The sequence below is a fragment of the Folsomia candida genome, unplaced genomic scaffold (assembly GCF_002217175.1).
Source record: "Folsomia candida strain VU population unplaced genomic scaffold, ASM221717v1 Fcan01_Sc016, whole genome shotgun sequence".
Lineage (NCBI taxonomy): Eukaryota > Metazoa > Arthropoda > Collembola > Entomobryomorpha > Isotomidae > Folsomia > Folsomia candida.
This window is the reverse complement of record NW_019091208.1, coordinates 439,595-507,364: the sequence shown is the minus strand read 5'-3', so window position 1 is coordinate 507,364 and position 67,770 is coordinate 439,595. Positions and strand designations below refer to the sequence as shown.

The 67,770-nt window shown below is 38.4% G+C and overlaps 7 protein-coding genes across 15 annotated transcripts; 3 read left to right on the top strand and 4 right to left on the bottom strand.

Moving 5' to 3' along the window:
- Positions 1-17,923: 17,923 nt before the first annotated feature.
- On the bottom strand, positions 17,924-19,172 carry LOC118437742. Its single transcript, XM_035857064.1, has 2 exons — positions 18,658-19,172; positions 17,924-18,096 (listed from the first exon to the last, which is right to left on the bottom strand). Exons 1-2 carry the CDS (start codon positions 18,887-18,889, stop codon positions 17,924-17,926), a joined length of 405 nt encoding a protein of 134 aa, XP_035712957.1. The 5' UTR covers positions 18,890-19,172.
- A 656-nt stretch (positions 19,173-19,828) lies between these two features.
- LOC110856550 (carboxypeptidase B) lies at positions 19,829-23,565 on the top strand. The gene is made up of 8 exons (XM_022105035.2): positions 19,829-21,225; positions 21,396-21,605; positions 21,743-21,824; positions 21,906-22,056; positions 22,430-22,830; positions 22,908-22,926; positions 22,997-23,037; positions 23,122-23,565. Exons 1-8 carry the CDS (start codon positions 21,152-21,154, stop codon positions 23,389-23,391), a joined length of 1,248 nt encoding a protein of 415 aa, XP_021960727.1. The 5' UTR covers positions 19,829-21,151; the 3' UTR covers positions 23,392-23,565.
- Positions 23,566-23,709: 144 nt separating this feature from the next.
- Positions 23,710-35,415, top strand: LOC110856582. The gene is made up of 4 exons (XM_022105068.2): positions 23,710-25,853; positions 25,937-26,029; positions 32,680-32,904; positions 33,301-35,415. Exons 2-4 carry the CDS (start codon positions 25,963-25,965, stop codon positions 33,888-33,890), a joined length of 882 nt encoding a protein of 293 aa, XP_021960760.1. The 5' UTR covers positions 23,710-25,853; positions 25,937-25,962; the 3' UTR covers positions 33,891-35,415.
- A 666-nt stretch (positions 35,416-36,081) lies between these two features.
- LOC110856446 (zinc finger protein 521) lies at positions 36,082-44,579 on the bottom strand. Of its 4 annotated transcripts, none has more exons than XM_035857116.1 (16): positions 44,445-44,579; positions 43,890-44,316; positions 43,501-43,821; positions 43,183-43,320; positions 42,931-42,967; positions 42,088-42,487; positions 41,413-41,701; positions 40,709-41,026; positions 39,785-40,081; positions 39,115-39,249; positions 39,030-39,051; positions 37,984-38,371; positions 37,269-37,500; positions 36,729-36,910; positions 36,642-36,663; positions 36,082-36,201 (listed from the first exon to the last, which is right to left on the bottom strand). In XM_035857116.1, exons 2-14 carry the CDS (start codon positions 44,311-44,313, stop codon positions 36,819-36,821), a joined length of 3,093 nt encoding a protein of 1,030 aa, XP_035713009.1. In that variant the 5' UTR covers positions 44,314-44,316; positions 44,445-44,579; the 3' UTR covers positions 36,082-36,201; positions 36,642-36,663; positions 36,729-36,818. The 4 variants fall into 4 exon arrangements, with proteins under 4 accessions (XP_035713009.1, XP_035713008.1, XP_035713010.1 ...); XM_035857115.1 differs by having other exon boundaries at positions 44,421-44,574; XM_035857117.1 differs by lacking the exons at positions 36,082-36,201; positions 36,642-36,663; positions 36,729-36,910 and adding an exon at positions 37,575-37,929 and having other exon boundaries at positions 37,361-37,500; positions 44,421-44,574.
- A 4,528-nt stretch (positions 44,580-49,107) lies between these two features.
- LOC110856444 (zinc finger protein Xfin) lies at positions 49,108-58,551 on the bottom strand. 3 transcript variants are annotated; one of them, XM_035857165.1, is made up of 16 exons: positions 58,406-58,551; positions 57,844-58,288; positions 57,455-57,765; positions 57,236-57,263; positions 55,366-55,750; positions 55,023-55,272; positions 54,294-54,623; positions 54,098-54,232; positions 53,666-53,821; positions 53,555-53,588; positions 52,668-53,061; positions 50,807-51,134; positions 50,592-50,723; positions 50,496-50,514; positions 49,661-50,051; positions 49,108-49,334 (listed from the first exon to the last, which is right to left on the bottom strand). In XM_035857165.1, exons 3-16 carry the CDS (start codon positions 57,486-57,488, stop codon positions 49,140-49,142), a joined length of 2,811 nt encoding a protein of 936 aa, XP_035713058.1. In that variant the 5' UTR covers positions 57,489-57,765; positions 57,844-58,288; positions 58,406-58,551; the 3' UTR covers positions 49,108-49,139. The 3 variants fall into 3 exon arrangements, with proteins under 3 accessions (XP_035713058.1, XP_035713059.1, XP_021960619.2); XM_035857166.1 differs by lacking the exon at positions 50,592-50,723; XM_022104927.2 differs by lacking the exon at positions 57,236-57,263.
- An 847-nt stretch (positions 58,552-59,398) lies between these two features.
- On the top strand, positions 59,399-62,104 carry LOC110856567 (zinc finger protein 2). 4 transcript variants are annotated; one of them, XM_035857190.1, is made up of 7 exons: positions 59,399-59,527; positions 59,873-60,132; positions 60,279-60,746; positions 60,903-61,118; positions 61,195-61,273; positions 61,504-61,545; positions 61,662-62,104. In XM_035857190.1, the coding sequence occupies exons 2-7, from the start codon at positions 59,879-59,881 to the stop codon at positions 61,998-62,000; spliced, it is 1,398 nt and encodes a 465-aa protein (XP_035713083.1). In that variant the 5' UTR covers positions 59,399-59,527; positions 59,873-59,878; the 3' UTR covers positions 62,001-62,104. The 4 variants fall into 4 exon arrangements, with proteins under 4 accessions (XP_035713083.1, XP_035713085.1, XP_035713084.1 ...); XM_035857192.1 differs by lacking the exon at positions 59,399-59,527 and adding an exon at positions 59,538-59,679; XM_035857191.1 differs by lacking the exon at positions 59,399-59,527 and adding an exon at positions 59,542-59,733.
- Positions 62,105-64,965, bottom strand: LOC118437805. The gene is made up of 3 exons (XM_035857194.1): positions 63,594-64,965; positions 63,072-63,131; positions 62,105-62,684 (listed from the first exon to the last, which is right to left on the bottom strand). The coding sequence occupies exons 1-3, from the start codon at positions 63,640-63,642 to the stop codon at positions 62,374-62,376; spliced, it is 420 nt and encodes a 139-aa protein (XP_035713087.1). The 5' UTR covers positions 63,643-64,965; the 3' UTR covers positions 62,105-62,373.
- Positions 64,966-67,770: the final 2,805 nt, after the last annotated feature.

Here is a 67,770-nt window from a genome sequence, read left to right as displayed (position 1 = left end):
TCAGATAAGAGACAAATTCGGGAAAAATGTGAATTTCCACAAGTTGGTACCCTAAGAAAACCGAATTTCGGATTTTAATTGCTCGAAAACGCGTGAGGGGATTAGGTTCGAAATACCCTCATTTGGTAACCATGACCCTTTGCTAACAAACGTATGTAGTGGCTACTCATGCACCAATCAGATAAGAGCGAAATAATTCGGGGAATACACGAATTTCCCATAAGTTGGTACCCTAAGAAAACCGAATTTCGGATTTTAATTGCTCGAAAACGCGTGAGGCCATTGGGCTCGGAATACTTTCATTTTGTAGCCATGACCCTGTGATAACAAACATATGTAGTGGCTACTCATGCACCACTCAGATAAGAGAGACCAATTCGGGTAAAATCCGAATTTCCACAAGTTGGTACCCTAAGAAAACCGAATTTCGGATTTTAATTGCTCGAAAACGCGTGAGGCGATTGGGCTCGGATTATAGTACATCACGACAGGATCATAGTACATCACGACATAACTTAAGGTTAAGGTCATAATAGGTCATTATGTGCGTATATGTACATACGTACACGTATGTACGTAATGCTACAATGCTACATATGTTTGTATCAGTGCACGTGTTAGCCTCATGTTTGTGTACGTATATGTATTAATTTGTTACAATAATGTACACTCTTAGGAATCCAGTATTAAAATAATACCAAGCGGAATTAATTCATGACTCTGACAAAGTGACGTTGAAAAATATCGAACTCCGTCTGGTAATATGTAGGTTGGTACTAAAGTTTTACAGCATAGATTGCAGATTTTGGCAGACTGGGGTAATTTTAATACCAAGCAGCAACCTTAAAACCGATAAATAAATTCGTGAATCACTATACCAGATTTCTATGAGTGTTTATATGCAAATACGTATGTAAATACTAAAAATGTATGAGGATTTTTCGTGCATTACAGGATTTTAAGAAATACGCTGGTAACAAAGACAAATGTGCATATGTATATGTATGTATGTACATATGTTAATGGACCATTCACCAATTTAGTTACTAAAAATTCTTGCAATCCGAAAGCATTTTCATCGTACATAATTAGAAATTTAATTCAGAAATTATGCATATGTAGTTTCTGAACATTTTTTACTCAGCACGATCCATTTAAAATACATATCTGCTAAATTATAAATGCTGCATACATACATACGTGATATGCAACATGTAATTTATCCTTAATAAAATCCATTTCGTAAATCAGAAAAATTAACAATGTATATGAACTAAAAATGCATGCAACGCCTGTCACCAGTCTCTTATATTCTAATCGGGTAATTTGCGTGTGGCCTTCCCGACATGTTGATTGAACCCGAACTGAGTCAACTTACATACCCTGTCATGTAACTTTCCTTCTCGCTCACATTGACAAAAGCAGGTAGAATATTTTCTCACTCACATCTTGCGCTTCCTCTGTTACGGACGTACTTTACTTCGTGTCTCACCCACAAATTATTGGTGAGTTTTGTTTCTGAGAGACAAATTTTTGGTTTAAATCTCAGGGTGGCACGGGATTTTTGAAAAATAGAAGTGGGAGGTCCGGTGTGACTCCCAGTGGTGGTGGGGTGTCCGGTGAGACCTCCAGTGGTGGTGGGGGGTCCGGTGTGACCCGGGCAAGTGGTGGAGTGTCCGGTGAGACCTCCAGTGGTCGTGGGGGGTCCGGTGTGACCCAGAGTGGTGGTGGGGTGTCCGGTGTGACCTCCAGTGGTGGTGGGGGTCCGGTGTGACTCCCAGTAGTTGTAAGGGCCCGGTGTGGCCTCGAAAGGTTGTTGTGGGGGGGGATTAGGACCAAAAGGGGTGGTAGTTTCCCCGGGGGGGTGTGGGGGGTTCCCTGGGGTTTAGGCCCGGGTTGTGTACATTGTGTACTTTGGTGCAGGGAGGGAGGGGGCCAATCTCAGAGCGGGCGGTCTATGACGCCAGCCCAAGGACCGAAAGGGCTTGGTGAGACTGCCTGAAATTGAGCAACGGAACCCTCCTGACCTGGCCCGCCCAGCCACGATACACTCAATGATTGGGGGTGAGAGCAGTCGTCGTCCCTTGAGAGTGGGGTTGGCTGACCGGAGGCCTGCTGGAGGCCTTCGGTTACAAAGCTAACCTTAGGTAGGCTTCCTTGTTGTGGTGGGGAATTAGGGATTTTTAATTTTAATTTTTAATTTTCAATTTTTTTATTATTTGGGAATTAGTTGGGTGGGTAATTAAAGTTTATATGCACGTACAACACTCTTGAAAATAATGTTCCACTTTGAAAACCAATTGCATTCTGAAGTCTAAATTGTACTAAATCCAGAGTAAATTTTACTCTTTATCAGTTTAACGTTATTCTGGATTTCGTATAGTTTATTAATTTAGGGTTCAGAGTGCATTTAGTTTGCAAAATGGTAGCATTATTTTTAAGAGTGCAGTGACTTCTTGTCAAGATTACGTGCAACTAGAATCATTTTGGTGTAGTTTTAATACATTTCGGTTAAATTTTATTACCAGCCCTCCGGGGAAAACATTTGCATGTAAGAAGTGAAAAGAAAAGATGTATGTAAATTTGATGAATGTAGCAAAAATACTTTAGTGCTTTGTAACCTTAGCAAAATTCACCACTTTGCTTCTCAGCGATGTGAACGCCATAAAATTAAGAAAATACGTCACAGCTTCGTAACCTTCAAAAATTTATTCATAAATAAATTAATCTTGGAAATTGCTTTCGAATTTCATACCTTTAGAAATTATGCAGAACTTGATCCAATTATTTGTGCATAAGAATAGTCTAAAGTGGTTGCTTTGTAACCTTCCTAACTTAAACAAAAACTATGCCAGCTTTGTAAACTTTATAAGTTTAAGCATCCACTTTCCTGGCTTTGTAATCGTGCTAAATTTAACAAAAATTTCTTATAGCTTTGTAAACTTTCTAAATTGAAAAAAAATGAATTCCGGCTATGCAAAGTTTTGAAATTTAACAATTTATCATTTATCTTTGTAAACATTCCAAAATCATTACCATCTATGTAAACTTTGTAGTGTTGACAAAAATTAGTACCAGCTTTGCACACTTTGTAAATTTAACGAAAATCTGTCCCAGCTTTGTAAATTTCATAAATTTAACAATCATAAACTTGCTATGCATGATAGATAATCATTTGCACCTTTGCAAACGTGGTAAATTTAAGAAAAATCAGTCCTAGTTTTGTAAACTTTGTAAATTTAGCAAAAACTACTCCCAGCTTTGTAAACTTCGGAAATTTAGAAGAAATTAGTCCCAGCTATGTAAACTTTCCACAGTTAACAAAAACTAATCCCAGGTGTGTAAATTTGGTAAAATTTAACAAAAATCAGTCCCATCTTTGTAAACGTGATATATTTAACAAAAAATCTGACCCAGATTTGTAGACTTGGTAAATTTAACATGAATTGATCCCAACTTTCTAAACTTTGTGAACTTAACAAAAATGAGTCACAACTTTGTAAACTTGGTAAATTAAACAAAAATTAATCCCGGCCTTGTAAACTTTGTAAATTTAACAAAAATTCGACCCAGCTTTGTAAACTTGACAAATTTATTAAAAATCTGCTCCTGCTTTCTAAAATTGCTCAATTTAACATTATTTATTGGTTTTGTAAAGTTTCTAAACTTGAAACTAATTAACTTTTTTTTGCTGTGATGTTTTAGACTTTATTGTATTTTTTCAGATTACCTATTCTGAACCAAACTCATCAGCATCACTCAAAGAGAAGAATCTGAAAGGCATTGATCCCAACCCGACGTAAACTTAACCTGGTAAAGTTGACAAAAATCAACCCCAACTTTGTAAACTGCTAAATTTATCAAGCATAAGTTGCTGCTTTGTAAACTAATAAATCTGACAATCATTTATCCAAGCTTTGATACCTTCTAAATTCAATGAAAATTAGTTCCAGCTTTGTAAACCCTGCAAATGTATTAAAAATCAGTTGCAGCTTCGTAAACTTTACAAATTTTACAATCAGTTTTCGTGGCTTCGTAATCTTGCTAAATTTAGCAAAATCTCATCCGAATGTGTAAACTGTTTAAATTTAACAATATTTTATCCAAGCTTTGTCAACTTGCGAAATTTAACACAAATCTGTCCCAGCTTTGTAAACTTTCTAAATTGAAACAATTGGTTCCAGCTTTGTAAACTTTTCAACGCTTGTCAGTCATTGACCCTAGCTTTGTAAGCTTGGTAAATTCAACAAAAATCACTCCTGGATTTGTAAACTTTGTAAATTTAGCAAAAATAAGTGCTAGTTATGTAAACTTTTTAAATTTAAGAAAAATCTTTCTCAGCTTTGTAAACTTGCTAAAATTATCAAAAATATGGTATAGCTAACCATATTTAAGAAAATTTTATTCCAGCTTTGTAAACTTTGTAAGTGTAGCCAAAGTCTCCCCCAGCTTTGTAAACTTGCCAAAATTACTTAAAATATGGCTTAGCTTGCCCCATTTAACAAAAATTTATTCCAGCTTTGAAAACTTGACAAAATTAGCCAAAATGTGGTATAGCTTTCCAAGTTTAACAATAATTTTTTCCAGCTTTGCAAGCTTTGTAAATTTAGCAAAAATCTGTCCCAGCTTTGTAAACCGTCTATATTTAATCAGAATCAGTTGCAGCTTTGTAAACTTTGCAAATTTAAGAATCCATTTTCCGGGGTTCGTAATTATGATAAATTTAATAAAAATCTCTTCCGAGTTTGTAAACTATTTAAATTTAACAATTCTTTATCCAAGCTTTGTCAACTTGCGAAATTTAACACAAATCTGTCCAGGGTTTGTAAACCTGCTAAATTTATTAAAAATTAATCCCAGCTTCGTAAAGTTTATAAACTTAACAAAAATTATTTAGAACTTTATAAACTTGCTAAATTTAACAACAATCAGTTTTCGCTTTGTAAACTTTGCAACGATCATTTATCCAAGTTTTGTAAACCTTTCAAACTTAACAATCGTTTATCTAAGCTTTGTAAACTTCCGAAATTTAACAAAATATAATCCCAGCTTTGTAAACTTGCTAAATTTAATACAAATCCATGTTATTTTGGTCTCTCTTGCTTTTTCAGATTTTTGTGAATCAGCCTCCCTGCATCATCATCATCCCTTAAGGGTCAAATCTAGAGGGTCTTTAACATTCATCGCAACGCCATCTGAACAATTCACTGAACGAAGTCAGACGAAAATTTCTCAAAACACATAAGAACCCATCCGTAAACCCTGACCAAAATCTGGAAGCGACTTGAAAGAGCCAAATTGCAAAATCCTAAAAACATAAGAAAACTATTTTTCTTCCGAAATCCAAGACAAGAAATTTGCCTATACTGAGAAAATATTCATTCCATCGATCCAACTCTACACAATATGTCGCCCGATATGAAATCCAAAAATGATTTACCAAAAAGCAAATCAGACGAATGTTCTTCTTGTGACGACGCAAATAAAATATCCCAATCCGAATATGAAGCCATGAACGAAGCAGACTCTTTGATGACACCTGGAACGGGTGTAACCGTGAGAATGTCGGATCTCCAAGAAATTAGAACTGAGGGTGTATTAATTAGCGACCACATAATTGATGGCTACCTAGCTATGCGTTTGAAGCAGCTCGATTTTTCCAACGTTAAATACCTGCCAATAACATTTATGGTTCCATTGCTAACCCAAATTGATCCACCAATTAATGAAGTTGATGAGTCTGGTACTGTCGTCTACCAAGTAAATCAACAAATGATGAAAAATGCAATAAGTCCAGAGCTCGAATTCCTTATTATAACCGTGTTTCGTGGCATGCACTACTTCCTTGTCAAGCTGGACTTAAGAAGCAATGCAATTAATGTGTTCGACAGCATTCCAATATCTCAAGAGCGTCTTCCATCCGTCGAGAATACAATTCGTGAAATTCTTTTCTCCGTTGAACTAGAAGTTGGAAAAAGGGATTGGAAAATGTGCATTATTCAAAATACCCCGGCTCAAAGAAATAGTTCCGATTGCGGCCTGTACGTCCTATATAACTTTGAAGCAATCCTATGTCGAACAGAGGAATTTACACCTATATTGACGTGCGATGACCTTAAGTTGTTTCGAATAAAAGTAGTCAGCCACTTCGAATACTATAGGGAGGTTCATGTGAATGCGAAGAATATTGCAGATCCAACAAATTCTCCGTCTCTAACACAATCAATTGAAGTCCTTCCAGTTTGGCGGACTGTGGATAAAAGGGAATTTACGAAGAAGATTACACTATCCACAAAGTTTGATAATATCGCAGTCCAACCAGCAGTAATAACCTCAAGCCCCCATTGGTCCGGCTCCACATCAAATACGTCCACTGAATCTGAGAAAATAGTGAAATCTAGCCCAGATTTGGACCAATCCTTGTCGTCATCCTTTGACTACAGCGGGGAAACCATGGTAAATTCGCCAAACTCACTTCCGTCTTCCAAAATCAATGCTAGCTTGTCTACACTAGCAAAATTAAGTCCAATATCTGGTACATCTGGAAAATTATTCACGTCTTCATATCCCCTATTTTTCACCGCCGATGATTTGCAATGCCTCAATTATCCAGACTCACTTTATCCCAACATTGTGGAGGCATACCTTTACACAACCCTTCATGATGCAGAAGGATTGAGACTTTATACCCTGCTTACATCGCAATTTGTCCAGGCGAATTACACCATGAATAATGGACGATATGTAACAGATTCTGCAGGGAATCGATATGTCAAAATAGAAGTAAATACTTCAGAAATTGCTAATATTACCACACGTTATTTCGTGTCCCCTTTTATCACTAATGGAGAATATGCACTGATTTACGGAGATATGGAAACGCAATTTATCTACATCTTTAACACCATGGGCATTACTCGAACACGTCGTTCAATCTTATTGGATGTGACAAGGAAATTAGTTTTATGCTTCAAAGGAAAAGACACCACCTGGTCCTTCAAGATCAATCAATGCATCAACTTATCTGGTTCATCGGATTCGGGAATTTTAATCCTTCAACAATTCGAAAGGCTACTTTTTGGCACGTCTTACGTCTTCATTCCATTTTCAAATATGAGAATTAAAATCATGGATAGGTTATCCTCACTACCAATCGGGCAAGATGCTCTTAATTACGATGAAGATTATCAACCAGGTATATGTAGCGATTGTTATATATGCATGCACATAGTATATGGATATAAATAATTTTCACATATGCATGTACATACATACATATGTACAAATGTATGTGCATTCATAAAAACATAGAAATTGCTTCTGTCGAAATTAATTCCAAATTGGATATCAATTGTTCAAAAAATATGAATAAATGTTTGTAAATTTCTCTAGATTCGGCTTGCCCTGACGGACAACGGAGTGTAGATGGATCTGTTCCTTATGAAACGATCTCTACCGTTCGGGAGGACAAAGGGTAAATTATTTTTCTGTTACGTACATTATTAAGCTGTAATGTGAATACTAGAAATTTTTGAAAATGCTACGCTGTTTGCGTGGACAGAATCCGTTTAAACCAATTAGCTAATTTAACTAGCTAAAATTACAGTTGATTTAGTTCAGTTTTTGCCATGTCTGGTATTTTATAAGTAGATTCATTCGAACATAAGAAACGTAAAAAAGGGGTTCTAATTTTAAAGCACCGACCATAATCCGTTTGAAATTGAGTGTCAAACATATTTCAGCTAGGGTAAATAGGTTTATTATTAAGACTTACTATTGCTCGGTGATCTTTTGAATATGAGACTTTTTACATGCAAAGCTTATGTTGGATAGTCGCTTATTAAAAGCCCAAACCACGATTGATTCGATAATAAAATTCCTAATATCACCATCACACCAGACCACGAATTTAAATTTTTAGTTTTCTATAGTTCCATATCTTCACCTTTGTTAATCTACGTTACTATAATACCTGCTTGACTTATAAATATATTTTGCAGACAGTCTAAAAGAAATGAAGCGTTGGTTTCCCATTCCACGAGCCCAGTACGGAATGTACTAAAAAAATCAACTAAATTAAGGCCACGCGTGGATGATACGAAGATAAATAGAGGAAATTGTCATGATTTAGGTATATCAACAATTTAATAGTTAAATGAATTTGCTGATTTTGAAGTATATTTAGTTTATATTGGTATTTAAAAATGACAATTTCAGCGGAACGTCAATCACAAAGGATACGGCGACTGATTTGTACAGCGTCAGAACGAGAATTCCAGCTCACCGATTATTCTGATCCTGTAAAGCTTAAAAGTCTTGAAACTAGTCATGGAAAAGGAAAAAACCTTCTTGTTATGATCAGAAAAATTGGGTCAGCGAATATAAAATTATCGGCCCAGGAAGCACTCAGGGAGCACTACTCGCCCGAATTATCTCACAAAATCTTTGGAGTCTTGTCCCATTATGCTTGTATTCAAAAATATGGAAAATCTTTTGTGTCACAAACCACGGGTAATTTCAGGCTATTTTCAACAATGGTTGTGCGTCAAATTCATACTCCTTGGTTGACATCTAAATGCAAATTTTCAGAGTTACACCTGGCCACTTGTAAAAAGCTGGAACCCTTGGTGGAAGTTCAAGAGTCATCGGAAACGGACTCTCAAATGTATACGGGTTCCACAATGACATGGGAGCCCTCAATTGGTAAACACTTATTTTAGATTGTGAAATTATCAACTCATGCTTCGTTCATATTCAGATTTTAGTGCCAATAATTCAATGAAAAGCTCAACCAGTCCAGATCCCATGTTAGCAAATCCTTCTAACTTTGGTGAGTAAATTTACACACAAACAGGCACCAATACATAAATGCTTATAAATTGTAATTCATTTTCAGGAACATCAACACCAAAAATGAAACTAAGGGATCGTCCCAGAAGGAAAATCATTTTCACGCCGACAACTAACAATCCATTGAAAAAAAGCTTTAGAGCCCCTGAGACGCATTACAAATTTTGCATTTGTAAAGAAAGTAGGGGTGGACCCATGATAAAATGTTGCGCCATTCCTAAATGCACAAATGGACTTTGGTTTCATTATGAAGTACCTGACAGCCCGCGGCCAGCATGTGTGACCGTGTGTGACGAAGATAGAATGAGTGGAACAATCTGGTTTTGCCCAGGTTGCATTAGTAATGGTACGTCCTAGAGTTCTAACTCAATAGTGCTTGCAATAATTAAACTTAAATTTTACCAGGTATCAATTCTATTCCGAGTTTCAAGCAAACGTCACCCCTTCCCAGTGGTTTAATCATGAAAGGTACGAATGTGACTTCGCCACGTAACAATGAATTTAATCATTTAATTGCAAAACCAAAACAGTAAATATTTGAACTCTTGTTATAGATATTGAATTGCCCGACGAAATAATCCACGATAGCAGTGATATTCCGATGCGCACAGGCGATGAAAACGACGGTAGATCTCTTATCCTTATATACATGCATACATATACCATTATTTATATACCCAGTCAATTTATTTGCATATGAATACATGGACTACTTTCGCGATCTTAGTTCGACAAGGGTAAAAAATGGTAGCTGTTGATTGAATGATAGCCAGGCTCAAATAGTAGCCGAGTCTTTCGTCATAATTTTATAAATAATTACTTTGCCAAAACGTTACCACTATTTCGATTTGAGTTTTCAACTTATATTTTTGCGGAAGTGTGTCAAAATACATATGCTAATGAACTGACTGGATATAATATACATGGAGTGATAGAAATTTTGCTAAAATTTTTGTCATAATTATTGGTCATAGATATAACTGAGGATGAATCCCGCACTCGTGATCAGTTTGACCAGGTCGAAGAAGATTCTCTTTGGACAAATGGATCCGAATTTTTCACCATCGATGATGTCATCGAAATTGAAGGCCTACCCCCGCAAATAAAAGATTATCTGAGACCGGACTCAATTACCATTCGAATTCCGTACAAAGATTTTGCGGACAAATGGGATTTTGAACTATTACGACCAAAACCGCTATCCAACTGGGCTACACTAATCGACCAACAACTTGCGAAGCTTGACTTCCCATGCTCTTTCCACGTAAAAGATTCAAAACCCACCAGCCCAAAAATGCAACAAACGGAAGGGGTTATACGGACAGTGGCAGGGTATTGTAAATATGCACGAAGACATTCGGGCGACCAGAGTCTATGTCAAACCAAATTTAGTTGTAAAATTATGGACCACCTTGGCTTACATGAAGAAAGCAGGGGCGATTTAGCGTCAGAAGACGTCGTAATAGAATGTAAACTAAGCGGTAATTTTGTACTTTTCCAAACCAGCTCCACCTGTAGGCCGGTGAAGGGAAATGAAAGGGTTAAATTGAAGGCCAAACTGGAACATGAAAGAAGTTTTAAAGTACATATAGAGCAACACAGCAAAGTTTCCGGCATACGACAACTTCATAACAATTTTCTCGTATCAAGTGCCGACGCCATCCGCAAGATGAGGTCAGAAGCGCTGCTCACACTAAATGGAAGGGTTTTGTTCAAGCGATGTTAGATGTTGCACACAAATTGAATACAAATGCAAAGTTTATCGACAGCAACACGAAACTAAGCGGCTATGTTCGAGACGTTTCTTCTTTTATACCCCATTCCACCATACTTTATTCCCCACAACAAATAAAATTTGCATCCAAATGTGATGAACTATACATCGATTCTACCGGAAATGTCGTTCCTCCAATTCTAGTTCCTCTAATTCTAGAAGGAAAAAAGAAGCAGGTTCTATTACATGTAGCTGTTGGGAGAAAATCCAAAATACCCTCCCACCCTCCTGTTCCGGTTTTTGAAGTCCTCAGTACAGTCGGAAACGTTGCGTTTATTACTTCTATAATGTTGCATTTCGCGGCGAAAGAGAAAATACATTCCAACAAGGCATGGACCCCATCCCTTATTGTCACGGATTTTTGTTTAGCATACCTCCACTCAGCCAGTTTAGCAATCCTCGAAGAAAGTTTGGATGCATACATTAACCGGAAGTACGATTTGCTCATTGGGAAACAAGTGCGAGATAAGAAGACCATACTCTTTATTTGCTCAGGCCATTTTATGCATGCAAATTCAAAATACTTAAGAAAGAATTGCCCATCATCGCCTTGCATTTTTCCCGCGCTACATGCGTTTGCTCGATTAATCGAATCAAGAACCCAGCAAGAAATTCAAACCCTCGTCGAAATTGTCACCCAACTGTTTGGAAATCGCAATTTAAATAACTACCTTGTCGAAGACTACAATAAATTTCTAACAGAAGGAGAGCCGCTATCTGAGAGTGTAGAAGAGAGCCTAGCAGAGAAGATGGATGACGATTTTCACAGGGTTGAAACGACGGAGGATCCAAAATTACAACGAGAAAAGTCCAAGTTTTTTATCTATTTTAAGCAAGCTGTCGACAAAATGATGACCCAGGAAGAAGTATTTGATGATTTGATGCCACCTTCTAACAAATACTTCAACACAAAATGCCTTGATACTTTTCAGCGGTGGTTTACATATTTACCCTTGTGGAGCAAAATAGGATTCGTTGGCAAAGATAACACCCCAGATGAAACCATCACAACAGGATTAGTGGAGAAAGCCTTTGACAATTTCAAGAATACGTTTCACACAAAGAAAATGTTCGAGCCAGATCTCATTTTGAAGCACGCTGAATATGCCACTAATCTGGTTTCTGAAGGGAAGGGCGCCAAAACGAAAGAGAAGTCCCGAAGCAGAAAACAGTAGTAACAAAAGACCAAAAAAGAGAGCGGGGACAAGAGGTTTTGTTGGAAGTCCCGCATTTGCAACCGCGAGATGGGGTAAAAGGACGGTTAGAAAATCAACCACGTATGTCCCCAAGATTAAGGCAATGCAGAAAGGCAAGTCCTTGAGAGGAATTGCATTGCCAGAGAGCAAGTTCGATGCTACGCAGGAGAATTTGTCGACTAGTAGCGAGATTAACATATCCGGTCCCGCCGAAATTGCAGCCAGCATTCAAACCTTTACAATCGATGATGATAGCGTTTTCGAGCGGTACTTGGGAGAAACTCATAGGGAAATGAAGCTCGACTCTAACGACTGGGCCGTGTCGACGAAAAAACGTTTGGAATTATTCAAAACCCCTTTATACTCAATAGGTACATATATTTAAATATTAGTTGCACACTTCCTATAACCTATAAAAATAATATAATGTCGCTATGTTCCACAGGCAACGAGGAGGAATTACTTTGTCTAAATCCAGGGGCCTTGGTTAATGATGCCGTTGCCAATGCTATTGCAACTCAGATTTTCGAAAACTCCAACTATGCAAATGACCGAAAATTCAAATTAATTGTAAGTAATTTTATCGAGCATACGCCAAAAGGAATATTTGTAACCCGGATGAGCATACTTCCCGACAAATCTTCATTCGACAAAGAATATGGCACCATTTTTATGCTCGGATTTACCAACACTCCCAAACACTGTTTTCTAAATTCAATTCATTTTGACACACAAACAGTTTTGATGTATGACTCACTCCCAGAAGTGGTCGATAAGGTTAAAAAACGTGCATTTTTTGATGCCCTTGTAAGTGCTCTGAATTCACACTTCGAGTTGATAGAGCCATTTTGGACATTGGAATCATACCCTTGCCCTCCTCAAAATCCCAAGGGTAACGATTGTGCGATCATGGCGTTAGGCTTTCTAAAAGTATTGGTAACCGATAAGGCTGAATTAACTGACGTGAATCAAGATGGGTGTCTAGGTTATCGACAAGAATATGTAGGGCAATTATTAAGTTCAACAGCCGATGGAAAGGCTTTCTTTTTAAAATGTAATAACGATCCCATACTAGCGCTAAGTAGCATTGTAATTCGTCATACGGAAAGGCAAAAGTTAGTTTACATACATAAAAAGATAGAGCAACTGGCACGTCTTAAAGTGGAATGTTTTGATGAAAAGAATGAAAGTCTTGGCGATGAAATAATCAGTTTAACCCTTGTCATTAAATCTAAAATTGAAAGATATACGCAGAACTTTTGTAAGCAGTCAAGTAAATTTTTCTCAGAATAATGTGCTCAATGTTTGAAATACAAACCTGTAGAATAAGATTGCTAATACATAATCTAATAACCATTATAATTTAACTAAACAATAAATATAACATTTGTAAGATATATATCTTAATCGGTACAAATTAATATACATACGTACAATATTTGTACCTTGCCTTCTACGATTAATTACGATTTTTTAAAAAATTATAACAAAAAATATAAGCCATATTCCATTGCCAATTTTTATCAATTAAACAATTCTTGTCAAATAACGTTATATGAAAATAATTAGTGCTGCTAAGTTGACCGATAAAAATCTGTACGACGTTTTCATTATACTTGTAATCACTACTACAAATTATTATTTAGTGTCATAAGTCTTATCTATCATAAGTAATACTTAATTCTCCTTAATTATATAAAATTAATAATTCGCTGCACTTAAATGAACGAATATTTTATAAGTAATCGAAGATATGAATGTAAATAAAAGAACACCAAGTTCAATAATATAATGCAGCATATTGGAAATGAAGTCCTCACTTATTTTAGTATAAAATCATAGACACATATTTTGCGATATATAACTAACTACAAATCTCTTCCTCAAATTTCGAAAGACTGACGATATTCACCAAACCATATCATTAACTTGCATTATTAATTGCATGCATGCCAACAATCGCAAACACGCAATTACGCATAACATCAGGCGGACATAAATTTATAGACATATGCAAATAAACCCGCACAACTTCACAAAAATAAATATTCATACATCCATAAAACGGCTTACATCACATGCCATAGTCGCAAAAGCTTACATACATAAATCCATGATAGAAATTGCCAGGGTTTTATATACCACCATGAATTTCAACTCAGCGCCCTTCCTTGACCCTAAAAGATGGAAGTTGCCACAAACCCAAACGAAACCATAGTAAACGGTGAGGAAACAACGAATTTTTTGACCCATTACAGATATAATCTAGTTTTATAATGAACACGACGTAAAATTAAGATTACGACCATTCTTTTACGTCAAAGAACGTACATACATATCTAAAAAAAAACGCCGGATTTCACCCGAATTTCTTTTTCCGTTAACTTACCGGCGAATTAGCACCAGCAACATACATTTTACAGCCAACGGCCGTGACTGTAAATTAAGCAAGGCAACAGCTACAAAATGAGGGTATTCTGAGCCCAATCGCCTCACGCGTTTTCGAGAAATTAAAATACGAAATTTCGTTTTCTTAGGGTACCAACTTGTGGAAATTCGGATTTTACCCGAATTTGTCTCTCTTAACTGAGTGGTGCATGAGTAGCCACCATACGTTTGTTAGCACAGGGTCATGGTTACCAAAGGAGGGTATTTCGAGCCTAATCCCCTCACGCGTTTTCGAGCAATTAAAATCCGAAATTCGGTTTTGTTAGGGTACCAACTTGTGGAAATTCGGATTTTACCCGAATTTGTCTCTTATCTGAGTGGTGCATGAGTAGCCACTACATACGTTTGTTAGCACAGGGTCATGGCTACAAAGTGAGGGTATTTCGAGCTGAATCGCCTCACGCGTTTTCGAGCAATTAAAATCCGAAATTTCGTTTTCTTAGGGTACCAACTTGAGGAAATTCGGATTTTACCCGAATTTGTCTCTCTTAACTGAGTGGCGCATGAGTAGCCACTACATACGTTTGTTAGCACAGGGTCATGGCTAAAAAATGAAGGTATTTCGAGCCCAATACCCTCACGCGTTTTCGAGCATTTAAAATCCGAAATTTCGTTTTCTTAGGGTACCAACTTATGGAAAATTCGTGTATTCCCCGAATTATTTCGCTCTTATCTGATTGGTGCATGAGTAGCCACTACATACGTTTGTTATCACAGGGTCATGGCTACAAAATGAAAGTATTCCGAGCCCAATGGCCTCACGCGTTTTCGAGCAATTAAAATCCGAAATTCGGTTTTCTTAGGGTACCAACTTATGGAAAATTCGTGTATTCCCCGAATTATTTCGCTCTTATCTGATTGGTGCATGAGTAGCCACTACATACGTTTGTTAGCACAGGGTCATGGCTACAAAGTGAGGGTATTTCGAGCTGAATCGCCTCACGCGTTTTCGAGCAATTAAAATCCGAAATTTCGTTTTCTTAGGGTACCAACTTGAGGAAATTCGGATTTTACCCGAATTTGTCTCTCTTAACTAAGTGGCGCATGAGTAGCCACTACATACGTTTGGTAGCACAGGGTCATGGCTACAAAATGAAAGTATTCCGAGCCCAATGGCCTCACGCGTTTTCGAGCATTTAAAATCCGAAATTTCGTTTTCTTAGGGTACCAACTTGAGGAAATTCGGATTTTACCCGAATTTGTCTCTCTTAACTGAGTGGCGCATGAGTAGCCACTACATACGTTTGTTAGCAAAGGGTCATGGCTAAAAAATGAAGGTATTTCGAGCCCAATACCCTCACGCGTTTTCGAGCATTTAAAATCCGAAATTTCGTTTTCTTAGGGTACCAACTTATGGAAAATTCGTGTATTCCCCGAATTATTTCGCTCTTATCTGATTGGTGCATGAGTAGCCACTACATACGTTTGTTATCACAGGGTCATGGCTACAAAATGAAAGTATTCCGAGCCTAATCTCCTCACGCGTTTTCGAGCAATTAAAATCCGAAATTCGGTTTTCTTAGGGTACCAACTTGTGGAAATTCGGATTTTACCCGAATTTGTCTCTTATCTGAGTGGTGCATGAGTAGCCACTACATACGTTTGTTAGCATAGGGTCATGGCTACAAAATGAGGGTATTCCGAGCCCAATGGCCTCACGCGGTTTCGAGCAATTAAAATCCGAAATTCGGTTTTCTTAGGGTACAAGTCATGTGTTTTCAGTAAAAATGGACTGACTATTTCATTCGATTTCGTATGCTTATAATAGCATTGCTACGTTGATTGAATCTAAGATTTAATTTATTACTGGCAACTTGTTTGTTGATTAATTATTGGTGTGACTGCAATGTTTGTATGACAAAGGTAGTTTATATGTAAATACGAGGCAAAGTTGGTTACGGTAATAATTAAATTTGTATATGCACGAGTGTATTTGTATATAGAGCTGTGGTGTCGTTCTGGCTTCACAAGTTGAGTATCGAGTCCTAGAACCTCGAAAGTATTTGTGTTGATGTATGTTCATAACACTTAATTAGCTCGATAATAGCCCAATGAGACCGAATCTCAAATTACCCCTTAAAATTGGGCGGGAAGGCCACAGGTTTGAATTGCTACAGTTCTGGAGCTGTAGGGAGCAAATCTCACGTTGCCCCAAATAGGCGGGATTTATGGGCGGGGAGGCCAACTTTTCGGATAAATTCGGCTTAGCCGGCTAACTTCATCCAACAAAAAAAAAAAAGGAGAGGCCAACTTCACACTAATGCCGGTTGAGTTGGGGGCTGTGCACATTGCATGTGATTTGTTTTCAGAGGTTTATTCGGACCCCAATCCTCCTGGTATGTTCCACGTTATAATTAAAATGGGAAGGACTTTCCCCCTCAAACCGGTGACATGCTTGTGGCACAATCCCCTCTTCATTTTCATAGCTTGCATTTGCATGAAAAAGTCCAACACATGTTTGAGTACACCCTTAATAATCCGGTAAAGTCACGCAGGTAATGATTTCTTGGTAATAAATTTGGTAATAATCATACCCCTGAAAATCAGGAAATACATGAATGTCTTTTCATGTCTCACGTAGCCCCTTGTATGGGGTATCGTTGTAAAGCTCTGGGCAAGTGGATGCAGAATATAAGTACCTTGTAGGGGCTGGGACCACACCCTTTTGTCTTACAGACCGGAGACTGTTCTTGAGTTTTGGTTTTGCGCGCATGCAGCCACAGGAGCAGATTGAAAGCAAACATAGTAACAAATTGAACAAAATTCGATAAAATTCCATTTTATTTTATATAAGTATACATAGTTTCTGAATCCACTTGCCGGGACCTTAGCAACGACGAAATTACATGAGAAAGCAATTCCAACCAAGTGTATGGCTTAATTAACAATCTTCTTGGCTCGTCAATGATGCGATAATGATAATATTCTGGTTCAAATATATTATGAATGTAAAGAGAATGGCAAATTTTTGTGGTATTATTTTTATAATTTAGCGTACTCATATGATCGACATTTTCGCCAAATGTGACATTTTTGTCGCCAACTGGTACTTTAAAAACCTCTAGCTAAAAATTCTTCAGAATGGGTGAAATCTTGTTTTCGCGAAATGGGATTTTGTTTTGTCGATTTGTTTTTCTCCAAGAGGGTTTTCGCTAAACTGTACGACTTCCCGGTTCAGATCCGAGCAAGCCATCAGTACTACGTTGCAGATAGGTTTCACCCTTTACCAGACTGTCGATTTCAAGTTAATCCGTATTGCAATTAATGTGGTTTTATTTATCATGAGTAAAAAAAATGTATTTTTAGAGTTTCACTCCTTATAATTTAAAGGTTAGTGTATATTTATATGCATCATATATAAGTCTAAATATTATGTAAAGATATTTTCTAGTATTAATTAAATTAACACATCTGGTTAATTTTATGAACATAATAAAAATACAGGCTCAGAATTCGAATATATGCAATCCGCGTTTTGAATTGAAGCAAACTAAATGTCTTTAGAATCGTACCTCTGCTTGTATATCCCAACTCAAATACTAGTACAAAAACCCACATTCCACTTACAACAGCTCATGTTGCTATAAACTTTTTCAAATGTTGCAAAATAACAAGTTCACTAAATCCCGGAAGGGTGTTAAGATATTTCATAAGTTTAGTAAATTCGTTTGTAAAGTATAATCCCGAATCCACGGTTATTCCCGTTATTGAATCTTCTGTATCCGTTATTATTTCCACGGTATCCACCACCGTAATATCCTTTCCGGGAGCCATTGTTGTACGATCGGGTTTGTCCATAGTATTGTCGTCTCCCGTAATGATATTGACCTATTGATAAGTTTGGAGTAAGTTAGCTGCACTCTTAGAAACCCGGTAACTAATTTATTACCAGGCGGAGTATCTATGTGACTCTACCGCATGGTTATTTATTTATTATGGAGTGGTAAACATTTTGTTACCAAAGCGGTATAACCCTGGTCTTGAAATTTGAAAATATTGCCAGTTGGTAACTAATTTTCTATACCACCCAATAATAAATAAATTACCATGCGGTAGTCACATAGATACTCCGCCTGGTAATAACTTTAATAGGTTTCTTAGAGTGTCCATAATTACGGCCTGGCAGTATATATTATTATTTATGTATATTATGTACAGTACACTCTTAAAAAATTCAAAAAATTACTCAAAATTATTTTTTCGTCAAGTCTGAGGAGGATTGCACAATGGGTGAGAAATTTATGGAAAATTGCATTAATTAAACTAAAGTTTCTGGTATTCTCGTTGTTTTCCAAACCTTGAGCAAATTATATATGTGCGACTAAACTTTATTTAGAGTGTAGCACGCAATGTACAAATCTGAAATTTGTGTCTAATTTGAACTTTTACGTTTCTCCCGGTTCAGTAATGCAGCTTGGACGAGTCTTGCCTCCATTTCTTCGGCAACGGTGAATCCATCCAACTTGTCATTCTCTGCTAGAAATGTGGACACTGTTGGATTTCGCATTGTTCCATCGGTTCCTTCTGCGCGACGGAATGGAATCGTGGATGCATTGCAAATGATGGCCAGAGCGGACAGGAGAGTCAGAAAGGAACACGTGAATATAGATAAATTTCCCATGTTTACGTCTAATCCGATGAAATCGGAATGATTGCACCAAGAAGAAATGTCCACCTTTTATCTACATATATTGCATCACGTGTGTATTTGCTTGAAAAGTTATGATCAGAGTCCGGTTATTTTAAACTTTTTCAATAACAGCCGGCTTGAATTGAAAGTTATGGATCTCGCTTATGATCAGGCATAGGTCACCCGGTCAAAAAAATGTTTTTACATATTTCGAGGTTTTGATACATATAAATATGTTCAGACATATTTAGGCGATTTTGCCAAAAATGTGCATCTTTTGATACACATACATAAATATATTTTTACATATTTCGGCGATTTAGTCAAAAATATATTTTTTGACGAACATAAATTTGAAGCAATTTAAAAGGAATTAAAAACATGTTTTTTAAGCATGTTTCGGTGATTTGATTAAACATTTTGCATATGTATGTACATATTTAGGGGTTTTTATGAACAAATTTAACCGGACTCTGGTTATGATGCAAGTCACACAAGTGCGCCAATCCGTGAGAATTTTTTTCCACTCAAAGTATGTACATACGCAATGTTGAAAAAAGTCCTGGTATTAATTTCCATTTGAAGACGTACATAGCTAAATTTGTCAACTCATCTGAAGTTCTTTACATAATACCTAAAAAAGTATTTTGCATGCTTGCTGCAGCTTCAAGTGATCACTCAAATATTCTTTCCTCATTCAGACCGGATTATGTACGTCTGCAGTGATCATTTGACGCAAAATGATGTAGCATTAACTATTTTTTTGTCCATTAATGTATTGTTATGTACGCTTTTTACTAAAATTTTACATAATGCTTATTCAAGATTGTGATGATATTAAAAGAACATTTTGATGAGAACTGGTTTATTTGTATGCATGTAAAGATGGAGATACATATTCGTACTAGAGAAACCTGAGTTATTAGCTCACCTTGCGGAGCACGAAGCTATTTAATTCCTCTCGTCCGACTGTCTGTTTACGACTATTTGTATCAATTGATGCTAATTAAAAAGCACATTTTTACCCTAATTAGTAGCACGTTTGGTGTGCAATAATCTATGTAAAAATTACCTGACAATTTTTATAAGTTTCTGCCGTCTGTCCATCCGTCTGTTAAGGAATTTTTTGTATCAATTTGACAAAAAGTTTTCAAAGTTATGTGTGCTCGTTGGTCAATAAATAGTGGTGCAAACTAATTCGACCATTGTGTATATTTTTCCATTTATATTGCACCATTGGTGCAAGAATACATATATAAAAATTATGATTTTTTTGTCGGCTTATACCGCACCTTTGGTGGAAAGTCATATCTATATCATTATGACAGTGTGAGCTACTTCTAACGTTACTACGGTTTATTTATGTATTTTATATTGTGTGTAAATATGTGATTAATTTGTTTTGTGTAAAAATGATGCAACACTGAGGTTTTCCCGAATTGTTATCTGTCTGGGGGTCACATGCCTTTGCAGTTGCATTTCATTCCATTGTTTTTTCCTCCCATTCGATCCACTCGTGACAGGCAAGTTATCTCAAATAACATACATATTATGAGTGCTTAAATGAATAGGAATTTGAATATTTTACGGCTCAGAGGGAATATTTATGTCGGATAGATATGGGTAAAGATACGTAGAAAGATAATGGATCGATGGAACAAATAGAGCCGTGCACATGGTCGGGTTTACCCTAAAAAACTGACGCTCATTTTTAAGGATAAATAGCATTTATTAAATAACGGCAGCAATGCACAAGGATTGGCTTATCTAAACAAATCGCCACCCTGTAGGATGTCGGGCGGGCCGATTTTTACAGAAAAACCCTATAGAACCCTATAGAAAAACCCTATAGTGGAAACAGTGTCACCCACTGTGGCCGAATGTCAGTGGACAAAGTGCCACGGATTGTGTCCAAGTGTCACAGGAGGACACAGTTTCCATATACACATACATATGGGTGTTGTCCACGGTGTCAGCCACTGTAGCTGGGTATCGTCGGGCACAGTGTCAGTGTAACTAATTATGTCCGAGTGTCAGAGGACAAAGTTTCAGTGACTAGCTAAAACGCGCATCTATGGGCACAAGATCAATGTATGACAGGAGAGCCACGAAGTCGCTGCATGACAAGAGATAATGAATGTAGGAAGATTGATTGATTATTAATTAATTGGACCGAATTTGACAATAAGAGTGCGTAGCTGATATTTCCCAGCCGTCAGTCGTGCTCAGAGTTTCATTCGCCTTGGTCGAAATATGAAGGCCTTTCTGTGTTTTTTGTTAATTGCTGGAGCAGCAGCAAGCCCCTACGCTCCTTTACGATATGATGGGTATGAATAAATAATCCCTACCTTATTTGTTTGAAATACACTCACTAAATACAGTTAGACAGTATAAAGTTTAATTGTAGAAACAAATTCATTTCTTGCATTTATTTCAAAAAGTGTCCTTGCTTGAACTTACACTTCCTTAACTCATTTATGTATATTTATAAATTAAGCTACAAAGTGATTCGAGCCGTTCCATCGACTGAGGAACAAGTGGCGTCCTTAAAGAAGTTGGAAGCATCGGGATATGACTTTTGGAAAGATGCCGGGAAACCAGGCACGTCTGCGGATATTATGGCGTCCCCAAAAAAATTTGATGATTTGACCTCATTCCTGTCGGAAAACAATATTCCCGCCAGCGTTATCATTGATAACGTACAAAGGTACATGCACCACTCACCTAATAAATTATGCCTGACTGTATTAAAAATATCTTTCATAATGCCCCAGTTTTTGCAAATGTTTCATTAATTTAAATAATAATAAATATGTATGCATCACATTTATTGATTATTTTCAGCCTTGTGGATCAAGCTCGGCCGTCTGGTAGAGACAATCAAGACCCGACGATGAATTGGGAACAGTATCAAACACTCCCAACGGTAAATACATATAAATAAAGATAGTTTTAATTATCTACATCAATACTGAACTGAGGCTTCTATCTGACCGGACAAAAATAGATTTCTTCATGGTTGCAAGCCCTACGGCAAGTTTTTCCAAATTTGGTTAGCATCCTGGAAATTGGACAATCCTCTGAAGGGCGACCACTCCAGGTGGTCAAAATTTCTACAGGGGGCAATCAAACCAAAGCGATCTTCTGGATTGACGCAAGTACGTTGGGTTATACATAGCTGTTTTATTATCATACCTGTTCAAAACTTCAGTTTTCATTCGAAAACCAGTTATCCCAATTTTTGACTGAAGATTTTCATTCATATTCAGTCATTTCTGTAGAAATTTACTTCACTTCATTTAGCTTCATTGCTTACTTGGCCCATGTGTTAAGTATTGGGTGAAAAATGGATGGACTGAAAAATACTTTCATTTACAGTTATTCATCTCAAATGACGGAATCCTTCAGTCATTTTCATTCAAATGAAATAAAATTCATTTTCATTTACTACCATAAAAATGAATGAAAGTGAACAGGTATGGTTCATATTATTCACTAATCTTATCGCACTTTTTAATTCCTCGCATGTAGCAATCCACGCCCGAGAATGGATTGCCACCGGTATTGCCACCTACATCATTAACGAGCTTGTCACGCGGTTCCACGCGTACGCTGATCTCTTGGCGGGAATTGATTTTTACATAATGCCCATCATAAACCCGGATGGGTACGATTACACCCATACGACGGACCGGATGTGGCGCAAGACCCGATCGGATCACGATTCACCCCTGGGATGCAAAGGCGTCGATGCGAACCGAAACTTTGGCTACGAATATGGAGGGCCGGGTAGCTCCACGGATAAATGTGCGGAAACGTATCGCGGACCGGAAGCGTATTCCGAGCCGGAAACGGATGCTATCGTTAAGTTCCTGGATACCATTAACAAAACGAGGAGAGATGCATTCGTCTCTCTGCATAGCTATGGCCATGTAACTAAACTTACTAAATGATTCAAAAAAGGTCTATTCATGAACACAATTAAACAGAAAGTTTGAACTTTCCACAGCAATTTCTCACACCATGGGGTAAAGTGCTACAATCGTCCTTCATTTTTTGAACCAGGAGATTTTTTAAGTTAAATTTTATGATATGTAGCTCACACGAACGCCTTCTTACCTCCAGACTATCAGGAACTAGTAACTTGATAAATAATTTAACCAAATAATTTGGGCCTAAGAAATAAGGTTAATGAAGTATTTATGATATTTATCTTTTATCAGAAAGACCTCTCCGACGTGGCAGTGGCAGAGCTATTTTCATATTACAACACTACATTCACGACGGGTCGGCCGAATAATGTGTATTCAGGTTTCAGCATGGACTGGGCCAAAGCCGAAGGTGGATTCAAGTACGTGTATCTGCTTGAATTGAGGGATACTGGGGCTCACGGGTTCATCCTGCCCCCAGAACAGATTATCCCTTCTTCCATCGAGACATGGGCTGCGTTGCAGGTCGTGGCACGTTACCTCCTCCCCATCCGCCTTGCTTAACGAAAATAACCGCAGGATACCTTCATCTACAAATATAAGCATATTTTAAACAATATGAAAATTCCCACTTAATTTTGCGCAGAGGGATGTATAAAAATTAATTTATTTTGAGAATGTACATATATGTATGACGGGCGGATTATGTAATGAAATAAATACTGAAGTAAATAAGTACTGCATAATCACTAATACCTAAGGTTATTTATCCCATTTGGATCGATTTTAAAGGTGACCTTACATATAACTTTCATCGGCGTCGATGAAGTTGCTTTGTCTATTTCACGTGTTCCGCAGACCTTTGATTAACCAACCTGCATCGTAGTTTCCACGAATTCATCGTTTTTCCTATATCTTATATAGCCATGTGACACAAAAGGCGGGAATGGAGGATCCAAGGCTGGAATGATATCGTGTATATGGGAAAAACGTTAATGGGGTCCCGATAATAGCAATTTTTGTAAAATAAATTATGAACGTCCCCTTTGAGCACGGGGGCTCCTGTTGATTGGATACATATGTACGTACATCCCCATATACCTACATACATACGTTTAATAATTTGGTTTAAGGCTTATCTGAATAATGTAGGATTTGTTTGCCACACACAAAATGTAGAGAATTTATTGCAGTGAACGTCCACGTGTCATGTCACCAAAAAATTTGTGGATAGTTTTAGCCCTCCTATCCATACCTGTGCATCTTCACTCAATTTACCCAAATTGAAGCTTCATCCATGATGAGGGAGTGAAGGAGAGTGAAGCTGAGTGAGGGAGTTGAAAACTTGGATCGAGTGAGTGAAGGTGAGTGAGGGAGACCCAAATGAGAAATGAGTGGAATGAAGGATGAAGGAGATGAAGGCTTCATCTCCTTCATCTCTCTCACTCCTTCTCCTCCGGGGAAGAAGGGTGAAGGAATATAGGGGAGAAAATTAGTTTACATACTCAAATAAGCGTTGCAATATCAACGTAGTACGGTCTCGTATTACCCCATGCAATTTTCACCGTGCCCCAGTCCAATGTCACGTTGCCCCAGCCCAGTCTCACGTTGCCCCAGTCTAGTCTCACATTGCCCCAGTGGAATCTCACATTGCCCCAGGCCAGTCTCACGTTTCCCCACTAGATGGCGCCAAATTATTTACATTATGATGACGCGAGAGACTGAATTGAGTGAAAGAAAGAGTGAAGGAAATAGATGATTGAAGGGAGTGAGTGACGTGATGAATGAGGGAGTGAAGGGAATGAAGGAGTGAGCATTATATTTATAAGCTATTGAAGCCTCACTCAGTCTTCCTTCACGTGAGTGAGGGGAGTGAAGGGAATTTGTGTCGAGGTGAAAATGAGGGAAGTTGAGTGAAGGGAAATTCGCTTGCACAGGTATGCTCCTATCTTTCTAGTGTTAAGCTCGTGGAAAGGGTTGGTGGATAGGCAAAAACTCAACAGTTTTTTTTGTTGACGTAGTACATAAACGTATTCAGCAATGTTATCAGAGCAAACAGATTGGGAAGAGATTCCATCGAGCATTGTACAGAAGGATCCAGAAGCATTTAATCACGCTCATTACGACCTACACAATTTCCGACTAGTTGGCAACATCCAGTTGCAAATCTAATCTTATCGTTGGCCTGGATTATCCATACAGGGTTTCGGGAATTCACATTCATACATGCGCGAATAATTCCCCTCATAGGGGGAATTGCTGTCAAACCCTGAAATTTATTGAAGAAAACGGGGATTTATCATCCAATTCTAATTTCAATTTTCGTGGTGGTTGAAAGCTGTAATTGGGGTAGCGATGCAAACCGCACTAAAAGTGTATAATTAACTGGGAGAAACAAAACTGGAGTTGTGGCATTATGCAAGCTCGGAATTAAGATTTTATATCCATTTTCCGTCCTTACAAGTTTGTAGTTTACACAATTTGTGCACACTTATGTCAACATTATTTATCTACTTATTTTGTTCGTATTTAGCACCATCGTTGGTGCAAAATTCGTGAACAATATGTTTTTTTAGTACTTTGCAACCAGACACCCTATTAGTTCAGTTTTAAAGGCTAATTAATTTTTTGAATTGTCAGCAATGTCATGATATCATAAATTATGGACTTTGTTAAATTTGAAAACCCCGACTACCCGTGGGTATTGCTCATATTTGCTACCCCAAATCCTCATAAAACCCTAATACCCCAAAAACCCTGGATAGCACACGCTAACTACCCGGAACCCTGGATGCATACCACACCTGCACATTTATGTACCTTAAACACGTTTGGCAGAAAATTCCTTGGTTCAATTCCGTTTGTCCGATTGGTTTGGGAAATTTTACTTATTTCAAACTGTAGAAAAATACTTTACCACTCCAAAAAATTGTTGGATATACATAAAACTAATAAAATTTACGTGTGAAGTGCATCGTCATCTTAAATTAATTTGTAGCCAAGTTAGCATTCATTTATTACATTCGGTAAGAAATTACAAGTTTTAGCATTTTGCTCTACATAAACTGTTTGACGCATTATTATTACAAAAAAACTTTAATTTTCATAGAAGGGACTGGAGCCGAAAGGTCAACAATGGGGGGTCTGACGTTGAGGCTAATTTTGCCAGCAATTTTTACTGCTGTTTACGTAGCATTCCTAAGTAAGCTGATTTAAATAATACTGAAAATCTCGTAACGTGGAGCTAAAATAAGTTCATAAAGTATGACTTGAACTGCACATACTTAACTTGTTTTTGAGTTATCATTCGGTAACGTATATGCAGCGGCGTAGCCAAGGGGGGGGCTAGGGGGGCTTGAGCCCCCCCAGAGCCCGGAAAAATAATAAAAAACTTAAAGAATTGCAATAAATTGCAAGAAAAATTAAAAAAAAAATAAGTTATGTATAAAATCTGCTACGCATTAGGGGACTTACTATTATTATTACTGTTACTGTTATTACTTCGTACCCGTAGTATTGTTTGTCGAAAAATAAGTTAGGACAGCTGAGAGATTTTGCAAGCGTCGTAAAACTACTAAAAAAATCATGCTACAATATCTAGTGACCTTAAAAATTTATTCTATATAATGTTTATCGCTATGACCTTTTTCGACAACATGTGACCTAACCTGGCTAAAATTGCGCGATCGACTTGAAATTCAAAATTTAAGCGTTTTGTGACTTCAAAAATGTATTTCTATTTTATGTTTATCGCCGTGACCCTTTTTCGACCTAATTCATAAACTGAACCTTTCTGTTTGCAACTTTACTCCATGAATTAGGTCGAAAAAGGGTCACGGGGATAAACATAAAATAGAAATACATTTTTGAAGTCACAAAACGCTTAAATTTTGAATTTCAAGTCGATCGCACGATTTTAAATTGTTTACGTTTTGGGTCAGCTTTTGAGTAGCCCTAAAGAGAAAAAGTGGTTCAGGGAGGTGGCTTATGCATGGCTAGTTGTTCTGCCTGATTGTAAGCTCACGGTTTTTATGAAGCTTGATGCTTCGTTTTTTTTATTTCTATGCTATTTTACGATACTAAGGATGCGAAGAGAAATTTGGATACCGGTTTTTGATATGAGGTGTGTGTAGGGTATTTAAATAATTCGTCGTTGAATTTTTCGTTCAAATGTTCGTCACTTTTTTCAGTAAAAAATATTGTAAGCTTCGTCGCCAAGATTTCTATGAGACGTGCAAAGGGTGTAAATCTACATAATCCGGTAACATTATTCACTGTAAAGAAAAAGTTTATTTTTCGAAACTGCAGGTATTACTCCCTTTCATAATTTGGACAAGAACTTTAAGTTACTAAAACTAACTAGTTGAAGTCAGTATGCCATGAAATTTGAGAACAGTTAGTCTTTTTCTGGTAGGTGAGACAATTTTGGACTAGTGGTGAGCCAAATGCTCAGTTGAACCGAGCTTGTTCCTGCTGGGTGATCCCGAGTTTAATTGAGCTTGAGCTAGCTGAGGTTTTCCTGAGTCGAGCTACGAGCCAGGCTTCTTTTGGGTCGAACCGAACTTTCCAAGAGCTCGTTGTTTTATAAAATTTCAAGTGGGGTGAAGTATAAAATTTGTACCCGTGTAGTTCAAACTACTCTTCCCCTCTTCACCTTAATATTTAACCTGTTTACACGAAAACTGAATAATCTAGCGTGTAAAATATTTCCTTCATCTGCAAACCATTTGTTTAAAATTTATTTCTGGGCTGTTGTTAAAGTTGGAGTTAAATAGTTATATGTCCAGCAGGAAACCCAAAGTTCTTAATGTACTACTTAATTACCTCAATACAACGATAAATATTCACGTTGAATTTATTTAGGGTATGGAGTATATGACAAGAAACCCTCAAGTTAGCAGCGCTTGATCAAGCTCGGCCTGGTTCAACTAAGCTGAACGAGCCAAGATTTTCTCAAGTCAAGCTTTAACGAGCCGAGCTTGTTCGAGTTTTTCCTGCGTCGAGCTTGTTTTGAGATTTTGCGATCCGAGCTTTTGAAAACCGCTGCTCGACGCATCTCTATTTTGAATTGTGCAGGTCATTTTACACCCTTGGAAAAATTATTCTTCATGCATTGCTACGAACTTTTTCTGGCGCATCCGAATTTTGAGTGATTTTAATTTTTAATTAACATTTCCCGCTTCTAGGACCTGCATCTCAAGGCTTTGGTGATTTTAATTAGAATTTATCTTCATTCTACCCATGGTAAAAATGTCAACGAAAAACATTAACGGGATTAATAGTTATAACTGATATTGTCTCTAGCGGAAGCCAAAAATGAATGTTATCTGAATAAATTTACACCCTCTATATTAGTCCTTAATCTTTGGATCAATTATTCCGATCATGCTCTAAGCCCTTTGTTGATGACCTTTGGCAATTTTTTCTCAAGTAGAGACTGGTTTGATATTTGAATAATCTTTAAAATTTTATTATTAAGGCGTTCATGATGCCCGGATTTTTTCGTACAATTTTTCTATTAATGCAAGTTGTGAATTAAAATTGGATAGCAAACTGTTGTGCAGCACAACAGGTTTGCTATCCAAGGAACACAAGGTTTATTTTTTAACTGGCCACTACCGCTTGAGGTGTCACGCTTTGCGTGAAAGCCACTTGGTACACCACTTTAGCCCAAATTTGCAGACCCTCGTTAATGTTTGCTCCGATTTTTTTGCCATAAGAAAACCACTGGGATGAATTATCTAGATACACCATATTTCCTACAGATAAAATACATGTTTGAGGAGTTGGTTGGTCAGGCAGTGTATATGGCATGCTAAAGCTAGTGGTTTGTAATACTTAAAGATATGTGTAACTATGTATCCATTCCCTATGTTAAAACGGTGTGAGTGAGTGAACGTAGAAATTTTAAGCCTAAAAAGGGTAATCCAATTTTTTTTGGCTGGGCCCCCCCCCAAGGCCCAATCCTGGCTACGCCGCTGCGTATATGTACGTATTGGCATTACCTCATCAAAAAGGTGGGTCGCCAATCTTACTCGTTTTAAGCTTAAGATGAGTAAATAGGATATGGCGAAAGTTTTTGGCCAAACTGACCGACTTCCGAAATGGCAAAAGCGGGTGATCTAAAAATCGGAGCTGACGCTACATATGTAATAAACCGTAGTAACGTTAGAAGTAGCTCACCCTGTCATAATGATTTGCATATAACTTTCCACCAAAGGTAGGGAATAAGCGGACAAAATAGATTATAACTCTCCTAAATTCTTGCACCAATTGTGCAATATAACCGGAAACATAATTTTGAAAACTTTGAAAAAATTGTCTGGTTCTTTCTCCCGACGTTCTGCATCATTGGTGCGTAGGGCGTCCCTTCCCCAATTATTTATTATAAAATTTATATATTTAGCGTCAATGGTGCAGAATAATCGAACAAATAGAACAGCATTTTGACATGATTTTTGGTGGGAAATAGATGGCCCAATTGTTACGCATCATTGATCTCGATCTATCTGCTGAATTAACTTGCACCATTTGCGTCAACGATTGTTTGATACCACTGGTGCTCCTTAGTCCTTTAATAATGGAGCAGGGACTTATTAATCAGCATCAATTGATGCAAAAAGGTCGTTAACATACAGACGGACGGACGGACGGACGGACAAAAGGAATTGAATAGCTCTCGTGCTACGCAGGGTGAGCTAATAAACCGTAGTAACGTTAGAAGTAGCTCACCCTGTAATAATGATTTGGTTATAACTTGCCCCAAAGGTGCAGAAAAATGCAACAAAATAGATACATAATTTTTATGCAATATTGCACCAATGGTGCAAAAAATCCAACGAAGTAGATCAATAATTTTTATGCAATATTGCACCAATGGTACAGATAAATTAAACAAAATAGATCAATAATTATTATGCATCGAGGACTGTCCAAAAATTGGCCATCACTGGTGCAGAAATACCTACCAACGATCACCGATAATTTTGAAAAATTTGTCAAAATTGTCTAATAACATCCGCCGACTACAGAGCGTGTTTCAAGATACATAACTCACTTTTATTTTTGAGATAACAAATGTTAGAGACAACTTGGATTATTGAAATTTGCATGTGACGTACCCAGATAGTCAAGGAACAGTTTGAAAAATAGCTCTTCGTTCTGTACATCCGCATGCCCCCACACTCCCCATCTAAGTGCGAGGTGCACATAAAGGACTTTTCCAATGATGAATTGCCCCATAAAAAATTGTTAAGAAACTGGCGACGACTGAATTCAACACCAGTCAAGCCCATGTTTCTAGTGTATTAAATTACAGTAGCATAAAGAGGCAGGGATCATTGGCTGGAGTTCCACCTCCACCAAAGTGGTGTCCAAGATAAGCCAGGCTCGAGGGCGAGTTGCAGACGATTGCACATTTCATCAGTAAGAAAAATCCGTCATCACAGATAAGTATGCCAAAATGTTGGGGGTGAGCCAGGCAACAGTTTTTAGAGTCACTCACTCTGACCTAATGCGACTAACGCGGAGGAAGACCCGGTGCACGCCCCCAAGCCGTCTTACATCAAGAATTTCAAAGCAACTTCGCGAAAACTGTACGAAAAATAATTTTCCAGTAATAAATTCTAAACTGAAATTACTCTTGACGAGTACTCTTGACATATTAATTATTTTGGACTTGGGTACTTGGAGCAGAAATTTTCAAGCTGATGGCTCGGGCGCAAAATGGGTTTTGGAAAACTTCTCACGAGCGGGTTGAACAAAATCACTCCAAAAAAGTGTGAAACGTGATGATGGCGTGAAAGAAGCGAATGCACCTCGTTAGACAAACTAATTGGCTACACATTGATGCAATTTATAAAATTCTCTAACGAAAAATAAAGCTGTAATAAAATAAATAAAAGTGAGTTTTGTATCTTGAAACACGCTCTGTAGTATGCATTATTGGTGCGCTATGCATCAAGTCTCCCAATTCTTTCGCATCAATTGGTGTTTCCAATTGTCAGATACCAACGATGCTATTAATTTATGAAAAAATGGACCAGGGACACATTAATTAGCATCAATTGATGCAAAAAGGTCGTTAACATACAGACGGACGGACAGGAGGAATTCAATAGCTCTCGTGCTACGCAGGGTGAGCTAATAAGGGGACGTGATCCAAAATAAATTACAAAATTAAGATATGTAACATCGGAACGGATTGATATTTTGCACAGTACGGTGTAATAACATAGAACATACAGTATGTAACTTATTTATTCAATGGTGCGATGACATAATTTTTATATCGACATGATCTCACAATTTTTAGCCCGAGTCAGGGCTTATGGAACCGTCATGTCCGTCCGTCCGTCCGTCCGTCCGTCTGTCCGGCACGATAGAGCCAAAACGGCTGAACCGAATGACTTGAAATTTTTACCATATGCATATTGGGCAAAGTTAGGAAACGAGTTCGAAGATGGGCCAAATCGGTCCAGTGGTTGACCGATGGGGGTCATCGGAGTGGGTGGGGTATTATGCACCAAAATTTCAAAATTGTCGTAGAAAGCTGAAATTTGGTACAGAGGTTGCTAATAGTTCCTAATAGATAAAAATGACTTCAAGTTGAAAAAATTTTCAATTTGAGGGACCCCATAGGGTGACCCATACTGATTTTTCAAAATCGTCATATCGACCTGAAATATGATAGGGAGGTTGCTAATAGGTCTTATTTGAAGAATATGAAATGAAATTGGTAAAATTCTTGTCTGGAGCGACCCTATGGGGTGACCCATACCGATTTTTAGAATTTGCTGGAAAACCATGAAATTCGGCACGGTGGTACGTAATGGCTTCTCATGAAATAATATGAAGTTAAAAGTGAGCAAAGTGTAACCAGAGAGTAACCCTGGAGCTGGTCCATACCGTTTTTAATAGAAAATAATAATAGAAAATCTAAGAAACATTTAACTATCCACAACAAGGAGTTTGGTAACATTATGTCGGTCAATTCGGAGAAAAATTTAGAAATCTGATTCACGGAGTCAGGGACTCTGTCCCTGACTCGGGCTATATGGAGTCTGCACTGTAGGTTTTATTTAGAACTCTTAAAAGTCTTAAACGTACTCTGGCTCTGGCTCGATCCTCCGTGTCTGAAAAGTCCTGTTTTCTTGGCAGAGAGGAGCGTGCACACGTTCGGATACACTTTTGCACGGATTTATGTGAAATTTTAAACTTCGTCCCAGAGATGCGAAATTTGGCATGCACATGCACCAACATATGCGACATCATAATATAACATCAATTCCCGTTCCGTTCGCTATAAATTTTTCAGGAAAAATCAAATGTCATCCCTATCATTTCACATGTTAAACTCTGTTTTCTAAAAAATTATACCTCAGCTCTGGGAAATATTTTGCAAATTCGGGTTTCGTAGATGTCTTCCATAAGAGCATGGGCAGTTTTTAAAAGCTCAAAACACTCCTCCCTTTTACCACTCCCAGGGGGTGTGGTCCGAAAACTGGTGAGTTTCTTAATCGGGTTTTCACGTATTTTTGAACCACAAAATTCCCAATACCATATTTATTGAGTGTTATATGCAAACCGCCACACCCACAGCCTTCAGAAGGACGGGTTGAAAATTCAGGGAAATTTGAGAGCCATGCAGATTTGATCATCGATCGCCACATTTGCTCTTAATTCGTCCAATAAGCTGTTATTATGAGTTTGCATACACATGTGTATAACATAAACATGTGTAAATAATATTATTTAGTTGCTTGTTAGGTACACTTTCTTACGAACTTTGTAATTGACAAAGTTTTCACATAAGTAGCTTGAATTCTTAATACTTTTCTTACATGTACGTAGAGGCCGGGGTGATAAAAAAATTGCAACGCACTTCTCGTCCCTCAACCTCCCTCAGGTCTCGTGTCTCTCAGGTCTCATCGCCCTCAACATCGCAAGCACCAGTGTTTGGCCCTAGAAGACGGACAAAACGATTACAGAGACAACCGATTCGCCCCGAGATAAAGAGTGATGCCGAGGGACTAACCAGACCAGGACAAATCGGTGTTCCTCCTCCTGTTCATACAAGTCAGTTTACTAAATCAATTGGCATGTTTATCTAAAAAAAACTAGCGAATAAGCCCGTCTTCAGCTGGGCGATGACGTAAGTAGGGATGCAACCAGTGGTGAAACCCATGGCTCGAGCGAGCACTCAGAACTATTTGAAACGTTTACCGCGTAAATAATTCATACAAATCGGGCAAGTCTAATAAGAATGGATATCTCCGAGCGTATGCTATCTGTATGCAGTAAACACTACTCTTCATTGGATACAGATGACCACTTGTGTATGCTCAGATTGATGGCACATTAAAATTTCTGCATTCACAATTTGGAAGATTATCAAAAATATGCACATTAGTATTACTTTGAAACACCACAAGCTAGCAAATTTCGATGCGTCTATTTATTTATTCATTTTAGGTCACTTTCCTTCTGTAAGTAGATGTGCACAACCGTTAACAAATCCGTATTCTCAATATGATTCCGGTTTCCCCTGCCCGTGTCCAGCCGACAGTTATTATTTCAATGATTTTCCGCCGCCATATTCGTACACTAACTGCGTGTTGACGACTTTGGCGTACATTTGCCACCTGCCAGCGTCGCAGGTATCGCAGCTCATACAAATGGATTTCAAGACTTTAGCTGAGAACTATCGCCTTATCAAGCCAGCTTTGGAAACTCTGGGAAGACGAAATGTTGAAATTCATCCAATTGAAAGCTTTTATGAGCTTCCTTCTCTCGTGAACAGACTGAACGCCATTTATCCAATATGTCGATATTTCATACTGATCATGAAAGACAGTCATGTATGGTACAGCCATGCCGTGGTATTAAACGCTTGCGAGATCGATGGTAACCTTGTAATGAAGCTGATCGATGCCCAACTCAACGTGACATCGGACCAAAGGATTAACTACACATATCCTGAATACAACCAACCGGTTGCATTAATTTCGTGGGAGGCGCCTGAAAACCCTGTGTTTCAGCGACGGCCGTGCATACGAATCTAATTGTAAGTTCATTAATTACTGATCGCTTTGCTACTGACAAAGGAGGTCTCCCAACGTATTCTCACAGATTTAGACCAAGCTGGTGTCGATTATAAATATGATTAGTATGAAATTTGCAGATGGCACTATCTGCCAATGCCCAGGTTTGGCGGAGATATTTGCAACCAAAGCGAGAAAAATGCGCATTAAATTGGAAAGAGTAAAATTTGCCAGCCTTTAGACGCGTTTTACCCTCTTTTAGATGCAAATCTCTTTGCCAAACCAGATAGTTCCATTTGCAAAATTCAAATTGTACTTATTATATTTGTGATCGATTCACGCTACTTTGGTCCAAAGCTGTGAGCATACATACGTTGGGAGACAACCATTGTGTGTGAGTCTGACACAAGATCATGTAGTGGGTCCTTTATTATACTAAACGTGTATATGTAAAGTCCGATAGAGCGCCGTGGTTCTTACCAGACGAGGTCTGGGGTGGTTAAGTTCGAGCCGTTTCACAACTACGCCCAAACGGCATTGTGGTATGAGCCTCGGATTTGCTTCCCCGTTTAGCGACATTAATGAGGTAAAACGTCAACATTGTCACATTTCTTCACTTTTCATGCAATGAGTAATGAGCAATGAGTATGTTGACGTTTTACCTCATTTACACAGACACAGGGTCAGAAGTAGATGGTCAAAATAATGATGATTTTTGAAATCTCCACCTTAAATAACGTCTAAGGCCGTGGCCCCAAAAAATTTGACATTTTTGACTTTTACGTAATTTATACCGAAATGGGGTCATCACAGGTCAAAATAAAGGTGATTCTTGAAATCCGTCCCAAAGTACGTCTAGAACGTGCACACATTTGTGCAAAAAGTCGTGCAAAAGTACTTGCATGATCTGTCCAGGGATTGAACCTGGCGTAGTGTGGCTAAACGGAGCAGCAAGCCGGTGGTTCACACCACCACGCCATGTGGGCGTAGTGGTGAAACGGCTCGAACTTAACCACCCCAGACCTCGTCTGGTAAGAACCACGGCGCTCTACCGGACTTTATACACGCTTAGTATAATACTCACCTGATTGGCCCTTTCTAAAGTGTGCTGAAAATACTAACCGTTTTGTAGATTTGTGAATCATTTATTGAGAATAAATATCTTTAAATTATATGAAAATTATTATTTATTCCTAAGCATACATGTTTTTATGCATATATAAGCTAATACTACGCTTACACCAGGAGGACAATTGATTTAAGGAAATTTATTTTTAGTACATAAAAGTATTTACTTTTATTTTTATTCTGTTTGTTACACGAGTTTATACAGATTTCTAACATGGAATAACAATGTATGTATGCTACGCTACTAAAATATGTAGAAAATGCTTTCTTATCATTTCTTATACCAATTCCATTTTCCATGCAGTTGAAAACGGCTATAAAAATTGAGAATGCATATATATTCACATACACAGTCATAATCATGATGCAAATATATTAAGACTTGCATACAATTGGGAGGATGTGGTACATACATATGTAGACAGTCGCCTGATAATATTTGATTCTGTATATCATCACGTATTGGCTTCCCTTATCAAGCACATATTTAGTTTATCAAAAGATAAGCTTCAGCAAATATGCTCCGTCATTGCAAGTAGCTAAGCCTACACATACAATTAATTGAACCCAGTCTCCTGCCACGTACGCCCAATTCCACTTAAAAAATCCACCTTCCAGATTTGAACTTAAAATGGGCTACGAAATAGACGATATTGTTGATTTTGTTGCAAACATATCCGTCTCCAATGCTGAAAGAACTTTCCTTTTAAAGAACTCAGCACCATTTTAAATATATCAACACATTGATCGTTCAGAATTTTGAAATATATTCGCAGAGGGTAGAAATGATTAAAAATGCGTTGCTGTTCGAATTAATTGAAGTTTCGGATTTCTTACCGAGTCACACCCCTCCAAATGCGTTACCCAGTCAGCCACCGAGTCAATCTTGTTTCCACATCCGTAGGGACAGGACGTCTTGTCGGAAAAGTGGACCAACTCCACGTGCAGAAGGAGGTGCGCCTTTTTCGAGAAAGTTTTTGCACAGATTTCACACCGATAGCGTGGCTCCGGCATTGGACGATTGTGCCGCTGCTGCATGTGCTTCTGCAACCTGGCCACGTGCGTAAACTGCCTCGGGCAAAGGGTGCATTTCCGTTTAGTCGCGCCATGAAGGGAGCGCATGTGCACGTGCAAGGCGACGTAAGACGTGAAACGCTGGTCGCATTTTAGGCAAGGAATTCGTTCTTGATCTGGAGGGGCGCCTCTGTAAGAAAAAAAATGCAGAAACTTTAAAACGCTTGGTTATAATATTTGCTAATTAATAAATTAATAAGAGTATATAGATTAGATTTATGTAGTAGGGACGGCAAATTACGCGAACTAGAGAAGAAAGGTGTCGTCAACGTGAACAAATTTCAAAAACTGTGCCATATAAAATTTTAGAGATCAAAATAAAATGAAAATCCTTGGTGTTTGATAAGTAAATCTTTTTTGTTCCCATATATCAAACTGTGCCAGATAGCATCTCAGAATTTTTTGTCTGTATTTTTTTAACGACAATATTGTAGAAAATGAACTTGAAATGAAATAAAAATGGAAACAATAGTTTTTCAATTTTTCTAATATTTTTCGTCCTTCCAGATAACCTTTAAGATTCTTTTGTCTGTATTTTTTTTTAAAGTAAGGCTGGAAATTTGCACTCACCCCGTCTTCCTGGTAAATTCGGCTAGAAGAAAATTTTAGCCGGGTTACTTATATGTTTCAATGATCTGCGTAATATTTAAACCTCACCCGAAATCTGGTCGTCATCGGCGTTACTTTCTGCATGGTAAAGAGGATCACCCGTGATTTCGGGAGGGTCGTAAGGAATTTGCTCGATTTTTACGGGAAATTCTTCTTCTGGGAATTGGTGGGGGTCGTCGTTGGGAATGGAAATCTGGTTGGTTGCAATGGCGTCCTGACAGGAGGGGCACCTGGGTGAGAAAAATTAAATGAGTTAAACATGAGATACACTAGGGAGCAAAATTATTCGGGCAAAGGTAACCCCGAAATTCAAATTACAATAATTGAGTAACTGGCGAAGGTATCGCTTTCAATTTTTCTGCAATTTATGCACAATTTCATAGCCTTTCGATGGTATGAAACCTGTTTTTGAAAAAGTGCACATTTTTATGTACATAAACAATAAAATACTGAAAAAAGTCAGAAAAAAGAGAGACAAAATTTCCTTAACTTGTGGAAATTGGTGAATTTTTTCCATTAAAGTAGCCCAACATGACTCTGTGGATTGTTTTTATTTTTCTTAGAAAATAAAATTCTCATAAAACTGACCGGAAACGTGAAGCGCAGGAAGATATCTTGCATCCGGAAGTCCCGACTTTGGAACGTGACCATTTCTCGGACAATGGTGATCTTGGAGGGCAGTTTTGCGAGTAAATCTCTGCCCGCAGGAGGGACAAGGGCACGTGTTTTCTGGATGTACCCGGAGGAGGTGTTGCATCTGGAGGAGGATGTTGCGAAAAACGGCGGGACAATATTTGCACGCGCATTCCGATTCTGCCCGCTAATAACAAAATTAAAGCGAATTAAGTAATAAATAAAAATGAAGTCCGGGTAGAGTTTAGTGGATTAATCGACCTGGTAAAAGAAAGTATGTATGTATCATTGATACAGTATCAGTCCGAATAATTCTGTTTGGAGAGGGTTTTTAACAGCAAAAATCGAACTCGGTTTTATTGCATACTTTTCCAACGGAGAGGCTCAGATCAGGTTCGGATGGATATTTTTTCAACACAAAAATCGAATTCGGTTCGATTAAGTATTTATTCAGTCGAAATATTGCGATCCGGTTCGGATGGACAATGTCAATTGGACATTTTTTCAACGGGAATATTCCGGTTTGGTTCGGATCGACATTTTTTGAACGGGAATAATGGGAATATTCCGATTCGGTTCTGATCGATATTTTTCTAACAAAAAAGTTCCGATGAACCTGAAAAAACTTGACTCTGACCTCGGATTGTCACAAAATTTAAGATTTTTTTACCATTTTTGGCGAATCGCACCCCTCCAAATGAGTCAACCAGGCAGCCTCTGAGTCAATCTTGGTTTCGCACCCGTACGGACAGGACGTCTTGTCCGGGAGGTGGACCCCTTCCACGTGACGCTGCTGGGTTGCCGGGCTGGCGAAGGTTTTTGCACAAATGGCACACGAGTGACGCGGTTCTAGCCATGCGTTCTGTGGAATTGGAACATTGTGATGGGTGAACATGTGCCTTTGCAGAAGGGTCAATTTGGCGAAGGCTTTCGGGCAAAGGGTGCACTTCCGGTGGTACGTGACCCACTCGTGCGAGCTGAGAAAAAAATGTCGGCGAAATTCCAAGTACGAGGTGAAAATCTGGTCGCATTTTGGACATGGAATTGGCCTCTGTTGTCTGTGCAAAATTGATAAGAGGGGACATTCATAAATTATGTGAGGCAAAAATCGCGATTTTCTAGATCCCCACACGACCCTTTAACATGACACGATGTCATTGGAGCCTTAAGACCGTTACATAATTTAGGAACGACCCCTTTAGCATTTTGTTAATTCGCTGTCTTAATTTATAAAAATTTGTAGGGGCCGTCCATAAATTATGTAATGAAAATGTCGCGATTTTCTAGACCCCTCCCCCTACCCCCCGCTCAACCCTTTTAATATGTGTAGCAGACACGATATCAACGATTTTTTTCGACTTCCACCACCCCTCTCGCATTACGTAATTAATGGACGGCCCATAATTTAAACGTTTGTAAACAGGTTTGGAATTAAGTAAAAATTGTGGCAAGTCATATTAAGGATAAGTGTATTAAACCAAGGAATAACATCCACCACTTAAAAAAACTGTAAAGGGGCTATCCATATATTACGTCATCAAAAATTCTCGATTTTAGCACACACCCACCCATCGAATACGTTAAGGGATAGGAAATTTTAACATGGGAGGCATAGAAAGGCCTAAACCACACACCCACTAAACAAATCATCCGTAATATGTGAACGTTCCCAAAACTGGATTCTAAGAAATTCTTGGAAATTTATGGGTCACTCACCGCTCGGTCCTTTCGAATGCCGCTGTAAAAAGAAATTTAGTCTTAGCTGAGTATTTTTAGCATATTTTTTGTTCTTTAATCTCACCCGCAAAATCCGCATCAGAAATGTCGCGATGGATTTTCCTGCTGCTCAAGTGTCGGAGGAGGTGAGCATGCTTGGCGAATTTCTTGTGACATAATTGACACGCAGATTTCTTCAAGTCTAAATTTGGATGGAAACCTACGTAAAGAATAAATAAGAGAGCTTGAATTATTTCATGGTCATTATAGGTTAGGGCCGTCCATAAATCACGTCTAAACCTCTAATGATTTACACACACACCTGTTCACATTCACTCATTTAGAAGAGAATAAATAAGTTATTCATTCATTATTCAATAAATTAATGAGTGAATATTTTTTTCAAAATTTTTGAACTAGTAAAAATTTATTTATTGCATATTCATGAATAATGAATGCATGAATAATTGTGTCCACTAAAAATTTTGCTTCATGCTTTGCTTTCTATGCTTCATACATACATAGAAATCTATCTAGAAAGCAATTTTGAAATGAATAGGAATGAATAATGAATAAATACTTATTTTCAAATTTTGAATAATGAATGAATTATTTTTCCAATTTTTTTAAGTAGGATGAATTTTGAATGAATAAACATTTTTTAACAGGTTTGATTACATGGAGAGGGGGCTAGAAATTCGCGATAAAATACTTACGTAATTTATGAAGGGCCCCTAATTAATTACAAAACTTACGGACAATATCAGCCTCGGAAACGTCGGGATGAATTTTCTTATTGGTCATGTGGCACTTGTAATTATGATGCCTCGTAAATGTGACATTGGGTTGGCATATTTTGCAAACATATTTTGGTTCCACATGGACCCCAGAATTGGCAACTTCGTCATCCTCACTTTCCGACATTTTTAGAGGATCTGACGTGATTTCGGAAATTTCTACGGAGAATTTTTCCTCCTCCTCCGCAAAGTGTTGGGCGTCGTCCTCGTTGTAAATCTGGTCGGCAGGAGGAGGCGCCACTTGGTTGGATAATTCTGCATTAAAGACAGAAGTTTTTGCATATTTACACAATTTAATTGGAATGAATTACATTATGCAAATTATTGAGGGTACATCATCACAGAGATGTGGAGGAAGCTACTCAGGGAAAGGGTCATGGTGATGAGAAAAATGGCCAAAGACTTTTGGTCAGGGTAAGGAAAACCCCGGGGTGTTGCTATTGAAAACCCATACCCCGGGGGTTTACCTGGGTTTTGCGGGTAGTCGGGGTAGTCGGGGTTTTGGGGGCAAACTGAGTCAGTGTCTCATGTATTAAGTTCAGAAATTAATGAAAAAAATCAGTTTTTCAGTAATTTCGCAACAAAACTGGTTATTAATTATATTTTGATAAGTAATTAATTTGTTGAATTTCTAGTCATGCCCTGTGATCATATTTTGTAAAATTTGAAAACCCCGACTACCCGTGGGTATTGTTCAAATTTGCTACCCCAAAACCCACCAAAACCCGCAATACCCCAATACCCCAAAAACCCAGGGTAGCATACCATGCTTTTGGTTTCAACGGTTTTAGACGCAGTTTTTTTGGGGGGGGGAATTGGTATAGTTTATGTTTCCTAAAAACTAAAATTATTTTGTCGGGCCTTTCGTAGAACAAAACTTACGGGCAATATCAGCCTCAGAAACGTCAGGATGAATATTCTTGTTGGTCATGTGGCACTTGTAATTGTGATTCCTCGTAAATGTGACATTGGGTTGGCATATTTTGCAAACATATTTTGGTTCCACATGGACCCTGGAATTGGCAACGTCGTCATTCTCACTTTCCGACATTTTTAGAGGATCTGACATGATTTCGCAAATTGGGTCGCCTTTTACGAAGAATTTTTCCTCCTCCTCATCAGTGAATCCGGTTAATTGGAGGGCGTGCTCATTGTTGTAAATCTGGTCGGCAGGGTAATGCGCGACTGCGTTGGAAAATTCTGCATAAAAGACAGAATTTGACAATAAATTTGACACAAAATTTGCAAGCCATCGCATATCTCGCAAATTGAATTTACAAAGTTTTGTAAAATTTGCGAGATTTTGCAAAAATTTTACTGGAAACTATGAATTTTTTTTACCAAGCAAATGAGCATGCTCTTACATATTTCGCAATTCATCGGTAAGAGAAAATACAGAAATCCATGGAAACAACTTCAAAACAGGTGTTTTAGTAGATTTGTGTGTGAAATCAAATTTTGCAAATCTCCTCACGACACAAGTATTATTCATAAATTATGTCACGCGAGAGGGGGGAGGGGGTTCTAGAAAATGGCGAATTTTGCGTGACAAAATTTAGGGATCTCCGCTTATGTCGGCAACTGACCGGAAATGTCTGGGCGAATAATCTTGTTCCTCATGTGGCGATTCGATATGTTCGGTTGAGACACATATTTTGATCCGGAATTGACATCCGGTCCCGAGTTTAGAACGTTTTTCTCCAATATTTTGAAACAAGAATGACTACTGAGGACGGACTGGAGGGTAAATCTCTGCTGGCATGTGGAACATGGGTACGTGTTTTGCGGATGGACGCGCAGGTGGTGTTCTATCCGGAGAAGGGTGTTCCTGAACACGGCGGGACAATATTTGCAAATGCTTTCGGATTCTACACTCTGAACAGAAAATTTCAAAAAATCAGAAAAATCACATATGGGGCAGAGCTGAGATGGTTATCCGGCTTAAGGATAAAGTATCCATCCGAACCGAATCCGAATCATTCGGTTGAAAAAATATCTATTTCAACCGAATTGGAATCATTCGGCTAGAAAGTATTCATCCGAACCGAATTTTCCCGTTGAAAAAATATCCATCCGAATCGAATAATTCAGGTGGGTATTTTTTTCTTACCCAAAATATTCAGATTTTCATCGGATAATATTTTTACCCAAAATATTAAGATTTTCATAGGATAATATTTTTACCCAAAATATTCAGATTTAGTTCGGAAAAATAATTCAACTCAGGTCTACCTTATTTATTCAAATTTCTGCCTATTTACCATTTTTGGTGAGCCGCACCCCTCCAAATGGGACACCCAGGCAGCCTCCGAGTCAATCTTGACTTGACATCCGTACGGACAGGACGTCTTATCCAGGAAATGGACCGTTTCCACGTGGCGCTGCATGCCCGCTAATGCCATTATCTTTGCACAGATGGCGCACGAATGGAGCGTTTCTCTCCGCACCCTGGTCAGCATAGGGATTGGGACGTTGTGCCGGGCGAACATGTGCCTTTGGAGGAGAGTCGACTTGGTGAAGCTTTTCGGGCAAAGGGTGCACTTCCGGCGGAAAGGGGCCCACTCGTGAGAGACGCGATTGTGCTTTTGTAAGCCTACCTTCGAGGCGAAAGTCTTGTCACATTTGGGGCACGGAAATTCCTTCCGTTTTGGGGGGACGGATCTGAAAAATGGGAGATTTTTTGTTAATTCGATAGAAAAATCTATATTATAAGCTGGAAATTTTTGTCTGCAACGGAAATGAAAGTAATTTTCCGTGACGGAAGTGAAAGTTTCACTTCCGCTGCCAACCAACATTTCCAGCTAATAATACAGATACAGTACAAAAACAAAAATAATTCTGTGGAATTATGAACAATACCGCTTAATTTTCACGAAAATCAAATAAACCCGTCGCTCGGCGGGAGACAGGCTTATACGCTAGTATGTAATAAGGTTAAAGAACGTTTCAAAATTTTTGAATTTGTGTTCAATTTTAAATACAAAGTGTGATAAATCAAATTATACTAAGAATTATAAGGCCATTCGGAAACATTTGATTGTTAAATTCTGAAAAAATGGAAATCTTTTTTAAGAAATATGTATGTAGGCTGACTTTATACTCACCGTTTTCGTTCTGTGGTCTTAACTGCGGCTGTGGCCGCTGTGGAAAGAAATTAAAGTTTGTATTTTAGAAGGTTTTCTTTTAAATTATTTATCTATACTGTTCGTCCAATATTAATAGTCGCAATTTCTTGGAAAATTTTCTGAGAGGTTATTTGATTGTTAATTGAAAAATAAATAATCTGTCAGGTAACCTGTCAGAATTTTTTGCGACTAATAATATTGGACGAACAGTGGTGTAGTGTGTAATCTCACCTGCTAAATCAACCTCAGAAAGATCGGGACGCAGTTTCCTGCTCGCTAAATGTCGGAGGAGGTTAACTTTCTTGGCGAATTTACATTTGCATAATTTGCACGCAAATTTCCGTTTGACTGAATCAGGTTGTTGGAGGTCTAAATAGTAAATAAATAACTTAGAATGTACATACCTAGATTCGCGAAATTATATTTTGCAAATCCAATCCGGGATTGGAAATCCCCTAAAATTCTGAGCTTCGCAAAAATGTGTTGCGTTGCAAACTAACACGTTTCCGTGTAAATAATTATTTTTGTTACGTAACAAATTAATCTTACGGGCGATATCATCCTCAGAAATGTCGGGATGAATATTCTTGTTCTTCAGGTGGCGTTCGTAGCCGGCATTATCGTAAAAGGTGGCGTTAGGGTGGCATATTTTGCAGATAAGTTCCACTCCAACATCGGAATTTGCAAGGTCGGAGTCGTCATCACTTTCGGAGGAAGGATGAGGTGTTATCTCGTCCAGGTTATCGTCGTCGACGTCGTCTTCGTCGCAGATTGGCTCGACTTTTACTGAGAATTCTTCCTCCTCTTCAACGCATCCGCTTAATTGTTGGTCATTGTTACCATTGTTGGCCGCTATTTCGTGGCACAATTCTAAATTAATTAAGCGTTATAAAATCATAAATTAATTTAATACGATAAATTTGCATTTATTTATTCACCAGTAATTTTGGCGTCTTCCTTTCGCCCTTTATTGAACAGTCCGTTCCTGCTGGAGATGATGGCACGGAGAGAAATGGTGATATTTGCAATCTGCGTGGTCAACTTGGCCAACGAGAGGATCGCGGAGGAGCAAATTTTGCAACAAAATATTGCAGGATGATGGTCAGTTTGTGAAATGAGGGAAATTTGCTCCTGATTTAGAATTTCGAATTTGGCAAGAATTTCCGTTAGTTGGAGGGTGAGAGGACGCAGATTGGTCCCAGATTCGGTGCAGATTGAACAGAAGGACGGCGTTAGTTCTGGGGATGAGTGATCCTCTTCAATTTTGGGGGGGAAGTTGGTGGTGACAAAATTTGACCTGTGGAGAAGGACCGTGGAGGAAAGTAAATCTTGTAAAATGTGTCCTGTCCCTTTCTTCGTCATTTTCTGTGTAAAATAGTGCAGATTTAGCAGAATTTACATTTATGTTTGCTTTAATTAATGTAAAATTGAAATTTCTTCTAAATTTAGAGATTATTCGATTAAATTACCCTTATTTATACGTACGTAAGTACCTATGAATGTGTTAAATATGACGTGAGATCGTGAAAATTAGTTAACTGACTAAATTTTTATTTAGACTTCTATAAGAAGAATTAGCAAAAATATGCAAACAGATTTGGTCAGCTGCTGGCTGATGTGTGAGCGGGTTTTGATCAGAGTGAATGCCGCCCTCGAGATGGAACGATGATGCTCGAGTTTTCAGCATGGTTTGCATGTGCATGCAAAATGCATGAAAAAACATGGAAAATGTATGAAAAAGCATGGAAAATGCATGAAAACATGGAAAACGGTCAAACTTTTTATAATCCTGGACAAATTTTGCACAACGGTTGGATACATTTTAGTTGTCATCTTCTTTTTTTTATTATACCTTGTGTAAATGTTGTCCAAACTTATGCTAAATTTGACCGTTTTCCAGGTCTTCATGCATTTTCCAAGCTTTTTCATTCATTTTCCATAGCCACACACTTAAAATAAAAAACTCACTTCACTAAATGGGAATAGTGATTTTCACCGCATGGTGGTACATACATACATACATAAATTTTTCACGCACAGTGACAAATTGTCACGGTTGGTGTTATGTTTACCTCCATTACATGAGCAACATTATTACCGCACCAAGAAATCGGTGACGCTTCATTAACACCGGGATTTTAAGTGTGCATGTTATAGACTGATAGATGCCCCCCATGCATATAAAAAAGAGTCATGCTGATACATACATATGTACCATTGATCAAATTCACAAATATTGAATACACTAATGAAATATTTATTACTGCTGTGTGTCTTATGTAGATAGATACCGTATATTATATAAATCTATGGTAGATACATACAATTAGCATGATTAAATACTCGACTTTGACTCACGGAATATCAAAAATTGACTGCTTATATAAGCATGCAAATATAAATTAAAAATTGAACCTACACATTTTAACTATTTAGTCACGTAGAAGTTTAAAGTGTTTTCCAATATTACTCGTATGTATCGTCGTAGTATCTGTGTCTATGTAGTTCTAATTTACTTACAAGGAAATAATACTGAATAGTCGTACTAATTTATTGCAATATACGCAGAAAATAACGGAATTAACCAAAATTTATTCGCCATGTGCATTAATGAGGAAGACAAAAAGGAAACTCGGTTTAAATAAAGCTATTTAGAATTCCTCAGAATTTATAATGCAAATTTAGTGCCTAAATGTACAAATTTTACTCCAAGAATTGTATATCGAATCCAGTGTGGAAACTACTGTAATCCTCTACTTATCAACTCCGCTAAACTATGTACCATAAGCATGGCCTTCTTCTTAAGCATTAAGGTTTTCCACCGAATTGCAGTTCTTTTTTTGCTCACCCAATACGCCCAAACATACCTTGAGTGTCACTTTGTTGCCCGATACTACAATGTCTCTTACGTGGTTTATACCTCGATACCTTTCTTTTCTGAGAAAAAGGTCAATTCAGACTTGTTTGTTACAGCCACCATGATCAGTTCAAGCGGTTCTCGCAATTTTTCGAAAGTTTATAAAAAACTCATCCGTTTCGGCTCAGACTGTGAAGCAGTTGTTATTTACGACTTCACTTATCATACACAGAATGACATAGAATCCGTATTTAAGCCAACATGCAACTCAGCCACAGGTGTGTTCTTTCTAATGTGGTGGAAACGTGGAAATCCTGACATTTACTATTATGATTGGAAACGAAGTCCTGCCCTGATTTATATATTTTCCCCGAGAGAACGTTTCCCAAAATTGTACTTTTCAAAATCCCGGCTACCCGGTGAAGACTACCAGAAACTTCCGTTGTCAGTTTCCGCCTTAGACGTTCTCACCAGAAAATGGCGCCCTGTCGAGAATCACATGGGGAATCCTATTTTCGTACTGCTGGAGGACATGTGCTAACCCACGAAGGCATACTTTGGTTATAGACAATATTCCCAGCCGTGCAAGACTGACACGCAGCTCATCCAATTTGTTCCAGAGAAGCTAAACTTTACTCCAACAATGGTTAGCCAGTACATAAATCCGGATCCGGACCCGATAGACCCAAAGGGACTTATCATACTCAATGTGCAAAATTCAAGAAAAGACTTAGAGGTAAACTTCGCCGACTCTATGAACAACTATTACAAGGATGTCCAAATTGACGTGATCTACTGCCGAAGATATAGTCGTCTTAAGATATCATTCTCCGTGTGGCTTAGCCCTTACGGGAAGTTTGTTTGGGTATTTCTGCTGGGAACAATTACCGCCTTAGCACTGGCTGGGAGGAGACTAGGGGCTAAGAAACAACTATTCGACGAGATGTACTTACTCCTATCCATAATTTTTAGACAGCCGTGTCGAGCCATTCCTATAAGATACTTGCTGTTTGCCTTCCTCGGAACGGTGATCCCGTCCGTGTACGAATCTTTCATCACGGGTAATCTGATATCGCCTAATGTTCCAGCGAGAGTGAGGAACGTCGGAGAGTTTTTTAGACTTAATATCTACAAAGGGATAAGAGGATACGTGGTCACAGAGCGCGATTTGTTTGAGCCCTTCCAGAATGATGCCGGTGTTGCTGAAGACTTTAAGAAACATGGGGTACAGGATAAATTAGATTTGTTTTGGTATGCCAATAATGAGCTTGGATTTAGGGAATATTATTACCGATACTTGATCGGACAAGATGACACCGATGTGCCAGTAGGTCTCGGGAGTTTTGCAGATTCCTGGGTAAATGGGTGTCTCTTGAGGTATTACCGATTCGCCATAGAAGCGAAGAAGGAACCAGGGGGATATTCATATTCATGCAACAGTTTCCCCATCGGGGGAAGAACGCCTACTTTAGCGATTTATGACGTTCCCTTTTTACACACGGTGCATAAAGTCCATCTGATCGCGATGGAAGGTGGGTTTGTATCAATTTGGAATTCCCTTCAAGAAGTCTGGTTAGGCCAGATAGGACAGGAAGATGCGAACATGCTACGTTGTAATGGTTCTTGTATAAGCGATGAGGATGCTTTGTCAGATTCATTAGTCACATTAAGGAATTTGCAGACGTTTTTTGTTATGTGGGCCGTTCTAGTTGGTTGTAGCTTTGTAGTTCGTGTCGTTTGTTGGTTAAAGTCTATAATTATGGGAAGTCTAGTTGTTAAAATAGTGCGTCGGATCTATGGGTAATAATTCACGTGGAGTTTAAATGACTTAGTTGCCGCAATTTCTTGATTGCGTTTGTATTGAATAATTTCTTACAAAATGACTAATCGAACCCATACGTAGAACACACTAAGGACTAATACATGTATGTCAATCAAATAATTTTTTTCATATTAATAAATAAAATTCATCCATTTATTTTCATAAACCAATCATTAACTCAGGGATAATAGTTCCCTAAAGAAATTAGGGAATGCATGATAAGCCCCTCGAATTTCAATACTAATGTTCCCACATGCCCCCCCCCCCAATTCGGAATATTGCTAATCAGAATAGTTGAAGAAATAATCAGAATAGAACAGAATAGAATAATCTTCGGAATAGTACAAAGAAAGTATTCGATTGCAAGACTCTATTTCGCACCTATTCTTTGGTTATGACTTGGATATATACCTGCTTTTGCCATTCGTTTAAACGCTCAGGATTTTGGTTAAAAGCTTTATATCCTATTTATTTTGTTTTATTTCTTTTTGTTTTATTTCTTTTTTACTTAATGGTTTTCGTTATATGTACTTAAGGTCTGAAGGAGCCCTGGCCATATCAAATGAGAAATAAAGCTTATTTCTCTATATATCAACGGTCTGCAAGGGTGTCATAGATTTAACGGTTCATTAGCATAAATGTGCGTGCGTGTTAGATATACATACATATATACGTCTAATCGTAAGTTACCATAAACATCTCTGGTGGGCTGCCCTAATCAATACTAATAGTCTCACTTACATAGGTACATACCCGATTTGTGAATTTTTAAAAGCCATGCCATTTGTCATTATGTATGTATTGTTTTCTTGGGTTTTAGTTATTTATCCCTTTGGTTGATTATGCTAAGCGTTTTATTTGATTATTTCTATTATTCAAATCCCAATGTGTTAAGGCTGCTAAGATTTCTAATTTCATATTCTTCAGCAGAGAAATACCTAACCTGAATAATTAATTTCAACTATGTATGTATTTGAGTAACTTCTTAAGCATTTATAGTTTGTCTGGCTTTATACATACTTACAATTATAAGTAGTCCTTTGGTTAGGAACTCGTTCAGGGATGAATTTTGTAAGGTTTGTATCAGAAAAGTTTGTAGGGTATAAATTTTCACATAACTTGTAAACGAGAACAATTAAATAATTAGCACTCTGTGTACACCGCTGAAAACTAGAATCAGCTTATTTCAAATATATACATTCGAGGAATAACACAAAGTTCGAAGTATAATTACGACACAAATATATTTTTAATCAATTACAAATTCAGCTATTATGTTCTAAATATTTTGCGAAATTTCCTAAATTCAACGTTTCAAAAAAGATGCACCGACTTTTTGGAATAACGACTCCCACTACCAGCAGCGAGCTTATCCCTGTTTTGCGTGATGTTTGTGCGTCAGAAAAATTAGCAAGATGACTCAAAGTTTGAAAGACTTATGAATCTCACCCTAATTAATTTATGTACAGTATGTGTATTTTCATGTTTCTTTCTCAATTAGATATTTATTTATAATGAGTTAGAACTGCTGATTTTACAATTATTTAAATGCTTATAAAGGGCGGATTGACAGGTAAATCCTGTCCTACAAACGGGACAAAAGCAAGAATTGTCGGGATGTTGGCGCAGGTGGTGCTCCATCCGCAGAAGTGTGTTGCGGAACACGGCGTCGCAGAATTGGCAAAAGTTTTCCGACTCTGAAATCTGCAAAATTCGATAAAAAAATCAATTACCAATCCTTAAATATCATGTTGCCCTTGGGGAAAGTGAACGGAATATCTAAAACTAAGCTTAATTGCTTGGCAAATTTGCGAAAAAAATCATGGTTTCCGTGCAAAAATTTTGCGAACTCGAGCAAATTTCGAAAGCTATGCGAAGTTTGAGACCAGTACGCTCTATTCTAAATCCAGAGTAAACCTTATCAAGTTAACGTTACTCTGGGTTTAACAAAGTTCACTTAACTTAGAATTTAGATAGCATTCAAAAATTTCTAAGAGTGCAGAGAGCTTGTTGAAATTTCGATTTTTTACCATTTTTGGTGATTCGCACCCCTCCAAATGCGTCACCCAGTCAGCCGCCGAGTCAATCTTGGCTTCACATCCGTACGGACAGGACGTCTTGTCGGGCAGGTGGACCAACTCCACGTGCCAAATGAGGCCATACTTTTTGGCGAAAGTTTTTTCGCACATGTCGCAAGAATGCCGTTCCCTTGATGAGTTGGTGTTCGTCCATGGGACTTTGTGCCATTGTTGCGTGTGCTTTTGCAACAAAGCCAAGTGCGTAAACTGCCTCGGGCAATGGGGGCATTTCCGTGTAATCCCGGCATGAATTTGCCCCATGTGTTGGCGCAGGCCGAATTGAGATGAGAAACTCTGGTCACATTTGGGACAATGGATTGCTTGCTGATTTGTAGCGTCGCGTCTGTAAAATAGATTAAAGGTTTCTTAATTAAGAATAAAAAGTATTTTCATAAATACATAAATTTAAAAAACTGTGACGAAAAAAATAAAAATTAATAGAGACACAAGTTTGTGGTTAAATTTGTGCAAATTATTTTTTTTAGTGTCATGCATACACCCTGTGTCAGCTAATCTTTCCGATTATTTCGCCCGTATTTTCTTGAACGAAGATTAAATAAACTGTAACAACGCATGTAATCAAGTGGTGAGAGGAAAATCAGTTCGGCATTCAAAATCTGTTCAACTTGACAAATCTGATGTGTTCGACATTTGTGACCTTGCAGGTCAAAGTGAAGGTCAGGATTCATTGTTTAAAGTTATTGGGCAGACGGACATAATAATTTTAAGGGTTTTCATCTTTTATGTACATATATGTACTTGTTAAAATATGACATTTCACACTCACCTCGTGCTTCCCGTAGATCCTGGAACAAAATTTAAGAAATATGTTTTTTTATTTGATCATATTTTCTTCATACATGCATGTCAAATAAAAACACACCGGAAATTTTGGGAATGTCAGGATGCATATTATTATTCCTCATGTGCTTGTAGAGGGTGCTAATATGGGTGAATTTTACGCCACATTTTTTGCACTCAAATTTCGTCCCCGACTGTAAACGACTTTCGACCTCTAAACAAGTTAGTATTTATCCTAATTATTCTTATTTAAAAAAAAAAATACAATAAAATTGTCAAAAAACTCGAAAAACCCACCGGCCACATGCGCAGCTGCAATGTCCTGGTGAATATTCTTGTTCCTCATGTGGCGCATGTGGATCTTCGACGTGGTAAAGGTGACGTTCGGTTGGCAAATTTTGCACATAAATTTCGCTCCCGATTTTTCGGACTTTTTCGGTGCCGCGGAGTTTCCAAGGATGGCGCAATGGTGGTTATCGAGGACGGCTTTGCTGGTAAATATTTGCGCACACGTGGAACACGATAACGTGTTTTCGGGATGGACGCGCAGGCGGTGCGCGATGTGCAGAAGGACGCTGCGAAACACGGCGGGACAATATTTGCAAACCCATTCCGATTCTGTACTCTGATAAGAAAATTTAAAAAAAAATCGGGTAAAAACATGATAAAAATGGAAAGACGAGAATTATATAAATTAACGCTCGCAGGTTTTGATTTTAAATTTTCGTCTGTAAATTTATCCTTGGATGGATATTTTGAAATCTGATCGTCACGACACGTTTTTTTATAAAATTAGTTAGGATCCTGTCTCGAAATTCCTTTTCAACTTTAGAAAGTTGGGTTGTTTAGATTAAATTTCTAATTTTTATGAAATTTCAAAGTATTTTCTAATAGAAGAGAACTGGATGCAATTAAATCATTATTTGGTTAAAATGACGGACCTTTTCGAAATTGCCATTCTATTACAGGTGAGTCGGGTAACGAGTTAACCCGGTTAATCCGTAACCATACCTGTGCAGCTTCACTCAATTTACGAAAATTGAGGCTTCATTCGCGATGAGGGAGTGAAGGAGAGTGAAGCTGAGTGAGGGAGGCCCAAACGAGAAATGAGTGGAATGAAGGGTGTAGGAGTGAAGGAGATCTCCTTCACTCCTTTATCTCCGGGGAAGAAAAATGAAGGGATATAATTAGTTTACACACTAAACTCGCCCTCGCAATATTAAAACAGTGCGTCTCTAATCACCCCAGCAAAGTCTTACATTACCCCAGCCCAGTCTCATGTGGTCCCAGACTAGTCTAACAATGCTCCAGCCCAGTCTCACATTGCCCCAGCCTAGTCTCACATTGCCCCAACCCAGTCTCACATTCCCCCACTAGATGGCGCCAAAATATTTAAATTATGATGACACGAGGGATTTGATTGAATGACAGAAAGAGTGAGGAAAATAGGTGAGTGAGGGGAATGAGTGATGTGAGAAGAATGAAGGAGTGAAGGGAATGAATGAGTGAGAATGGGATTGATGAGTGAGTGAAGCCTCACTCAGCCTTCCTTCACGCGAATGAGGGGAGTGAAGGGCTACTTGGCCCGAGCTGAAAATGAGTGAAGTTGAGTGAAGCGAAATTCGCTTGCACAGGTATGTCCGTAACCCCGATCGGGTTGGCGTCGGGCAGATCAAGCATATCTCACCCGACTCACCACTAATTTGAATATATGGAAGATGAGAAACTCAAAAAACTCAAATTCGAAGCCCGCATAAAAATTGAAAGGGTACTTTTTTACCATTTTTGGGGAGTCACAATGTTACTGTCACATCCCTCAAAATCGGTACGTTTTCAATAATGGGCTGGGAATTTATTTAAAAATTCTGGACAACAAATTTCTGGAGTATTCCAACTTTTTAATAAAAAAAGCATGCACTTCATATTTTGACACTTTTTGAAAGAACATATCTCATGGTTACGAAACCTTTATGAAAATTGGGCTAGGTTAAAAACCACTCGCTGACTCGCCGCCGTTCCATTAATCAGCTCACTGCACTGACTATAACATTACCGTTCAGAATTTTCAAATAAATTCCCACATGGTAATAGAAATAATTAAAAATGTGCAGATTTTGCAAATGCCCTCATCGATAATTAAAATTTCGGATTTTTGTACCATTTTTGGGGATTCACACCCCTCCAAATGCGTCACCCAGGTCGCTTCCGAGGAGTCAATCTTGACCTCACATCCGTACGGACAGGACGTCTTGTCCGGAAAATGGGCCAGCTCCACGTGCCGGTCCCTGCTCCCCCACGTGGTGAAGGTGGCTGCACACAGGTCACAGGAATGCCGCGTTTTCTTGCGGGGAATACTTGGCACGTCGTGAGATTTGTGCAGGTGCCTCTGCAAGGCGTGTAAGTCCACGAAAGTTTTGGAGCAGTGGGGGCACTTGCGACGGAAAGGGGTCCAGTCGTGCACGTGGCGGCGATGTAGGGCTAACCGACTTTTGGAAAAGAAACGATTGTCGCAAGCGGGACATTGAAACAGGTTCTGCTTTAGAGGGACGCCTCTGTAAAAAATGGACGAAATTTGGTTAGGGTACGTTCATACAGTGTGGTTTAGAAGTCTCCATTAGTTACCGAAATTTTGCATGTGAAATTCAGTATTTTAAGAATTTTGTCATCAGTGTTCCATAGGTTTTGATAAAAATTAAGAAAACTTTCAATCGCAAATCCGTAACTAATGGAAATTTACGAATTTTTCCCATTGAAAAATTTTCCATTGTAACCTGACTTTTAAACCACCCTGTATATCAAGTAAAAAAAGCTTGGTGGCTGTTTCTGTGTCGCCTGTTCACTTATTACCTGTTCACTTTCATTCATGTGACTGATTATAATAGTGAATGAAAATGAATTTCGTGTGATTTGAGTGAAAATGAGTGAAAGATTCTGTCATTTCAGATGAGTGACTGTGAATGAAAGGATTTCTCACTCCTTTCATTTTTCACCCTATGCTTAATACATACATATTTATGGAGTTGTCTGAGATGCAGGAATACTTACCGTGGTATCCTCCGCTTATCCTTAGTTAGTGCCGCTGTGGATGGAGGGAAATTTAAATTAGAAATATGTATAAATTACTTTTTTCCCCGCTACATATATTTATAATCTCACCCGCAATGTCCTCGTCGGAAAGGCCGGGATGAATATTCTTGTTGCTCAAGTAGCGGCCGTAAGCGACCCTGCTGGTAAAGGGGACGTTAGGGAGGCACATTTTGCACACGTGGTTGGTGGCTTCAGTGTCCCCTTGGGAATTTTCTAATTCGGGTGCTGAAAGAAATTTCAACTCGGGATTAAATACATATTTAAGTGCGTTTTTTTGTGAGTAGGATCAGTGGCCGCGTTAGGGAGCGGGGGGACAGGGGGCCGGGTCTTTCCTAAATACGTTAATATGCCCACTTTTTGTTTATGAGCCGTAGACAAAGTAATTTTTGCATTTCCTAATCCGGGAATCTTTACAAATTCAATTGTCCATAAATTGGGAGACTACATATTTACATAAATATATATTTAAAACTAACTCAGCTTAAACTATGTAAAACTCACCCGAACCGTCCACCTCGGAAAGGTCGGGATGTATCTTCTTGTTCCTCAAATGCCGGAGGAGTCCATGGTTTCTGGCGAATTTTATGTTACAAAATTTGCACGCAAATTTCTTTCCTGCAGAAATTCTTTGGTCTTCTGTAAGTAAATTGAATAAATTTGTTGAATTATTGGAATAATTTCTTCGCGGAAATCTTACCAACAATGTCAACCTCGCGATGAAACTTCTTGTTCCTCATGTGGCGCCGAAGGGTGGCACGTGTCGCAAAGGTGACGTTAGGTTTGCATATTTTGCACACATGGTTCGATTCGAATTTGGCGAACTGGGAATTTGCAACCTCTGCGTCAGACTCGGACTCGCTTTGAGACATTTCTGGTGGGTCATAGAGCGGATCAGACCTGGTTTCGTCGTCTGGCTCGACTTTTACGGGGAATTCTTCCACCTCCTCTGCAAGGCATCCGGTTAATTGTTGGGCGTCCCCATTGTTAGAAATCTGCTCGTCGGCAGGGGCGACTTTGGGGGGAAACTCTGTAACAAAAACATTATTTAATTACAGTTCAATTTAAGGATTAAACCATAATTAACAAAATTGTTTAGCGTATTCGCATCACAAACTATGTACAGGTGAAAAACAGCGAAATATTTTTTTAAAAAAAGCTCTGGAGAGTAATAAATAAATAAAACTTTAGCTTAATTTAATGGAATTTGGGTTTTCTTATAAAATTTAAAATTCTATATTTGACCTTCGACCTGTGGTTAAGGTATTTACGTTTCAAATGCAAAATTAATTTGCAGAAATTTTTGTTTTGTGAATTAAAAATTTTTGTCAAGTTTTCATTCGCAACGCGTGAGTAATGAATACAGTAAAGGTTACTCTAATTTCTAATTCTAATTTTTTGAAAAAATTAAATTGAAAAAAAAACTCACCGGAAACGTGAGGAGAGGCAACACATATTGAAACAGGGGCGACATCTGGTCTCGCGAAATTTCTCACTTCCGTGTCGGCATTTTTGGGACAGCGGTGCACTCGGAGGACAGATTGGCGGGTGAATCGTTGCGCACAAGTGGGGCACGAGTACGTGTTTTCGGGATGCGCGCGCAGGTGATGTTCCATCTCCAGGAGGATGCTGCGAAACACGGCGGGACAATATTTGCATGCGCATTCCGACTCGTCACTCTAATTTTAAAAAAACGGCTTAATAAATATTCATTTTACTGAGTGTTCGGAATCCGAACTTGGGATAGTTTCAAAATTTCTGATTTTTTTTACTATTTTCGGAGAGTCGCACCCCTCCAAATGCGTCACCCAGTCAGCCTCCGAGTCAATCTTGGCTTCACATCCGTACGGACAGGACGTCTTGTCAGGGAAATGGAACTGTTCCACGTGGCATTGCTTGCTGGCGAAGGTGGTCATGGTTTTCGAACACATGGCACAGGAATGACGCGTTTCTTGCCGCGGGATTGGGGCATTGTGCGCTTTGTGCATGTGCCTCTGCAATAAGGTCAGCTTCGTGAAGACTTTCGGGCAAAGGGTACACTTCCGGCGGTAAGGGACCCAGTCGTGAGAGCTGCGATTGTGCTGGCGTAACCCGAAGGGCGAGGCGAAACTCTGGTCACATTTTGGACATGGAAAGGGACGTTTTTGGGGGACGAGGCTGCAAAAAATATGAGAAGGGGCCGTCCATAAATTACGTGAGTAAAAAATCGCGATTTTTAGACCCTCCTTTAACATAAGGAAGATAGACCCACAGCCCCAGGGAGGATCCCAACCCATTACCTGGCGTCGTGGGTATGTCAACAACTTAGGTGTCAGGTTAGGCTGAATCTTCTTATTTCCTTATCATATAAAGCCATTTCTTTCAGTTTTTCGTGAATGAATGAAATACGAAATTATATCTCTAAGTTTTCGGCATATTTTAAATCATGGCCTAATTATAGCTGCATTTGTATGATGATTATTCCGTTTTTTTTAAGAATAGTTGTGTTTGGAATTCTCATTGTACGAACTAATCTTAAATATATGTAATAAAGGGTTGAAATTCCCTAAATTTATTTGAGTCGAAAAAAATAAAAATAAAAATAAGGAAGATATCATTGGGGCCTTACACACCCCACTCCTCCATTTCACGTTACGTAATTTATGGACGACCCCCAATCAATTTTGCTACTTTAATACCTTGGATTTTGAAAAAAAAATAAATTAACAGTTCTTTTCTGTGAAAAAATTTTTGTAAGCATGCCAGGACTTGAATAAATTATGGGAAATCAAATTATGGTACGAATTAAATCAAGAAGATTCAGTTTTGAAAAACAACCAACTAGAAAATGGAACGTTCATATATTACTAACTGACGGCTAAGAGATAGAGGTGAAATGGATTACCAAAATGAAAAATCCATCCAATCCAAAATCCATTTGGATTTATCCAATCCATCCAATCCATTCGAAATTTTGTAAAAAAAATATCCAATCCAGTCCATAACTTTTAAACCACTAAAAATCCAATCGAACTCAAACCAAAAACAAAAAATCTATATTATCCAGCACTTGTTTTAAATTAAGCCAATATAAGCTAGTTTAACAACATGGATATAATGTTTCCAAAATCAGCAAAACTATATTTTAAAAAATACTACCATGATATACACACCTATTGTTAAATTTCGGTATATCTTGAATATAACAACTAGTTTATACAACCGCCAATCGACAGGCAAAAATTAAATGCAACATTAGTGAATTTAGCCCTCCTTTCAAATGCCAATATGCTACAGATTACAGACCAAACCAGCAATACACTCGCTTGCTTTAAGTTAAAAATATAAGTAGATACATAAATACATAGATTTTAGAATATTAAGAATGACATAACGTCCTGGTTATGATTTCTATTTAGAGTGAAAATCCATCCAATCCAATCCAGATTTCTGATTATCCAATCCAATCCATAATTTTTCCACAACCAAAAATCCGTCCAATCCAATCCATATCCATGGATTGGATTCCGAATGGATTGGATAATGTGGATATCCATTTCACCTCTAGACCTAACTAAACTATCCACCTCCCGTTTTGATGACGGAATACGTGAACCTCCCCAAACTGGATGAGGTCTAAAATTGTTGGTAAATTATACTCACCGCTTTCGCTGTGCTGTCTTCAATGCGGCTGAAAGAAATTATTTTTGAATATTTATATTTTTGTCTGTTTTTAACATAGTTTTTTAATCTTAGGGGCCGTGCATAAATGGAAAAATCGCGATTTCTAGACTCCCCTTAAACATATGAACGTTATCATTGAAGCCTTCGCCCCTCCCCCATCCCACTTTTACGTTACGTAATTTATGGGCGACCCCTCACCCGCAATATCAGCCTCGGAAACGCCTCGATGCATATTCTTGTTCCTCAGGTGGCGTAAAAGGGGATGATTTTTAGCGAATGTGACGTTGGGTTGGCATATTTTGCAGACATATTTTGATTTCGGAAGGGCATCAGAATTTGCAACTCGGAACTCGTCCTCAATTTCTGACGCCGATTTTGGTTCGTAGAGAGGGTCAAACGTGATTTCGTCGTCGTACGTTGGCTCGACTTTTACGGAGAATTCTTCCTCCTCCTCTTCAGAAATCGGGTTAATTGTTGGTCATCCTCATAGCCGACTTGGTGGGGAAATTCTAGGTTAGTTTTTAATATAAATTCCTACTTTAATTGGAATTTAGTTTAATTAAATAAGTAGATTGCTATTTACTTACCAATAATTTCATTTCGCGCTTTATTGAACACTCCGTTCCTGCTGGAGATGACGGCACGGAGAGAAATGGTGATATTTTCTATTTCCATGGACAACTTGGCCAACGAGAGGATCGCGGAGGAGCAAATTTTGCAACAAAATATTGGCGGATGATCTTCGGTTTGTAAAATGAGAGAAATTTGCTCCTGATTTAGAACGAATTTGGCGAGAATTTCCGTTTCTTGGACGGCGAGAGGACGCATATTTGTCCCAGATTCGGTGCAGATTGAACAGGGGGACGATGTTACTTCTGGGTATGAGTTTTCCTCCTCGATTTTCACGGGAAAGTTGGTGGGGATAAAATTTGACCTCTGGAGAACGACCTTAGAGGAGAGTAAGTCTTGTAAAATGTGTCCGGTCCCATTTTTCTCGAAAGTAGAACCACCGTCTGATTCCTTTGTCATTTTCTGTATGCAAAAAGTATGCAAAAAGTGATACCGTTATCTTAAAGAACGAAGAATTACTTAATCTAAAATTGAAACTAAACGTATGTATTATTCGTTTAATTACTCTCATTTACGTACCTATTACGTGTTGAATGACGGTCCGATGGTGAAAATATTGTACTCAATTTATGTTAAATTTATAGCAGAAAAATTGACTAAAATTTAATTTAGCAGGAGACTTTTGGTATTGTGTATTGTCAGCTGCTGATCTGTGCATGTCGGGTTTTTTTGATCCGAGTGAATGCCGCTCTCGAGATGGAACAATGATGATGATGTTGAGTTTTCATAGTTGTTTGCATATGCATGAAAAACTTGGTTTGCATATATGCAAACCAAGTTTTGATTCTAGCCTTCTGGATCACTTCTTTTTTTGCATTTTGCCACGTTTCAGACTATTTTAAGACTTGTTTTTTGCACAAAAAAAAATTTCGAAAATTTTCTATTTTTTTTAAATTCTACCTTCCTGGACCACTTATTGGGGTATTGTTCGTAAGCGAGCACGTTATGCGGAAAATGATGCGTCAAATATGCGTAAAATATTCGGAAAACGTGTCCTAGCTAGTTTAGTAAAAGAAGTAAGTAACCGCAAACCAAGTTTGCATATGCATGAAAAAGTCGTCAGACCCCATTTTTGGACACATTTACGACTTTATTTCGGCCATACAATTTTGTAAATTTAAAAAAACTTTGGATTTATTTAGTGTCAGTGGTATGAGTCAGAGATCGACGCCGACAAATTTTCGGCGGCGGCGGCGCAAGTTTTTGGTGATTTTCCGGCGGCGTCGGCGGCGCGGCGCGGCGCGGCGTCGCAATGTTAAAGGAATAGGAAATCAAATTTTTTGGCGGCGGCGGCGCGTAAAATTCATCGGCGTATGGCGGCGCGGCGGCGTGAGATCGGCGGCGTCGACCTCTGGTATGAGTTACTGAGTCTGAAATTTTCAGAATTTCAGAACCCCACCACCTGCCGGCTAACTCCTCCCATTGGGGGTGTGGTCGATAAAAATTTCTAGGATGTATTTACTGCTTCCCTCTGATTCTAAATATGCATGCATTTCATTTATTATACCCCAAGGAACTTGTGTGACGTTTTCCGGCATTAGATTACTCTGTGTATTGCCAGGATTCTCAACGAATGTTTGGCACGAATTTGATCCCATATGTTATTTTTCTCCGTGTTTTTTCTGCCTCTAGTGAATCGTGGTAAGAACTTTGAACTTTATTGGTAGAAATTTGTAAAAATACTTGTAACATTTTCAGTATATGTACGTGAAGTAAATTTTCTACCAGTCAGTAATCATACATCACATGACAATTAGTCGTGATTAGTGATTAGTTACCGGAGTGTTTACAGTGTATATACATACGTATAACTTTGTAGATATATAAATTACAAGCATGGAATTTTCGTAAATGTCACAAATATACGTTATTTTCGCGAAAGCCTTCATTATAAATTAACTGTTTTTTTAATGCGCTGCACATCTTCAAGAGTATATACATATTTAAAAACTTTATGTTTACGTCATAAAATTTGTCTATTTTCAGATAATCATGAGTCATGACGAGGACGGTGTGTTCGACGAGGTGGAAATCAAGGTGGAACATGACGAAGACAATTTTGACCAGGTCGTTGACCCGCTGCGTGATGTAGATGAATTTCTTAACGGTCACAATTGCCATGGCAGGATGGATGTAAGTCTTAAAGAAAACGGGATGGCGAAATCCGGGCAAAAATATAGCGACCCTGGCAATGATTTGTGTGCCACGCTTTCTCCAACAATGAAAAATCACCAAGTTATAATACGGTATAACATTATGTTTTTTTAAATTTGCCAATATCATTTATTATGTAGTTGGGACACGGGAAAAATCCATCGGAAAAATGCCATCCATATATTACGACAGAAAAGTGTAGCTTTCATTTGACTATTTTATTTAAATTCTAATATAGAAAACGGAAAAGAGACGATTCACCGCCCCCATCGGCAAAAAGGTCAAAATCTAGAATCAGTACCAATTCCCGACCTCAAACCAACTCCAGCCAGTGTTCGAAAACCACTTGGCAACCAAGACATGCGGGCCCCTGTCTTACTTCTAAAGTCGACCAGGATCCAAAATCTGAACAAACCCTTGGTGCGTCCTCTGTCCCCAGAAGTGATCGCGACATCACCCTTCGTGATGATGCTGGTGTCGCAGATGAGACACCTGAAATCAAGGTTGAATATCCCGTCGACTTTGACCTCGACTACAGCGCTGATGATCCAGTTCTTGGTGACAATGACGTTTCCTGCAAGTCTGTGATCAGTGGCGGCGCAAGTGAGGAAGAAATGAGTACGCATGACGATGACCCTGATTTCTGCATTGACAAGGAGAAAAAGAGGAGACGCGGGGGCCCTAAAACAACGCGAGATACGAAACAGTATGTAAATTTAATGTATTATGAAACAAATCCCTCCCATTAATACATTAATTGTGTATCTCCTTGCTCGCCTTATTTTGCACCTTTTGTGTAAGGTTAAAACCAAATAATTATTTCAGGCTGAGCTACTTCTAATGTTACTACGGTTTATTTTAGACCAATTCCCCGACGCTATCCAGAAACCAACGACGTCTGCCACATTTGTGGGAAACGTTTCCGCCACCGTTTCCGTCTCAACGAGCACCTCAAGCGGCACGATGAAAGAAACAGGTTCGTGTGCGAGACTTGTGGGCAAAAGTTTCTGGAACGGAAAAGCTTAACGTCGCACCGCATTAGTAAGCACGGTGGTGACCCGTTTGTTTGCGATGAGTGGTAATATTTTGTTTTCTATAAATTTATGCTGTTTGAGGGAAAATATAAAATTTTGTATGTATGTAAATTTTGTTAGTGAGGAAAGTTTTACAACTGCGAAAGGATTGAGAAATCACAAGATGGCCCATCGTGGTGAGAAACCGCACAAATGTGATGTAAGTTTTTATAAATTGGCACAGAGTCTTACAGGGGAAACTTCGAGGTGCCAGATTAACTGGGTTTTCACGGCATTTGACCATTTTTCAAAATGGTATTTTTCAAAACCCCGGCCATAAATAAGGCCCGGGTAATTGGTGTTGGGTGTGATTTTTTTGCAGATAAATTCATTCGCTTTACTTCACAAGTCGTACATAATACACGGTATATTATGCTCAATTTGGTACAGGTGGGAACCCTGGATTTGACGGGCACCTCAGAAGTTTTCCTAGTTAGTAAATTTGTCATGTCATGAGCAATATTTGTATCGGAAGCTCGCAAAAAAAACTTTTCATACATGAAATTTTTTAGCTGAGGAAGTTAAATCAATTTAATTAAACCTTTCAGACCTGCGATTTCCGTTCGGTGACGAAATCAGATTTACAAAGGCACACTAGGACCCACACGGGGGAGCGTCCCTTTCCCTGCCCCCATTGCGAGACTGCCTTCAAACAAAGGAAACATTTGAACGCTCACGTGAAAAGGATTCATACGCCGGGCTGCCTAATCCCGAACCGGTTCCCGTGTCGTAACTGTGAAAAAGATTACACATCCAATGCAGAACTGCAGGCCCACGTCCGCCAAGTGCACACGTGGGAACGACCCTTCACCTGTGACGAGAAGGGGTGTGGGAAAGCGTTCGCAAGAAAAAGATCGCTCGCCCTGCATGGCAGAAATATGCATTAAAGTGATAATCATCGTTTTTGGCAGAATTTATGCCGTAGAATTTATTCTTATCTGTTGTATTTATTTCATCATGAATAAAAACCTTCTTGATTGGTCGAAAAAAATGTAGTTTTGATTATATTTTCTTTCGTGTAAACAAAAAGAGACTGGTCATTTGCAACGTTTTTCATATATTGATTTCACGCACATTTTACGTATAAGTATGCATATAAATTATGTATGTACATATGTAAATATTTTTGAATAAGGATGTTTAAGCTTTCAGTTGTCATTAGCGAAATTTGATTTAAAAATCAGTAGTCCAAAAGATGTTAAAGATAATGAAGCTTCCTTACTTGATAATAAGCCATACTTTAACTGAGAAATGACCAATTTATCGAACGATTTTGTACATGATGTCCGGGCAAATCTTGGCCTCCATGGTTGGGGGACCGCACTGCTTGTTATTTTGCACGAATCCACCCACCTTGTCAAGCAGCTGTTTGTAAAACTTTGCTTGATTCTTATTGTAGGTCGAGCATGGGTGTGGATTTCCGTTAAAATTGCATGTCATGGAGGCGTTTTCCTTCTTATTTCGACACACAACTTTGAATGGTCGCGGCCCACTTCCTCCACCGGAATTATTCTCCATCCCTTTACATGCATATGGTCCGTAATCATCCGCCACCGAAACCCCGGCTTGGGCTGGATTTTAAAATTTGTATGACATTTATACAATTCCAGGGTTGAATTTAATGAGGATTTTCACGTCACCTTCATAAATTTACGCCTTTCTTAAAATTCTATGCTTAGTACCAGGCTTCGTAATATACGCAAGTTTGAGGCAACTTTTTGAGGCGTTCGTAAAAAAAATTCGTAACAAAAAAAATCATGATCCTTCGAACACCATGGTTACCGAAGATATTAGGCAAGGGATAATTAAAAATAATATTTCTTATAATGTGGTACTAGTAAATCCTTTGATGCAAATTTACAAATATTTTCTTACGAATCCACAGTTGCGATTTGTAACTTACGAAGGTCGTGAAAACCTTCAATGTTGCATACATATAAATAGTATATAAAACTAACGCTCAATTGAATCCATTTCTGCAACGGAATCACTATGCGAAATTACTTGGGCTATGATATCTAGAAAATTTTGAAGGTTGGTAACGTTATTAACCCAGATCGATATAATGACAGGGCTGGATGGAATACTTAAGATGACCAGAGGTGGGGAAAATACTTTGCGAAAGTGAGTATTTTGAGCTCTGTAGTTCCAATGATTTGAATTTCTCGAGTTTTTACACCCACAAAAGGATGCAAATCTACGTGGAGAATGCAAAAGCCACACGAAAATACAGGTTTTCTTAAGAAATTGACTTTTTATCCCTGACAAAATACAATGTTTTCAAGATTGTCTAAAATAATAACGTAGCTTGACCGCGATCAAGTTTATTTCAAAAAACCTGTATTTCTGACTGACCGTTGTCTTCCCCCACGTAGATTTTCGTCATTCACAGCCCCGGAAATAAGAACACTGGTAAGAACGGAGCCCAAAAGTACTGTATTATCCATAAAGTATTTTCCCCACCTCTTAAATTGACTTACTGCAAAAAAAGAAAATCACCCAGACCGAGTTATTGAAGGGATGGTACATGATTAATTTTATTTTGTTGAGTGAGAGAGAAAATGAAGTCGGATTAAGTAACAGATTAATTGGGTTGAGGTCCAGTTTTATAAGGGAACAATGAAACCGGTTTGCAGATGTTTGTGGGAATATTAATTGGCCAAATTACATATGAAAGTCGACCGAAATGGATAGTTTGGGTAATAATTGATACGAAATTCTTGCATAAATTGTACTAATTAACTTAAAGTGAGCTTATTGGGCTGAGGGTTGACAAATTTAACTAACTTGTTGGATTTACATTTACAAGAAATTTTTACCACACGATTACTTGGAAATCGATTTGTGGGCTCGGCATCTGGTCGCCAGGGCTAAAGGCAACGCAAGAATATATTTATTTTCGTATGGATACAGTCTGACATTCAATCCCTCCGATGCATATTTATAAGTTTCCTTATTTTTTATGAGCTATCCAATTAGTCAAATGGAATAATACGTAGGTACATGTGTATGTTCACAACTTTTATCAAACCTTAGGCAAGCGTGTGTGTATGACTGTGTGAGTCTCATAGGTGCGCAGCTTCCAACAGCTTCCGCCTCCGGCGTCCGCTTCCGACCAAAGTTGTGTGCTTCCAGCTTCCAGTGCTTCCGCCTCCGACCAAAATTTTCGCTTCCAGCTTCCAGTGCTTCAGCTTCCGACCAAAAATCGCGCTTCCGACGTCCGGAAGCTGCTTCCGATAGGCCCTACAACATTGCTTCCGAGAGCCTCCGGCGTCCGCTTCCGACCAAAATTTCGTGCTTCCAGCTTCCAGTGCTTCAGCTTCCGACCAAAAATCGCGCTTCCGATGTCCGGAAGCTGCTTCCGATAGGCCCTACAACATTGCTTCCGAGAGCCTCCGGCGTCCGCTTCCGACCAAAATTTCGTGCTTCCAGCTTCCAGTACCTCAGCTTCCGACCAAAATTTTCGCTTCTAGCTTCCAGTGCTTCCGCTTCCGACCAAAGTTTGTGCTTCCGACTTCCAGCGCCTCCGCTTCCGCCTAACAATCGCTGCTTCCGACGTCCGGAAGCTGCTTCCGACTTCCGGAAGTCGGAAGCTGCGCACCTATGGTGAGTCTATGTGAATTTAATAGGTGGTATTGTCACAATACTACTGTGTATGTCAAATGCTTACCAAAAAGGTACAATGATACTGAATTAAGCCAGTTCTCTAACGATTACTTGACTATGGAATAAATCAATATGTCAACCATGTTATCGCAAAATATATACATAGCTATGTACGTGTATAAGAAATTACATTTGCCATTGTCAGATAACTGAGAAATGTTTTGTTCATAAGAAAGTAAGGAGACAGTTCATAAGAAAAGTTGGGCCTATAATCAATGGCGAAGAATCAAAATACTGTCTCATTTTATAAACAAATATAATTATATCGAGCTTGGATTTGCACGAAAGTTCTTTTCCAATTCTATAGCTCAGAGGTGGGCCATTCCTTCATAAAATGTCCGATATGAATATTTTAAAAGTGTTGCTCCAGAAAATATAGTTAAATATTTATGTATAAAAATATTTTCAGCATAGCGGCATTACTTTTCTCATAAACTGGAAGAGAAGAAGTTTAATCTAATTATTAGCATGGTAAAGGTATCAAAGTAAAGCAATGTAAATCCCTCAAGCGACTTGCTCCAGCTTTTAGGGGGGACGTTGTAAATATGCCAACAGGGTTTCATATTTTAAAGCTACCAAGCGCAACAAAGAAGAATGCAGATAAATATTTTTTTACGACACCACAATTATTGGCAGGTATGTCCAAAACTCTAAAAACTTTTGAAGCCGCATAGTTACCATGGGTTACAAGAGGCCATTGTGGAAAATTTGCCACCCTTTTGGGTTGTTCTTGACTACATAAACAAATTATTTCACAAAAGCTGCACTAAATCTAGCTACTTGAATATTGGAGCTGTTATAAACAAATTTTTCACAAAAACCGAAACACTTCTCCCTACAAATGTAACCCTCATTCCATATATAATGATACGTGACCAACATTTTGTCCAAACCTTCCCAGCCAAGTGAAGACTCGTCTTTTGCAATGTTCGAAGAGTTATATTTGCACCATATTCGTCGCACTGTCGTCATCATAAAACGGGCCTTTTTTAACCAAGCATGTTTCTTTTTATGGGATGAGAAAACCAAGAGGGCTATCCCCTTGAGATCTGGGCGGAAATTTCGTCTTTTCCAAATTATATATGCCTCATTTATGTTCTACAAAAGGCGTTAGGACATGGTTTTGACGAATTCGCGGGTGAATATCTCTGGCAGGGAGTAGAATTTTGAAGTGATTTTTGGTAGACTGCAAGATAATACTCTCAAAAAGGTATTTCCAAAATTTTAAGGTGATAGCTTCAAAAATGACACCTCCAGTGTCCTCAGAGTTGGAGGGTGCCGTAAAAACACTTTCCAAACTTAAGTACTCGTATAGCATAATAACCTAAGAGGTCAGAGGTGAATTATTCTTAATATTATAACCCTAGATAATCATTGCATGTAATAATAAAAGAATCCACAATGAATTACATAACGTTGGCCTTCCATTGTCAATGAAATTTTTCCATGAAAAGTGATAAATCGGACCGTGCACGGGAAAATTGACCTGCTGACCTTGAATGCACACCCACTGGGTCAAATGAAGATTGAGGGTAAAGCTGGAAGTGTCCTGAGTAATATTAAACAAAATAGTTAAGATTTTGAGTAAACAGTCTTGGAGAAGGACCCAAGCTAATCAGCTGACGGGGAATCATAAAAAACTCGTAAACTAATTTGGAAAATTAATGGTCAAATTTTGTTGAAAATAAATTTTAATAACGTTTTTGTGTCCCCTGCTACAGAACTATTTTACCTACAAGGTACAAGTGACAAAATAATAAAATTACCAAGTTTTGGTTAGTTAAATTATTTTTGAAGTTCAACCTTGATGACGACGGAAACTTTTCCAAAAATTTTATTGGGTTTGATGAAAACTCATTTCGTGGGGTGTAACCACTTATCAAAATTTAATCAAAAATATTTACAGTGCAATATACTATATGTACCTTGGATAAAAACAACGTTAGGGATTTTTAGAATCAAAGTCCTAAAATGTGGGGGCCTTAAAAGTCGAGGAGTTGCGTTAACGAGAGCATTCCATTAGGACAAGTATGAAGCTAGACTACAAAAGTGACTTAAAAGATAAGCATGAGACAAAAATGGTTTTATATAGTGAAAAGTATGCTAAGTCTCTTGATAATACTCGCAAAGACGATTTTTGCATCAGGACCTAAGAAAAAAATCTTTTGTTCAACGCCATTTTATAAGAACACTGGTTTGGAAAACTAAAAAAGGACACCTCTCTATATTTGACCTTCCCTCATTTCGCAGAGTACACAAAACCGGAAGCCAGACATGTTTACCTATAGTTTGAGACACGGGCTTTCACATAAAAAATGTTAGAAATCTCTACAACTAAAAACCATCCTGCAATTAAAATATGAATTCGTCAAAACCATGTCCTAACGCCTTTTGTACTTACCATGTACAATACTTCAAAGCTTACAAGTTACAATGGAAGAAGGTCAACACGATCAACGAACAATCCTCCTGGCCTACGCCTTCACCTAATTCACATGGGCATGTGTACCATACACGTGAGTATTAATGAGGTATTCGGGAACCTCTAAATTTGTCTGGATAATGGAGGCCACATCCAATCTGGATAAACAATTTACAGGTGTACAAAACTTAATGTTTTAGTTACTGTAATGTTTTTCTGAATGTGCTACTCTATGCAATTAGATGCAGTGTACACGGAAAAGTACTGCATCGAGTCTGACATCAAAAACAGTTTCGCATATTGGCGGTTGGGCAAAAAATGTATGCCACTGGTTTGATTACTTTCTGCCATTCATTGCTTTGTTTGCCACGTTCTCCCAGTCAAATCCAAATTTCGGCATTTTCCTGCGAATTTTTGACTACTTAACGGCCGGTTCAGCTAGTGTGCTCTATCACTATATTGGATTGTTCGTGATTGGAGGTATCACATGGGTGGGGGCTTTGATTCTATTCACGGGCTTGGAAAGCTGTGGATTAATTACAGGATTTGGAATTATATTTGTGCACGGA

Excerpts from the sequence above, each read along its gene's own strand:
- LOC118437742 (XM_035857064.1), bottom strand. The coding sequence starts at position 18,889 with ATGGGAAATTTATCTATATTCACGTGTTCCTTTCTGACTCTCCTGTCC. Across the intron at positions 18,097-18,657 it reads ATTACTGAACCGGGAGAAAC|GTCAATATCATTACGGGAGA; the intron begins GTAAAAGTTCAA and ends ACTTATCAATAG.
- LOC110856550 (XM_022105035.2), top strand. The coding sequence starts at position 21,152 with ATGAAGGCCTTTCTGTGTTTTTTGTTAATTGCTGGAGCAGCAGCAAGC. Across the intron at positions 21,226-21,395 it reads GCTCCTTTACGATATGATGG|CTACAAAGTGATTCGAGCCG; the intron begins GTATGAATAAAT and ends TTATAAATTAAG. Across the intron at positions 23,038-23,121 it reads CTCCAGACTATCAGGAACTA|AAAGACCTCTCCGACGTGGC; the intron begins GTAACTTGATAA and ends ATCTTTTATCAG.
- LOC110856582 (XM_022105068.2), top strand. The coding sequence starts at position 25,963 with ATGGGGGGTCTGACGTTGAGGCTAATTTTGCCAGCAATTTTTACTGCT. Across the intron at positions 26,030-32,679 it reads TGTTTACGTAGCATTCCTAA|AGGCCGGGGTGATAAAAAAA; the intron begins GTAAGCTGATTT and ends ACATGTACGTAG. Across the intron at positions 32,905-33,300 it reads TCCTCCTCCTGTTCATACAA|GTCACTTTCCTTCTGTAAGT; the intron begins GTCAGTTTACTA and ends TATTCATTTTAG.
- LOC110856446 (XM_035857116.1), bottom strand. The coding sequence starts at position 44,313 with ATGACGAAGAAAGGGACAGGACACATTTTACAAGATTTACTTTCCTCC. Across the intron at positions 42,488-42,930 it reads AAGACCACAGAACGAAAACG|ATCCGTCCCCCCAAAACGGA; the intron begins GTGAGTATAAAG and ends CCCATTTTTCAG. Across the intron at positions 37,501-37,983 it reads GGTGCGATTCGCCAAAAATG|CGGGCAGAATCGGAATGCGC; the intron begins GTAAAAAAATCT and ends TTTTGTTATTAG.
- LOC110856444 (XM_035857165.1), bottom strand. The coding sequence starts at position 57,488 with ATGCATCGAGGCGTTTCCGAGGCTGATATTGCGG. Across the intron at positions 57,264-57,454 it reads TTCCGAGGCTGATATTGCGG|CCGCATTGAAGACAGCACAG; the intron begins GTGAGGGGTCGC and ends AATTTCTTTCAG. Across the intron at positions 53,062-53,554 it reads GATAAGCGGAGGATACCACG|AGGCGTCCCTCTAAAGCAGA; the intron begins GTAAGTATTCCT and ends CATTTTTTACAG.
- LOC110856567 (XM_035857189.1), top strand. The coding sequence starts at position 59,797 with ATGCGCTGCACATCTTCAAGA. Across the intron at positions 60,133-60,278 it reads AATCACCAAGTTATAATACG|AAAACGGAAAAGAGACGATT; the intron begins GTATAACATTAT and ends ATTCTAATATAG. Across the intron at positions 60,747-60,902 it reads ACAACGCGAGATACGAAACA|ACCAATTCCCCGACGCTATC; the intron begins GTATGTAAATTT and ends GGTTTATTTTAG.
- LOC118437805 (XM_035857194.1), bottom strand. The coding sequence starts at position 63,642 with ATGTACCATCCCTTCAATAACTCGGTCTGGGTGATTTTCTTTTTTTGC. Across the intron at positions 63,132-63,593 it reads GGTGATTTTCTTTTTTTGCA|ATATCATAGCCCAAGTAATT; the intron begins GTAAGTCAATTT and ends AAAATTTTCTAG. Across the intron at positions 62,685-63,071 it reads AGAAATGGATTCAATTGAGC|CCCAAGCCGGGGTTTCGGTG; the intron begins GTTAGTTTTATA and ends TTTAAAATCCAG.